Genomic DNA, 72,089 nt, shown 5'->3' on the forward strand with positions numbered 1-72,089 from the left:
GTCAAATGGAAATAAATCTTGGCAATATGCGAGTATTCAAGCTGTTCATCTGAACACCTGCGAACATTCAAGTTGTTCATCCGAATATCCGCGAGTATTCAAGACGTGGAACAGTGCCTATGAATTGTGTGCGGTTATGTCAGTTTACAGGTCATATTCTATGAATTTACCCAGGTTTCCTTACCTAAAACACATAGCCTCATAAACACCCATTAGCATACATTCCTGGACGAGGAATGGACGACTCCAGCTCGCGAGTCAGGTGGGGAAGAGGAGGAGGCGGAAGGGAGTGGGAAAGATTCGGTCGACGATTCCCAGCTGAACGAGCCCTTCGCGTGCGAGGATTTAATCTCGAGGGTTTCCAAATCAGACTTCACCACCTTTGTGAGGTTAAATTTGCTGCGACTCGCGTTTCAACGTCCTCGGCCGCCTCAGAGGGCGCACCTTCCATTTACTAACCCTGCGATCATTCCCACAGAGGATGTGGTAGTCTCAATACCCATTCTTCGGTGTGGTGTATTGGTCCCCTTTCACCCCTTCGTCGCAACCATTCTCAGGCGATATGATGTATCGCCCTTTCAGCTAACTCCCAACAGTTATCGCACTGTCCTAGCCTTCTATGCGATGTACATGGAGTATGTCCATAGGGCTTCTTCAGTAGAAGAATTCAGCTATTTCTACGACATAAAAAGCGTAGGTCTTCATAATGGCTTCTACTGCTTTAGCAAATGGGCGACTTCTGAAATCATCAGAGTTGAAGGAATGGTGTCGAACATGGGGGATTGGAAATCGAAGTGGTTTTATGTCTTTAAAGTTCCTGGGATTAGGACCGACTTTAATCGCAGACCTAGTATGTCGCATATTTCTTGACTTAGACATTTTATTTCTCTTGAGATCTTTTGCTTACTCACTCTTTGTTGTTATCGCAGATAGACCAGCTCGACCGACCCTTGACGCGACTAGCAAGGAGACAGCTGAAATTCTCGGGACCCTTCCAGTACAAGATCGCGACTGGCGATTATTGTGTACAACTGCGAAGTTGCGAGAACATCAGCTGATTCCTGAGAACGCAAGTCTTCAAAGGGAGCCAGTATACAAAGAACCATCCGAGAAGCAGCAAGAGCGAATAGACAAGCGTCTTTCTAAGCAAACCCCTCGACAAATTTCAGGTAATTCGTCTCTTGTTATAAACTAACAGGTAGGATTTTGACTTATACTTATCTTTCATTTATGTTCGCAGATATGACTTTTCTGAAGTCTGCCCCTGTCCTGAAGATCAAACCGAAGGGTGGAACAGCGAGGACTTCGCCGGTTGTCGCTCAAAAGAGGAAGAGCGATGCGATGGCTACACTTGCCGCAGACTCTTCCAAGAAGCTAGCCAAGACCACACAAGACAAGGGGAAGAAAGTCGTAATTGATCCACCTGTTCGAGCTCGCGACTTCCTGGCCATGCAAGAGAAGTTCCTGGCTTAGATTCCTTATGAGGATCTTGTTACGCGATCTGCTAAACTGGCCGCGCAGTCGATGGCTTTGTTCATAAAAGCTGCGGCTACTCCTTCGAAGGAAGCCGACTCGCTGAAGAGGCAGAACGCTCATTTTCAGGAGAATATAAAAAAGTTGAAGCAAGAAGTGGCGAGGATGGAGAAAGAGCTCGAGGAACTCAGCAAGGCCAAGGAGAAGGAGCTCGAATAACTCAGCAAGGCGAAGGAACAGGCGGAGCTTGAAGTTAAGAAGTCGCATGCGACGATCGTGGAGATGGCCCGCGATTTGGAGACTGAGAAAGAGAATGGGAAGAAACAGTATGATCAGGCAGTGTCTGATTATATCTACACCACTCTTTCCAAAGTCCCAGACTTCGACTTTTCTCTTCTTGGAACAGAAGCCGCTGAGATGGCTGAGGCTTTTCGTGCCATGTCGCCTACTCAGACTCAAGGTGGGGGGAACCTTCTTGACGAGGTCGAGGGCGCACAAGCTGAAGAAGTCGAGAATGAGGTCATCAGCAAAGTCGCGGATGAGACTGCTCCGGATGAGACTACTCCTGCTGCTCCAGATGCTTAGTTATCCTCTAACTTATGTTGTTTTTTAATTTTACTTCTCTCTTTTTTTTATATGCGGTACAAGGGTACTCGCGCTTTTGTACTTGGACGAATTTTCTTTTTGTTTTGGACAAATTTCTATCCTCGCGGGGATAGCTATCCTTTAACATTTACGCAGTACACGGGTACTCGCGTTTTTTATATATATATTTGCGACTTTAATTACAGCTTGGTGTAATAAGTAGGAATATTTACAAAGCTGGTAAAATTTTTGAAAATCCAACAAGTAATTTCATTTATATAATCAATCAATAGTACATTCGGGCATATATATCCCCCTATACTTAGGATTTTTCCTTGTTGAATGAAAAATATCTAAGTATAAGTACAAGAATGAACATAATCGAATAATGCAAATACTATTGATAATAAAATTTCAAGCTCTCGCTATTCCATGCTCGTGGAATCGCAGTTCCATCGAGTGTTGCGAGTCGATACGTTGCATCACCAATTTTATCTGCGATGAGGTATGGTCCCTCCCAATTATTCCCGAAGACCCCGTGCGACGGGTTTTTGGTGTTTGGCATTACTCTTCTAAGGACCAAGTCTCCTGCTCGCAGGGCTTTTACTTTTACTTTGGAGTTAAAGTATCTTGCAGTTCGTTGTTGGTAGGCCGCATTTTTTAGATGCGCCTTATCACGCTTTTCCTCCAAAAGATCAAGGCAGAATAGCTGATTCTCGTTGTTCTGCGAGATGTTGAAAACATCTCTGCGTAGAGAACCTGCCCCAACTTCAACTGGCAACATGGCCTCGCACCCGTAAGAAAGTGAGAAGGGTGTTTCGCCAGTTGTAGATTGAGGGGTCGTATTATTGGACCATAGGACTTGCGATAACTCTTCTGGCCAAGCCCCTTTGCGATCTTCTAGTTTCCCTTTTATGGTATGTTTGATTATTTTATTAACGGCTTCAGTTTGTCCGTTACTCTGCGGGTAAGCAACTGCGAAAAAAACCTTTTTAATCCCCAAATCGTCGCATAGCTGCAGCATCTCCTTACAGTCAAACTGTTTTCCATTATCTGAAATGAGTTTATGCGGAATGCCGAAACGACAAATAATGGATGTATAGACAAACTCGCGCAATTTCGTTGCTGTGATGGTTGCGAGTGCTTTGGCTTCGGCCCACTTCGTGAAGTAATCGACTGCGACTACCGCATATTTGACTCCGCCTTTTCCTTTGGGTAACTCGCCGATTAAATCGATTCCCCATATTGCAAAGGGTCATGGACTTGTGATAGAGTGGAGGTTACTCGGAGGCTGATGTGTGTAAGTGGCTATTCGCTGACATCTATCACACCTCTATGCAAACGCGAGAGCATCTTTTCGCAATGTTGGCCAGTAATATCCTTGCCGCATAATTTTTAAGGCAAGGGAATTACCTCCGGTGTGATTGCCACAAATCCCTTCGTGTACTTCACGAAGTATGTAACCACAATCTTCTCCACTGATACATTTGAGAAGCGGTTGACTAAAACTTCTGCGATACAACCTTTGGTCATATATTATATAACGGGCTGCCCGCTGTCGCAATTTTCTCGCTTCTATTTTATCATCAGGTAGGAGCCCCTTTTCAAGGTATGCGAGGATAGGAGTCATCCAGGTAATCTCCTGAACATCATCTATCTCCATGATTGCTTCTCGATCTATGGTTGGGTGAGCCAGTACGTCTACCGGAATCACATCGAGTAATTCGGCTTCTCTAGTTGAGGCCAAACGGGCCAGTGCGTCTGCGTGGGCATTTTGAGTACGCGGTACTCGAGATACAACTACATTTTTGAACTTCTGCATTATTTCACAAACGATGGCTAAGTATTTAACCAATCTTCCGCCTCTTGGTAGGTATTCTCCATTCACTTGGCATACCACGATTTGAGAGTCGCTAAAAGCCTGTAGATACTCGACTTTCATCTCAAGGGCCAGTTTCAATCCTACGATTAAAGCCTCATACTCGGCTTCATTGTTAGATGCAGAAAATTCAAAACGTAAAGGAGCGTGTACCTTGAAATTCTTGGGACTGATTAACAAGATCCCACTGCCATAACCTTCGTTATTTGAGGCTCCATCGACGTACAATGTCCATACTTCTTTGCCTGCTATGACAATGTCATTTCTGTCCTCTACCACTGCCACCTCGGTGCTTGGGAATTCAAGTATAAAATCTGCCAAGACTTGCCCCTTGATCGCAGTTCTCGGTTTATACTTGATGTCGAATTGACTCAACTCCATCGCCCACTTTAACAATCTCCCCGATGCTTCTGGTTTCCCTAAAACTTGTCTTAAGGGGAAGTTTGTCAAAACTTCAATGCTGTGAGCCTGGAAGTAGGGTCGCAATTTTCTTGAGGATATTATCAAGGCGAAAGCCAATTTCTCCATTTGAGGATAACGCGTCTCGGCGTCTAGTAATCGCTTACTGACGTAATACACCGGGTATTGGCGTCCTTGGTCCTCGCGTATTAGTACTGAACTAATCGCATATTCGGAGACGGCCAAATAGATAGACAAAACTTCTCCGGACAACGGCTTCGATAAGATTGGAGGTTGCCCCAAATGCGTTTTTAAAGCTTGAAAGGCTTGCTCGCATTTTTCGTTCCAATGGAACCTTTTGTTGCCTTTCAAAGTTTGAAAGAACTCCTTACACTTATCAGAAGATCTGGATATAAAGCGGTTTAAAGCTGCGACTTTACCTGTGAGGCTTTGAACTTCCTTTGGCTTAGTCGGTGATGGCATCTCTACCAATGCCCTGATCTTCGCAGGATTGGCTTCTCTTCCTCGCTGATTTACCATAAAACCAAGGAATTTCCCAGAGCCCACCCCAAAGACGCATTTCAACGGATTTAGACGCATATTGTATCGCCGCAATATGTCGAACATGGCCTGCAAGTGGGTAATATGATCCTTCGCGTGTTGCGATTTTACGAGCATATCGTCAACATATACCTCCATTGTCTTTCCAATGAGATCTGCGAACATCATATTCACTAGCCTTTGATAAGTCGCACCTGCGTTTATTAAACCAAAAGGCATTACTTTGTAACAGTATAATCCTCGATCAGTAATGAACGAGGTATGTTCTTGGTCTGGTTCATACATCGGGATTTGATTGTATCCCGAATACGCATCCATGAAGCTCAAAAGCGCGTGACCTGCAGTGGCATCGACAAGCTGGTCAATGCTAGGAAGAGGAAAGCTGTCTTTGGGACAGGCTTTGTTTAGATCCGTAAAGTCAACGCATGTGCGCCATGAGCCATTAGGCTTTGGCACAAGTACGGGGTTTGCTAACCAGTTGGGGTAAAATGACTCCCGTATAAAGCCGCAGGCAAGGAGGCGGTCGACTTCTTCTTTCAGCGCTTGGTACCTCGCGGGGTCCATTTTGCGGCGCTTTTGTCGGACACCTCGCACTTCGGGGTCAATGTTCAAGCGATGACACATGACCTGCGGAGATATCCCGACCATATCTGAATGTTTCCAGGCAAAAATATCAAGATTTTGCTTTAGAAAGGTCGTTAATTGTTCTCGCAACTGTATATTTAATTTAGAACCGATTTTTAAAACCTTGTTATTATCTATAGGATCTATAGGTACCTCGATTGTGTCTTCCGCGGCTTGGGCTGCGACGGTGTGATTGAGGATTCTTGGATCCAAGTCTGGTTCGTCCACGTGCGGCACCTCCTCGATCCTGAGGATCTCCTGGCGAGGCGGTGTTGCATCCAAAAGGTAGATAACATTTACCGTCCTTTTCTCTGCAAGCTTAACAGCTGCGTTATAACATTCTCGTGAGTCCGATTGGACTCCCCGCACCGAACCTACTCCAGTGGGAGTAGGGAACTTCATCGTCAGATGATAGATCGAGGTTATGATCTTCATCTCCTTCACGATTTTTCGACCAATTACGGCGTTATACGCTGAGTATTGGTCGATTACTGCGAAGTCGGCCATCGACTTGGCTGTTACTGGGGCAGTTCCCAAAGTGATTGGGAGCTTGATCATTCCTTTAATTGCTATGACATCTCCCGAAAAGCCATAGATGCTTGATGTCATAGGTCCCAAATCCTTTTCTTGCAACCCCATTTGCTTGAAGGCTTGGAAATTCAGCAAATTCACTGAACTCCCATTGTCAACCAGTATACGATGGACATTGTCCCCACCAATATTGGCGACTATCACCAGTGCATCAGAGTGCGGGTGATGGACCCATCTCGCGTCGCTCTCCATAAAGATGATGTCGTCGCATTCTTTCTTAAAGAGCTTCTCAGGTCGTTCACCAAGATTGTTCACATTGGTAAGCGGCTTCTCCTTGGCCTCTCTGGCATACCTTTCTTGTGATTTGCGAGAGTCGCCTGCGATGTGTGGTCCTCCGATTATAGTTAAGATATTGCGAGGTGTTCTGGAGCCGCTCGCGTTCTGGGTTTCTCCTTTGCCATCCACTTAGGGATGACTTTCCTCGCTCCTTTTATACTTGTCGAACTTCCCTCTCCGGATCAGCTCCTCTATCTCATCCAGCAAGACCCAACATTCTAGAGTAGTGTGACCAATGTCCTTGTGGTACTTACAGAATTTTTTAGGATCCCTCCGGTCGCGATTGCCCCGGATGGGGGGCGGCTTCTTGAAGACTCCGTTCCTTTCCTCAATCGCATAGATATGGTCTCGAGGTACGGCAAGTTCAGTATAGTTGACGAAGCGAGGTCCTCCCTTCCTTTTCGGCGAGGACTCCTTCTTCGGGGGTCACTTAGCCAGCTTCGGGCTTCGCTATCTGCGCGGGCTACGTCTTCTCGGGCTTCGGCCCCTGGAATTCTTCCCTCGCGGACTGCGAGATCGTGACCGCGGTATGGGTGACCGACGTTTGTCCTTCCCCTTCTCTAACTCTGCTAAAGAGTTTTCGATTCTCTTGTGAGGTTCGGCCATGGCGAAGAACTCTACTAAGGACTCCGGCCTTCGAGCTTGTAGTTCCTTCCAGAAGTCGGTCCTCGGCAAGATACCTGTTATCAGCATACAAACAAGCGAAGACTCGGGGGCCTTCTCGACCTTTGTTACTTCTGCGTTAAAACGCTTGAAATAGTCTTGTAAAGACTCACCAGGTTCTTGTTTGATGTTGGCCAAAGTCGTATAGGGTGGCCTATACGTCATTGTGGCCTGGAAATGCGTGAGGAATAAGTCGACGAAGGTTTCCCACGTCGATATCGATGCCTCAGGTAATTGGGTGAACCAATCATGAGCATTTTCCTCGAGTGTTGCCGCAAGAATACGGCACTTCGCGAGTTGCGGTACCTGGTCTACTTCCATTATAGTATTGAATTTTTCTAAATAATCTATCGGGTTAGAAGTACCTTTATACTTGAGGGATTCGGATAAACGAAACCCTTTCGGAAGTTGAGCCTGTCGCACCTCTGCAGTAAAAGGCGAGGTGCCATGCAGCTTGTATATAGGCTTGGGCTGCTGCTCGAGTGTCTTTAAAGCTTGCAGAAGCATGCTTTGGTCAATTCCTTCCGTCGCAGGGGCTGGAGTCGCTGCGACTGCGGGGCTCGCAACCACTGCGGCAAGGTTTGCCGGGATATTAATCCCAGTAGTCGCGATCGGCGCGATAGGCGGGTTATTACCTGCGTTGACACCCTGATCGCCCGCATGGGGATCACGGAGCGTCTCAGTATTATGTGGGCCGTGGGAGCGTGCCCTGAAAACTGCGTTGAGATGATCACGTAGATCACCTCGGTGTACTTGATAACGTCCTCCCTGTTGTGTTTGTACAGAGCCGGACCTTGTATACCTGCTCGGAGTGCAGCCATGCAATGACGAAGAGGCCGACTCTGCGTCATTGTCTCTCGATGGACGACTGCGAGGATTACGACGCTCAGGATCTTCGTCAATTTGCGCGCTCTGGTTAGGAAACCTTGCGGATTGATCTCTTGACATCAGGTGATTCAAGTCCAGAGCTTCAGGGTCAGTTCTTCGTTCCCTGCGTACACGGTTAGTATGACGTCTAGAAGTTGTTACCTGAGGGTTATCGTTGCGAATGGCGGGAACTCGAGGAGGGCGTCGAGCTCGACTCTGTCCGTCTACCTCGGCTTGTAGTGCCCGCAGTTGATCCTGAATTGCAGCATATTGATTGGTGGTGAGCTGGACCATTCCCTCGGATACTACCGCCGGAGTGACGGGGAGAAAATGCATGGTTGCTGGTGGTGTGGACGTGTCCTCGACTTGAAGGCCAGTCGTTTCTGGGAATAGGTTGAGAGGTCTGATATTGCTCCTCCCTACTCCGGCGTTGATGACGTCTACAGGTGGCACTCCAGCTCCAGGCAGTGGTACACTCATCATTCCAATATTGATGGACCCGTTGTTAGCTCCGTTAGCGTGATTTCCAGCCATGATGAATAGTGTTCTTTAAAGTGAATGAAATCTTTTATTCGTTTCCCACAGACGGCGCCAAATGTTGTCGAGTGAATTTCGCAACACCAAAAAGTATTATCTAATTGTTAGGTTATTTTTAGTATTAATTTTAGATTAAGTTTAGTATATTTTTAATTAAGTTTTAATCGTGTTTGGAGCATTTTTACGCTTGTTATCTTTTATTTTTACAGATTTAAAATAGAAGAAGATAAGAAAAATATCAGAGAAAAAGATGGGAAAAAGATAAAAAAATATCATGATATTTAAAATAGAGAAAATTGTGGAAGCCGAAACTTCAAGCCTTAATTCGACGATGTTCTGTTCAGATTTTGGAAAAAGTCAAAACATGAAAGTTCTAGATCTCTCTTTTATCTTTCCGGAACATCTTGAATCGTTCAATTCCGAGCAATATTGAGAGAGTTATGGCCAAAATACTATCAGCCAACGCAGCAGAAAAAAAAATATCTCGTTTGAGGTTTCCCAAAAATTTAAATTCGAGTGGGAATTTAAATATTGCGTTTTTTCCATATTTTTAGGCCTTCAATGCCTATATAAAGGGAAGAAGGGAGTTGATTTCATCAAGCAATTTTAGAGAGAAAAACAGAGAGAATACAGATGCAAAGTGGAGAGATCAACTGCAATATTGGAGGCATTCTTCAGAGGGTTTTCAGTATTCTTCTCTTCTCTATTTTCATCTCTTTTCTTAAAGTTAATATGTGTAATTGTGCTCATAAACATGAGTAGCTAAATATTTAATTAGGGTTAGATGGAGATTGTTTAACATTGTTTATGGTTTTAATATGAGTTATTTTCCCCCTAATTTCTATGTATTCTATTTTATTTGTGCTTAATTACTTTTAATTGCTTGATCACCAATTATCTGTCTATGATTTTGATGCGAGATCTGAGAAGTGAGTATGAAATATGCTATAGTAAAATAGAACTGAATTTCGATATAGGACGAGAGTACCTATATGGTTTAGATAGCTTATAGGGTTTTTATGCTTAATGCCTGTTGCATGTTAAATTTATCACGAGAGTAGAAAGTTTACATGTAATTGAGGTTTATATATCTGAGAAGACTATAAATTACCTTAGTAAACCTGTTATTGCATAGGAATTAATATTAGGAAAATAATTATATTAGGCCATATTCAATAAAAACAATTAAAATCGACACCCTAGTTTATTAACTATCAATTTTCTTGAATCGTTGCTTCCAACTATTTTTCTTATACTTCATTGTTTTTTTCCTATCTTTTATTTAATCAAATAGAAGTAAAAGTTTAATTTCAACGTACTTAACTACACTCCCTGTGGGATCGACCTCACTCCTAGTGAGTCTACTACTTGAAACGATACGTACACTTGCGTGTGCAAAATATCGCAACAAGTTTTTGGCGCCGTTGCCGGGGAGTGATAGTTAATATTATTAAAAATTAAATTTTGTTCTAATTTGATTTTTCTTTTTAGTTTTAGTATTAATTTTTTTTTTGTTTTAAATTTTTATCCTTTTAGTACTAATTTAGTTTTTTTTTTATTATTTTACTAATGTTTTATTGATGAGCTTGACCTGCAAGGTAAATCCAGATGCTATATCTTGAGGATTTTGCCCAACAACATAATGAGCCATTCTATTCTGCTTGGAGGAGATTTAAAGAGTATGGAGAGAGATGTTATCCAACTTTCTCAAGTGGGTGTTTTACGTGGCTCTTTTATAATGGACTTAATAATGAAACAAGAAGCTGGGTTGATTATGGAGCAGAGACAACCGGAGCACCTCTATTAATGAGAGGCTATGATGTAATAAATCTGTTGAATAACATGGCAGATTTTGATTACGACTGGCATTGGGATCCATCACTTCAGGGTTGGAGTCACCAATACCCACCTTATTGCCCAAATTCATCTCAACAATCTGAAAAAGATGAACAACTACTAGCACTTATGCAATCACTTCCAGGAGAGATTAATCGCTTAACTGACATGGTGAGATCCTTATGTGATAATTCAATGGCTCATGATTCAGAATGTAATAATTCCAATGATGAAAGTTATGAGAGTTATTGCTACAATGAAGAAGGGTCATTAGTTGAGTACAAGGAAGATAATGAGCCTACAATTGAAGATCAAGATCCTTGTGAAGAGGAACTCATTGAATATGAAATCACAAGTGAGGGTATGAATAGCCACGTGGAGAGTGAGCAACAAGAAGAAGGTTTGTTAGATGAAAGAGTAGATACTGTGACATTGGGGAATGAGGAAGAACATGGCATCACTGATTCGACTTCATCAATGATATTGACTAATAAACCACCAATAAATCTATATATTTCATCAACACCATATTACATCCTCTGCGAGCTACGAAAGGCTTCTCCCCAAGCTCATCATCCAAAGTCTTGTGTTGTTGGTACTGACTTTGATTCAAACTCATCACTTGCCAAGCTTGAAGGCAAGTACAACAACAATTTTCAAGTTGTCTTGCATGACGCTTATTATGGGCGTCAACCGCTTATTGATGTGGCACCCAGGTAAGTTTCCTTTCCTTTTTCTTTAATGTCACATTAGGGACAATGTGTCACTTTAGTTTGGGGGAGCAGTGACTTAATTTTTATTTTGAGTTTTTTTTTTAAGTTTTATGTCTTTTAATTTTTAGTTTTTAGTTTTTATTGTTTTGAGTCAATTTTCTTAATGTGAGCCAATTTAAAAGTAGGTAGATAGCATGATTTGAAAAGTTCACTTATTTTCGAAAAATCCGTGTGCTTGGTGATATTACATTCTTGACTAATTTCAATTTTGAGCATGGAATCATATTAGGTAATTTGCTAGTAATTGAATTGTTTTATGCATGTTGATTGTGGAATGTGGAAAGTTGTTTGGAAAATTCTAGAACTTGCTTGCTTGCTATTTGAGGCGAAATAATAAATTATGCATGATTAGGAAAGTGATTTAGGCAATTTTTTGGATCGATTGTACATTTCAAGCCATCCTTGTAATTTTATCCTAGTTACCCTTTTTGAGCCTTAACCTATTCTTTGTTCTACACATATTGAGCCTAAAAAGATAAACCCATGAATATCCAAAATTTCAAACCTAGTCATACCATAAGTAGATCTTTAGTTTGGGGGAATTTGGATGGGAAATTTATTGTATGTGTGTGAGAAAAAGTGTGAAAATTGAGAGAATGTGACAAAATTTAGATTGGCAGCAACTTTAGAAAAAAAAATAGAAAAATCTGACAACTAGTGTCAAATTCAAAAAAAAAAAAAATAAATATAAAGCTGTTGCAATCTTGTTGAAAAAAAAAAAACAAGAAAAAAAAAAAAGAATTCTTTCATACAATTAGAAAAAGAGGTATTGGGATTGTGTGAAAAATATTTTGGGTGACATGATTGGAGAAGCTTATGGTATAGTAAAGCCTAAATGACCATTTCAACTACCTTTACTCTAAGCCTAACATTACAAGCCTAGAAAGACCTTCTGATTCTTGGTTGTGCATTAATCTATATTAGTGGAGAATAGTAAGTATTGCAAGCATATGAAATTTTTGGTTAGTGGATTGATGATTGTAATTGGCATACATAAAGTGGTTTAATTGTTAGTTAATTGCATTCTATGGTTTGATGAGCTAAATGAAAATAAATTGAAATATGTCAAGGGTGTAATTGAACTGAAATTCTGGATTGTATGTATAAGTGAATTTTTTCATAATCATATTATTGAACCTACTTGAAAATTACTCATGTTTTGGAGATTGACTTGTTTAATGTTTATTTAGTGTTTTACTCGAGGACGAGTAAAAGCTTAGTTTGGGGGAATTTGTTAGGTTATTTTTAGTATTAATTTTAGATTAAGTTTAGTATATTTTTAATTAAGTTTTAATCGTGTTTGGAGCATTTTTACGCTTGTTATCTTTTATTTTTACAGATTTAAAATAGAAGAAGATAAGAAAAATATCAGAGAAAAAGATGGGAAAAAGATAAAAAAATATCATGATATTTAAAATAGAGAAAATTGTGGAAGCCGAAACTTCAAGCCTTAATTCGACGATGTTCTGTTCAGATTTTGGAAAAAGTCAAAACATGAAAGTTCTAGATCTCTCTTTTATCTTTCCGGAACATCTTGAATCGTTCAATTCCGAGCAATATTGAGAGAGTTATGGCCAAAATACTATCAGCCAACGCAGCAGAAAAAAAAATATCTCGTTTGAGGTTTCCCAAAAATTTAAATTCGAGTGGGAATTTAAATATTGCGTTTTTTCCATATTTTTAGGCCTTCAATGCCTATATAAAGGGAAGAAGGGAGTTGATTTCATCAAGCAATTTTAGAGAGAAAAACAGAGAGAATACAGATGCAAAGTGGAGAGATCAACTGCAATATTGGAGGCATTCTTCAGAGGGTTTTCAGTATTCTTCTCTTCTCTATTTTCATCTCTTTTCTTAAAGTTAATATGTGTAATTGTGCTCATAAACATGAGTAGCTAAATATTTAATTAGGGTTAGATGGAGATTGTTTAACATTGTTTATGGTTTTAATATGAGTTATTTTCCCCCTAATTTCTATGTATTCTATTTTATTTGTGCTTAATTACTTTTAATTGCTTGATCACCAATTATCTGTCTATGATTTTGATGCGAGATCTGAGAAGTGAGTATGAAATATGCTATAGTAAAATAGAACTGAATTTCGATATAGGACGAGAGTACCTATATGGTTTAGATAGCTTATAGGGTTTTTATGCTTAATGCCTGTTGCATGTTAAATTTATCACGAGAGTAGAAAGTTTACATGTAATTGAGGTTTATATATCTGAGAAGACTATAAATTACCTTAGTAAACCTGCTATTGCATAGGAATTAATATTAGGAAAATAATTATATTAGGCCATATTCAATAAAAACAATTAAAATCGACACCCTAGTTTATTAACTATCAATTTTCTTGAATCGTTGCTTCCAACTATTTTTCTTATACTTCATTGTTTTTTTCCTATCTTTTATTTAATCAAATAGAAGTAAAAGTTTAATTTCAACGTACTTAACTACACTCCCTGTGGGATCGACCTCACTCCTAGTGAGTCTACTACTTGAAACGATACGTACACTTGCGTGTGCAAAATATCGCAACACTAATTAATATAAAAGAGAATTTTCAGGGAAGTGACAAGTGCGAGTATTCGACCTAGAATGGCGAGTACTCGACTGGGAATGCAAGAACAATCAACAAGGCTGGAAAATATCAATAAGACAAAGAATTATAGTGGTTCAGTCAGATTGTGATCTGCTTAGTCCACTGTAGCAAAGGATTCGTAGGTGCCATTTTCATGGTGGATCACCCCTTTATATACAAAGTGGGTGTCCTATCGGTTACACAAGGATCACATTCATTGTTAATCCATTATTTACATATTGAATTGCAATAATTAAACCCAAACAACGTTAACATTAATAAATGCGTGACAGTTACTAAGTTCATCAACATATGCGTCTTCCGCATCTGCGAGTTGACTGTTCATGTTCCGTTTGTTGAGCTCGCAGGGTCATCAGTACGTCTGGAACGTCTGCGCCCTTTGTAGACATCGCATGTTTGAGCTGGTAGAACTTGGACATGCGAATTTATATCGGTTTGTCAGGCCTATTGGGTCGTTGGGACCAAATTGCATCATAGAGAGTTGGTCTCTATACTTTTCGCGGAAATATAGAGGGGACACTCGCACATGTTCTGACACATGCGAGTTGGATCTACCCTGCATAATGAGAATTATGGTTACGTGGTTCGACTTAGGTCGTACTCGCAATATCTCGCTGGTTTTATCCTGGGCGAGGTCTAAACTTCGAGAAGTCTCTCACGGACATTTCAGCTTTCATTGGAAATCTGAATACACGTGTCCTTTAAAGAGGAGTCTGGTCTCGAGTTTCTAGGTGAGAGAAATCTCACTATAACATATATTAAAGATTCTCAATACTTTAATATACTACTGTCTTGTTTTATCCATATCGTATAATCTTAATTCTCTAGTAGATCTTCACAAAATTATACCTTCTTTATATGAATAAAAAATTTTCAAATATTTAATAATTATCTCTTATAATTAATCTATCATTTATATTATAATTATATTTAATATGTTTTGTAATTTATTATCCATTAATTACTTACTTTTATAGCATAAATCCTAACATTAAGCACCTTAAGGTGTCTAATAACAATACTCTTTCTTTATTGTTGGGGCATACTCGTACCTATCGGATCGACTCGTGTTCTTTTGTTGTTAGTTAGAGAGTCTTAATTAGCGCCATTTATCATGTTTTGTAGCTTCCCTAAGAATCGGGTCAACGTTTTCTAATAAAGATTTTTTTTTTAAAAAAAAATATATATATATATATTATATTGACAATAATTATTGTATGCTTATATTTTTAGGAATTTTTGTTTGTACTTTATGATCATAATGTTAGTTAGAGCATTGTCATTAGATAATAGTGGTGTTTAGACTTCTAGACGTGTCACTCTATAATTTGTTAGCGATATTTTATAAAAATTATTACATTAAATTATTTAAAACACAATATTTAATTATACTAATAACTATATTAAGATATAAGAGAATGGAAGACACCATTGCGTTTTAACATTTCTCGGTTATAAGTATTGTGACCGTTGATCAACAAAACACAAGAAAAAGAATATATCCTCATCAATACAAAATCCATATGAACCACATGGAACCCATATGAGTCTCTCATCTCACATTCATTACATAGTAATGACAAACAATATACATGGACGTATATGCTCATAAAAGTGTGGCTCAAATAAAAAACTTTCTAATTAACTTTTTTCTTCATATTTTCCATATTCCTTTATCTCAATATATAAAATGTGTTTACTAAAAGGGTTTGGAAATGAAAATAGAGAATGGGTATATGATTACTCATGTTACTTAATAATTTAAATTATTATGAAATGAGAATAAATATTAGTGGACTTTAGTACAAATTTGAAATTATGAAATATTAGATTGACCATTGTTATTAAACATTAAAAGTGTCTAGCACCACTTAAATATAACACATTACAATTAGTTAGCACCAGTAATATCCCTTAACATATATTTATAGATTAGCTCTATCAGTTGGGTGATTGTCGATCTCAACGTGATGGCAAATCATGGTAAATATCAAAAGTTTAAATTTGAATTTATCTCTTGCATGTATTAATTTTATTTGAGGGTATATTTTTATAACTCAAATTAATGGTTTATTATTCCGGTTTTAAAGTAAACATATATGAATGAATGAGAATGTTACTAAGTTCAATAATTATTATTAGTTACTATATGATTCTAGTAAATTTGATTACTAGTGAATCTACCTAGCTATAAGTCATTTGGATTTAGCTAGGTTTATTTTTGTTGCTGATCATGACAAATAAAAGAGTACCCGAAACTTGAGACTTCCAATTTATTTTAATTCTTCTTAGAAGATAATACATGGATAAATGGTGCGGTCACCAATACACAAGCACTCTTTATATATATTATTACTTTTTTTCGGTATCATCTTTCTTCGTAATAAGAGCTCCTTACGATATCTCTATAACTACTACATCTATCTCTGAAAATCCAATAATAAATATTAATATTTGCCAATGGAAAATTCCAACATCCGAATCCCACACACAATATATTCAATCCTTGTAGTCTTTGTTGTTCTTCTGATCCATTCTTCAAGCCACGCAACAGCAACAACAAAAACTACAATTATAACCAAAGCTACGTCCAAAGACCAAGTACCCTGCTCATCCATGTGCTACGGCTGTGGAAATCCATGTGAACCCTTGCCGTCACCACCGCCACCCGTCATCGAATGCCCACCACCTCCAGCTCCTCCTCCACCATCACCGCCGCCCGTCATCGAATGCCCACCCCCTCCAGCTCCTCCTCCACAATCTCCGCTGCCTCCTAAAGGACCAGAATGCCCCCCTCCACCCAAGCCTCCTTGCCAAGAAAATACTTGTGGTGGTGACGATGAAGACGGCCATATTGTTTACCCAAATCCCCCATTTATGCCCTACGGTGATGCTCCTCCAGCTTCCTACTTTCCCAATTACAATATGCCTCAATCTTATTATTCAAGCTCTTTCACAATTTATCCCAATAATGGAGCGCTGATCAACTACGTAATTTTTGCTCTCTTGGCTATTATTTATTTATTATAAGCTGTAAACATGTATACAACTAGTAGATAGAATTATTATAACTTTTTAAATTTATATATAAATATGGTGCATGCATTATCAATAAATATCTGTGTAATATATATACATATATATTATTTTTGCCAAAGTGTATTATATGTATGTATAATTTTAATTTGTTGTATATATAAATTGTGTACGTATGTTTGTATAATCGAATTATTCCAATGTTTTTGTTTTATTTTGGAAAGAAATATTGTTAATGTAATTTCTCATCCCCAGCTAAATAATTAGCTTATACTTATAGTTGGAATCGATTTGTCCATTACATAATAATTCAATTTCGATATAATTATTCAAATGATTCAATTTCATCATAAGGGAACTAATTATACAAATATATATCTTTCTATGTAAAATAAAATGTGACTATATATGTAACAAAAATTTTAGTTTAACGTTGTTATTTGTTTTTATGGTTAAATTTTAACCAAATATTTTAATATTTGACACAATATTCTGATTAATTAGATAATGTTAAATAGAATTGATTAATTTTAGTGAATAATTCTACCAAAACTTAATCTGACAAATTTATGTTAAAATGTAATTTTAGATCTTGTGTTTTGTAAAATTTGCTAATTGAACCATCTGTTTTGTTAAATAATAAAATTGACCCTGTATTTTCCAAAATGGTATAAATAAGACCTTGAGCTTAATTTTTGACAACTTTTCTTTTTAATGTAACAAAGTTGAAGACAATTCCTAATACGAACAGATTCAGAAAATATAAACAGTTTTGTCATATCACTTTTAGATCGAATTATAATTAAATTTTATTTTGATAAAAAATCAATTGAGGGTCCTATTTGTACCATTTTAGAAAATATAGGGTCCATTTTGTTATTTAACAAAAGAGAAGGTCCAATTGTTAACTTTTACAAAACACAGAGTCCAAAATGGTAATTACTCAATTTTAATTGCATTATTCATTCTCTTCCTTTACTGCGATTAAATGTTGCCAATTTTTGTCCACTTGACGTGACATGCTTATGTGGACAATATTAGCGGTATGTGGTAATACAACTCACCAACAAGAAGTTCATGTCAGCACCTCAGCCAACGGGTATCCTGACACTCAAACATGACAACAAGTGATAGATCAACTACCTTAAAAGAGCTGGTGGCCAGCCCTATGGTCGGCTAGCCTTTGGACAACACAAGACCATCCAGTCTGCTCGCTGTAGGGGACTGGCCGGCCAGAATTGGACATGGCAAGATCCTGTGCACAGTTTTACATGTGGACTGCGAGTTGGCTTGGGAATTAGGCCTTAACAGCCCAATAAAAAAGCTAAAAAATCTCTATGTTTAAAGGAAATTTAGTGTTTTGTATTTAATATATTTAATATACAAATATCTACTTATTTTATTGTTAAATTCGAGTTTAGGCTCTCCTATATAAAGGGCCTTAATTCAACCCTAGAAAACCTAGGCATTAAGTGTTAAGCCTCATTCTAAGTCTAAGTCTCTAAGTCTAATATCTCTCTCTCGCTCTCTCTCTCTCGTCTACACGCCCATATAACATTCACAACACTGGTCGGATGGCCACACTAAAAAGATTCATTTCAAAATCAATAGAGAATTATGTTCCTTTTTTAACATTCTCTGAGGTAACAGAAAATTTGAATGGACAAAGGAATGTGAGAATGCTTTTTAATAACTTAAGAAGCAACTTGCAGAACCCCCCCCCCCCCCCACACTCTCAAAACCTCCTGACAAAGAAGAATTAAGAATCTACCTTACATTCACCGAATACATTGTATCCTTTACGCCAAGTTTTTGTAAAGCTAGATGCATGCATCTAGTCAGCTGCTCAAATGGAAATTGAGTTGGGGGAGTACAAAATAACTTATCAACCGCGCACAACAGTGAAAGGACAAGCTTTGTCAATTTTGTTACTAAATGCATAGGCAAGAAGGTAGACAATTCAAAGGATAATGTCAAGCCAAAAAGGGAGGAAGAAAAAATAGCCAACTAGAAGAAAGCTATCAAGATAAGCCAATGTGGAAGTTGCATGTGGATCGATTAGCCACTGACTAGTTGTCCAAAGCTAGGACTTCTCTCATCACACCTGGGGGTGACCCTTGCACAGAGCAATCATGTTTTCATTTAAAGAATCCAATAATGTGGCAGAATATGAAGCACTTATTGTTTGTCTAAAACTCATTTGGGAAGTTCGTGCTAAATATCTAGAAATATATAATGACTCACAGTTGATGGTAAATCATGTTTTGGGGGAATACATGGCTTGAGGAGAAACAATTGTGGCATATCTTAGTAAGATCGATGACCTACTCGCACAATTGAAAGGGTACTCAAGCCAATTCCAAGGGAAGAAAATATAACAGCTCATGCGCTAGCACGGCTGGCGAACAAGACAATAACAAACAAGAAAACTTTGTCCCAATCTAGTTTTGAAAGATCTCAACAACACATGCACGGAGGAAATCGAGATGATAGACAATGCAACAAACTGGATGACTCCCATAACAACCTATCTTAACATTGGATTACTTCTGAGAAATAGGAATGAAGCTCAAAAAATTGTTAGAACGGTGGCTCGATACATAATGATGGATGGTGTAATGTACAGAAGAGGTTTCCCCATGCCACTATTAAGATGTGTAACAAATGAAGAAGTTGCATGGAACTTGTCCGAGGTCCGTGAATGCTTTTGTGGCAATCATGCTGGGGGCAAAGTTTATTTAAGAAAATACTAAGACAAGGTTACTTCTAGCTGACAATGATTGAAGATTGAAAGGCTCATGTGAATGACAAATGCAAGAGATTTTCCAATATCCTCTGAGCGTTGCCCAATGAGTTAATGCAGATGCAAAGTTTGTGGCCCTTTGCCATATGGGGGAAAGATCTGATTGGACAATTTCCCAAAGAAAAAGGTGGAGTGCAATATGATTACTTCACCAAATGGACGGAAGTCGAAGCACTGGCAATAATCACATCCAAGAATGTTTTGGAATTTTATGGTAAAAAATATTATATGTTGGTACGGACTTTCACAAAAACTTGTTTCAAATAATGAAAAAAAAAATTGATATCCAAATGTTCACAGACTTTTGCACAACAAATGGAATCATAAAGAATTTCTCAGAAGTTACACCCCCCCCCCCCAAAAAATGAACATCTCGAAGTAGTTAGTATACTTCGGAGGAAATGGTCGGAAGAACTACTAGAGGTACTTTGGTCATACAATTCAACTAAAATGGCAGCAACTGGGCAAACACCTTTTGTCATGGCCTATGGCTATGAGGCAATGTTACCCGTTCAATTAGAACCTCCATCCCATTGAAGATTGACTTACGACCACGAGACTAAGCATGCCCTCCTAGCAGAATCAGCAAATCTAAAGCTACTACCTCAAAAATAAAAAATGGCTTGGTACTTCAATAAGCAAGTGAAAGAAGGAAATTTTTTTTGGAGATATGGTTCTCAGAAGAGTATTCCTAAACAAAAAAGACAGTTTAGCAGGTGTGCTCAGAGCTAATTAGGAAGGACCATACCTAGTACCTGAAGTTACAAAATCTAGAGCATACAAACTTGGTTCGTATGATGAAAATATTGAATTAGTTCTAGTACCAAGGTACTGCAATGGTGAACACCTAAGAAAATACTACCAATAAGTGCAAAAGGTCTGTAGACCACACAACTTTCACAATGCTTGAACACCACTCTTTAGTGATGACCTTCTGAGCAGACCTCACTTAATGGTTAAGAATTCAACTGGTAATAAGGTCAGGTGACCATTTCACAAGTACAATTATTTCAAAAACATTTCTCTTGAGTGATGTCTTTAGGTAGAATATACTGTTTAAATTAGCTAAAGATCATATAGATCATGTAATAGCTTTTTATAATTCAATAAATGTACGTTACCGTGGTAACAACAGATAACAAACAATAAATAAATAAAGATATTAATCATCATTCAAATTGTGTCAATTTTATGCCTTTTCTTTTGTAAATTATAGCAAGTTATTTAAATACCTAAAATGTGTACAAAGGGTTTGACTGAACCCAAAACTAAGATAGATAGAATAAAACTTATATAAAATGCAAATGACCAAGAGTCAAAAGTCTACTCGGTCACTTGGGGGCAATTATACCCATACAACCATTGGTAAAAAACAAGCTCAAGAAAAAAAAAAACAAAATTCAGAAAAAGGAAAATATTTATATTTAGATAACAAAGCAAGATAAGTTTGGGATTAAAAGTTTTCCGACAAGCCAGTTGTCTTAAACAAAATAAAAATATTTCTCCAAGTTCAAAAGCTGCTTGGTCAGCCATATTGTACTAGCAAAAAGGCTAGTAGGTTGAACAAATAAAAGAGGTTTAAAATTTTTATTAAAAAGGAGTCCCAAGCTCGTTTACTAATCAATTGGATCTTCGAAAGGCGACAATAATGGAGTCTTCGGCGGTAGATTTTTCTAGCTCCTGGACGGTAAAAGAATCTTCGGTAGCTTTCCTTGCTTCTTCCTCAGCTTTTTGTTGTCTCTCAGAAGCTGAGAAAGCTAGCACGGAGATCCCCCTTGAGATATTCAAAATTTCCTTCTGGATTTGCCTTCTAGAATTTGTAGAAAATTTTGAAGGCAGTTGATTCATAGTCTTTAACTTCCTTCTAAAGTTTCTCTCGCTCAGTGTCAAACGACTCTTACAAGGTAGCCTTCTCCCTGATCAGCAGTGTAATCTTGGCTTCCTAGCTTTAAAGCAAGGTACGAAGAGTTTTTTGCTAGTCCTTTAGAGTTTGCACCTCCTTGGACACCGCCTCAGGATCCTCCTCATTTTTGGTCGTGGATGGCATGTCCTTTTTCTCTTGCCTAAGTTCATCAATGAGCTTGTTCGTAGCAATAAGTTTCTTGTTCACATCGCCAAACTGATGGATCTTTTTCTCAACCACTTTCTAAGCATCTTCTAGTGACTTCTTCAATTCATTGGTGGTCGTGGTGGCCTTTAGAAATTTTGTACACTTTGCTCGAAATTAGTGTATGCCAACTTCATATTAACCTGCACGGCAAAACAAAGTTAAAACTTGTATGCGGAAAAATATATACAAAAATAATCCTAAGACAAAACACTTACCTAGGTAACCTCCTTTAAGATTCCACTGACCAGTAGCTCTACTGGCATCTCCTCGGCCCTAATAAGTTTCTCGTTCACCTCAGGCATTAGACAATCTTGGTAGAAAGAGAGCATCTCTATTTTGGCTTTTTGGTCTCTGGTTGAAGTGTGGGCAGCATGGCCCAAGCTTTGGTAGTCCAGGCCCGTCATGGTTTGCCCCCTTTGAGTTCTTGGTTAAGGTGCTTGATGGTTGGGATTTTGAAGAGTTCTTAGCCGGAGGAAAAACATCAAGGATGTTTGTGGAATCAACAGTAAAATTCCTCTCAGTATTTACCTAAGGAGTCTTGGAGCTCAGATCAATGCGCTTGAGAGCGTCGTCAGGTCTGCTTGCTGCAATTGATTAATAATAATGAAGTACCATCAAGCTTTACTGAACAATTTTCTTCATTTGATATTAAATTCAATTACATCATTGTGAGCTATGTTGAAAGAAAAAGAAGTAGTAGTTGTAGAATTTTCTTTTTCATCAAAGCTTAGCTGAAGTGATCCCCACTACACTAATGTCGTGTTCGACTAATAGGGTCCACACCTTCGCGATAGACCTCCTAACCAAAGCATGACTTCGCCACATCTTGTCGGTCCGAGAGGAGATTGATTCACTTGCACAAGGTAAAGTGAATCTCACTACGAAGCAAACTGTCTAGGGAACAATTGCTTTATTAATAATATCGTCTTAGATGCTCCACGTTCCAATATCGTAGTACCGACACGGGAGTCAAGTGGAAGTCATAGAAAAATCCAACCTATTTGTCCCATGTTCAAACACTTTTGTGATGACATAAGATCCCTCCCTCTTTCATTAGGAGTCTTCTATGTCTCTTTCTTAGTCAATATCTTTAGAGGACTCATATGACACATTTTCATTGTTGCTCCCCTGTTCCTGATCATTGTTGGAAATAAAGGGAGAATCTTCATCATGGCTCCATTGTCCTCAGTGGAGGCATTAGGGATGATTCTTCTTCAAATCCTTGTTAATATCTATTCGAGACAAAAAAAAGATAAGCAGTGTATTCGGTTACTTCTGGTTGAGAAAATCCTCTGACCTTCTTGACAGCTTCATTGAGCTTAATGAAACTGTCAGCTATGTCTAGATACTCTTGACTAGTGTACACTATACCGACAATTTCCTTCAAGATAGTCCTCCTTAGAGTGACATGTACATGTGTAGAGGGAGTTGGACCGATTGCTCAAGCGTAACATGTCTCCATGCACCCATGGGAAGTATTAGTACTATTGGCCATTAGGACCTCAAGCGAAGTACGAAGCTCCTTATTCATCACAGAAGTAATTCTGAGTGTTGAGTAGTTGATTGATCTCCACTCTCCAAATCTCATACCCTTCTTTTTCGTGGTAGAGATTCTGAGTTCTTCCCTTATGTCTGACTATAGGTTCCTTTCTCTTTACAGGGTCATGGGGTGCTCTAGGGTCATTAGACTTGTGAAGTAAATCCCACAGAGGAGATTGGTTTCCCGCATTGTTCGAATCACTTCGAGTAGAATTGTGGTCGTTCCTATTAGTCACTTGTGGTGGACTTATAGGTCTATGATCTGGAGTTTGAGTCCTTTCGCACACTCATTCATAGCTTGTCTCCCTAATAGGCGACCACTCGATATCAGGCAGAGATCCCATAGATCAATGTTCCCGAGTATAAGTCCTTTCGGACACCTCGCTTGTAGTTCACTTTTTTTGGGGGAATCTCAGTGTCTGCTGCTTTTGGAGTAGTAGCTTGACTACCTAGAGTGGTAGTGTTGCTTTGTGTGATCATGGATGATTGCTTGCTTGAACTTATGAATTCTTTTTAGAACAAAGCTCCTAGCAAAGAAATCAAAATGTAGTTGGGTAACTCAAGTTGTGGCTATAAATAGAAGCACCAAAATATTGACGTTGAAAAGTGGCCAACACCAGCTCGCTAGATTGGCAAGATGAATAATGAGTTTACGTAAATAATTTAGAGAGACACAAAAAATTTATAGTAGTTCACTCCCCGTGTCTTGATTGTAATAGAGTTACGTCTACTTCAAGTTTTTAATTCTCACGAGAATTACAAGAAAATTAGCTAAGTGTGAAAATTTTAATTTCTAGAAAGAGAAACTAGAGAGAGATGCTATGACGTTATGGGTACTTTTTTGAATAAGAAAAATGAGATTGTGTAGCTCTCATTTTATAAGGGATGAAGGTCCTAATAAATTGCAATAAAATAATCAAAAAAATATGGAAAAATACTTTTAAGCTATTTTTGACAGTAGATGATGACTTGACGGTGAAATTGACTCCAGAGGTTGGTCGTTAATTTTAGAGCTTGAGTTGCGTTTGCAGGACCCACTTCGGGTAAGGTTTAGCTTAAATTAGTAATTTCTCTAAGGTAAAATATGGAGTCGATAGCTTGAGAATTGCGATTGAAATGTGAGAAATGACATGATAGAGCATTGAAATAGTGTCAATCGAATCAACATTGAGTGAGTTATGGCCATTTTACTGAAGGTTATTGTGGGCCTAGCGCCCACGCTGACATCTCAGCGCCCAAGTTAACATCCAGCGCCCAAGTTGACATGTGATGTCAACTTTGACGCTGAGTGTGTAGGAAAACATTTTGGGAATTTATTTTTTGATGCCTAAGATATATTTGGACATCACTTAGTGTATTTCTATGTTTTGGGAAATTCTTAGAGATGTTGTTGTTTTGTAAAAATGGGAGACTCAAAACTACCCGGTTACCGAGTACATCACCTTAACAGAAAAGTGAAAATATGAAGTTGTGAATTTGACTCTTCTGACTTCATGGCTCTCAGTTATTATGAAAAACTCGATGAATGGTCAAGGCAAAATCAAGATCGGATAAGTAGAACCCAGCGCACTAGGCCATATGTAACACTGGGCAGTAAGTGCTTTTTTTAGAGATTTTGAGATGTCGTTTTGATACTTCCATAGTCATTAAACTTGAGGATGAGGTCTCCTACCCCGTTTTTGACCATTATAGAGAGAATGCTGAGAGAAAAAAATTTATTTGAGTGATCGAAACCAGCACACCAAGTTGATTGTAAAGCTAGGAGTTGCGCCCAACACCTGGTCAATTTGGGCGTTGGGTTGAGTTTTGATGCCCTTGATTATCGTTTTCTCCCCAAGTTTACTTGTATCTTTTTCATTTATGATGACAGAAAATGCCTAAAATACTTTTTTGAAAAAATTATAGGAAACAGCCCAGGTTGAAAATATGTTATATTGGGCGCTGGGCCTAGTGCCATGTGTCAACCTTGGTTTTGGGCCCAATTCTTTGCCCTTAGACGGCTCCTTTTGGTCCCTAAAATTAGTTGGATCTTAATTTTTGATGAAAATAGAGAATATTGCTGGCAACTTTTTGGAAAAACACCTCAGAATTGGCCTAGGTTGTCAAAATGTCAACCTCGGCACTCGGCCAGCACAAGGTGTCAACCTGAGCACTGGTCCCTTGGTCTTGCACTCAAGGTAGGCTATTTCTTCCTCAATAGTATTTATTTCCATGTGTTTTGATGAAGTCAAAGAAGATGCACAAGTTGGATTTCAGATCTGATGCTTGGAAGTGGCCTAGATTGACAAATTTTAAACTTGGACGTTGGGTGCATGCGCACCTGATGCTCCGGGTACTCAAAAATAAAAGTTCTTGGAATATGATTCTGATGCCTCAAATATGTTCGTGGTATGTCTAGATCATGTGCCAATATAAAGTTTGACCCATGCATTAACACTAAGAGGATCTTAAAAACTAAAAACCTAGTTGGGGCTGTCAACCTGGGCACTCAATGAAACTCTAGTTGCCCAGGTTGATTTTGAGGTGCTTATTCGTGTATTTTCAGCTCTCGAGGCCTGAACTTGGATGTTTCATGTCTTCATGGTACAAAATACTGAAAGATAGTGGGTTGGATAGAACTTGGCGGGATCCAAACACCCAATCTAGAGTTCTCGAGTCAACCTGGACGTAGGGCTAGGTAGCCCTCCTAGGTTGACTTGCTACGATCTGAGACTACCTCTGAGATGTTTTCTTTCTTCTCACATATCAAACATTGATGTCCACATCATCAGGGCTACTTTTAGTGTAAACAACCCGTATATGATAACAATAATTCACTTATTAATTTATAACAAAATGATCGTGAGTACTTAACGAACATTACTTGATTTATTTTATGTATAATGTAAGATGGTTATTAATGACGACTACATATAGGTAAGATACAGTGATGACAATTGTTTTAAAATTATATGACCAATTTTCTATAAATTTATTGTAGTGATGAGAATTATCTTGAAATTATATTATAAGCATTTATAAATTTATTGTCTTTTTTTTTAGATTTCTATTTTGTATGGGGTTGTTTACTTTTAAATTTTTCTTTTACTATAACAGACATTTAGAATGTTTCTTTGTACGACTACTTTCTTTTTTATAAAATTGTACAATGATTTTTTTAAAGAATTATTTAATGTTCTTTATATAAATTTATTATTTGTCTAATAAATATGTTTATTAAAAATTATACATAATTAAAATTATTTGATGCAATTTTACTATTCAATTAATATTAGAGATTTTTACACCTCATGTCAAAATTGACACATTTTTTACATTTTTATCCATACACGATTTTTTAAACTTTTTTAACTTTTACATTTTTTAATTTTACTTTTCAAAAAGTTTAATAATTACAATTTTACCTTTTCCCTTCTTCCTTACACACGTACACGCACGCCACCTCATAACTCCTTTCTTATTTTTTTTTTGAATTTTTCATTTATCTGATTCTTCCACTCTTCAAACCGAGCTTCCCACGATCACCATTATCAAGCCCTAACCAATTTCTTCTTCCCACGATCACCTTCTCCAAGCCCTCACCCACGTTTTCCTCAACCTACATTGTCATCCTCCACTATATTTTCTCTATATAAATGGCAACCACTAGAAGTGGTTCGAAATCACCATCTCCGGCGAAGAAAGTTTCTAAAAAATCGAAGAAGGCTCCAACTGTTACTTCCAAAGTCCAACCTAAGATGGGGTTAAAAAAAAATTGCTAAAAATTTAGTGGCTGATGTTCCAGAGACATCGGGCACTAAGAAAAGAGCCCCTCCTGTTAAAGCCGATGCTCCTAAGACTAAGAGAGCAAAAATTTCCAAGTCTGCACGCGATGTAAGTTTCTCTTTGTTGTTTTTAAATTTTTCTTTAGTTTTTTTTTGGTTGTTTTATTTGTGGTGTTACATTTGATGATTTAAAGTTTTCCCCATTTTTTGTTCTAGGTTTCCTCAGATTCTGATTTTGAGGATGAAGTGCATGGTGAGGACCAAAAGCCCAAAGTTGAATCGAAGGTAATTTAAATTTGCTTGGTTTCATTTTATTGTGTTAATTTTTACATGAGCTTTTTAGGTCACTGGTTTAGGTGTTTATTAGGATGTTTTTATGTTTTTTTGGTGTTCTTTATGTATTTCTGTCATGTATTGTGGTTGATGTTGTTTTGTTGTTTTTATTCAGTTGTTGTTTGGTTGTTGAAAAATTGCCCAGTTCAATTCGTATTTTGTTACAGTTTTGAATTGCTTTTCACCATTGGTTGGTTATATGTTTATTGTGAATTTGTTTTCGGTTGTTTTACACACTATTAGTATTGAGAAGCATTTTACTAATTTCAATTGCAACAAGATCTTTCAGTGTTGTTTATTCTTTAGTTTTGTATATGTTTATTGTCAGTTTTTTCTCGGTTGTTTGTCACACTACTATTATCGACTACCATTTTCGAAATTTCATAACAACGAGCTTGTACAGTGTTGTTAATATTTTAGTTGTTTTTTTTTAAGTTGTGACAGTGTTGTTACTGTATTTTTTTGAAAGTTGTTTATCTCTTACATTTATCATACTGTAAGGGTTTCATAAACGTTGTTTTTAGGTTTTTTATTGGTTGTAATTTGGTTACTACATTTTTATATATTCATTGTTATTGTATCTAAGATTTGTTGCTTTTGTATTTCTTTTTTTTTTTGCAGGTCCATGCTAGGGCCTCAGTGAAGGTTGAAGGATTTGACCTACCAAAGAAAAATCCCCCTAAGGTGTCCTTTTTTTTAAAAAAAAATTATTTTTATTATTTGTTTTCTGTTTTTTTTTTAGTTTTTTTTGTTTTTGTCCTGATTTATTTTGTTTCTATTGATACAGGAATGGGATTATATTTATGACCAGAAGAATCTATTCATTGCGAAAGCCTTTTCCCTTTGCTACTTTCCGGGTGATAGAGAACATTAAGTCTTGTCTTTCGGATGTACGGCTTGAAATGTTTTCAAAAACTGTTTTGGTCATTTCCTTAACCTTCCCGATTTTAAAGTTCAACCCCAAGTGTTTCATGGGTTGTTGCTCGGGAGGTTCGGCAACCTAATGATCTTTGAGTTGTGGGTAATGATACGCGGTGTTAGGCTTAGGTTTAGCATTGAGGAATTTGCATTGATTCTTTGGGTTAGGCTTGTGAAGGTGATTTGTAGTGTCTTAGATTTTAAGCAAGAGGTTAATAGTCTTTGTGAAAGATATTGGCCAACTTCGTCCTCTATCACTAAGGAATCTGTTAGGGAATGTTTTACCACCAAGAGGTGGGGTGATTCTGATGAGGATGCTGTGAAGTTGGCAGTTTTGTATTTTGTGGAGTGGTTCTTGCTTAGTGGCACTAAGCATAAAAATGTACCCAAGTCTATTTTAGATGTTGTAGATAGTGGGAGGTACAATGAATTTGCTTGGGGCCGGAGTTCTTTTGAATGACTATTTCCTCATTGAAGGGTAAGCTTGATAGTTGGGTTGAGGGTGTTAGGAAGGCAAGGAGTTCGGGAAAGAGGCCGAGTGTTTTTTACACTTTGATTGGTTGTCCTCATGTTCTTCAAGTTTGGTTCTACGAGTGTTGTAAGTACATGAAAGGTAAGTACTGCCAAAAGGAAAGCTCTCGTATTCCAAGGATCACTCAGTGGACATGCAATAGTCAACCTACTTTCAAAGTTTTGAAGACTACTATCTTTGATGTTTCCAAAGATAAGGTATATCTGTTTGTTGTAATTTGGTTTTTCAGTAGTTGTTTTTGTGTTGTTTTTCATTATTAATAATCTTCATAATTGAAATTTTTATTTTGGTGTTTTTTGATCAGCTGCAACTTTCAAATATGAGGCCCACGGCTGGTGAGTTCAAAGCTTTGGCGAAGCGGTTTCAAGTTCGACACCAGAGCTACTGACTCTTACAAGAGTCTTCCTCTTCCCGAAGAGCCAGCTCGTTGATCGAGTGACATTTACGTCAAGCTTGATGCCTTTTCTGAGAAATTTCATGGGTTGGAGGTCAAGATCGATTCGTTGCATACTTCCCAACAGAAGATTTCATCTGATTTGGTTGAGTTGAAAAAGTTTGTGTCTGCACAGTTTGTTTCTTTTGGTGCTCAGATGGGTTCAATGCAGACACAGTTTTCTACTGTTTTTGCCGATTCCTATGCCAAGGTATTTTAGTTTTTCAATAGTTGTTTTTCGGTTTTTTTTAAGTTGTTTTATACTAATTTAATTTGTAATTTCAATATAGGAAAAAGGCAGTGACTCTTCCAATGATGATGATGGAGGTGGTGATGAAGCAGATTTTGATTTAAATGAATCTGAAGAAACTGATGAAAATGAAGAAGAGAATGTTATGGGTGATGAAGAAGGGGAGGGTAGTGAAGGTGAAGAGAAGGATGGTCAAGCCGATGAAGATTCTGACTCAAAAGAAAAAAATGATAATGGCAGTGATGATGAATCCACTGATAGTGAGGAGAAGGTAGATAAGTAGACAATGTAACTAGGTTTTAGTTACTTTGTGTGGTTTATTTTGTTGTAAGTCCGTTTTAGGTAGTGGTCTTGTAATTCTATGTTATTGTTATGTCTCTTGTTATGTTTTATTTTTCAGAAATTTGCAACTATTTTTCAGACTATTTATTTGTATTTATTATGTTATTTATATGGCTGTGTTTATAGATTATGTTGTTCGCAATTTATTGTTGGTCTTCTTATTTTACTTGTTGTTTTTATTTTATTTTTAAGTTGTTATGTAGTTTTTTTTTAGTTGTTGAAGTCTTTCACAAAAAATAACTTCACTTTTTTTCCATTTTCTTTTTCCTTTATTTTCTGTATCAAGAATTTTGTTGATTTCAATGACGGCCGTACTCAAATAGATGTTGAGGCTACGTTCGATCCGGTGTAAAAGCAGTTGAGATTATGGTAATGTTGCTTTTGTGTTGTTTTTTGGTTGTGTAAAGGTTGTTATTTTTTAACCATGCTCTAATTCCTTTTTAATACCATATATAAACAGATGTCTTCAGATGGAATTGGTGGTGATCCTTGTAAACAGATTTCAGTTTCTGAAAATGTTGAGGTTACGGATCGTCGTCTTGTTTGTTTTGAGGTATATTTTTTTTTTTTTGGTTGTTTTTTAGTTTCTTCATACTTTTTGTGTTTAACACTGTCTATTTTCTTTCATTTTTGTGGAAAAAATATATTAGATGGGTGCAACAGGTCTCAATGTTGATTCTAACATTGAACTTGAAGATGACCCAATTCCCGTTGAAGAAACTCCTCTTGTTGACAAGAGGAAATCTAAGAAACCCATAGCGCTGACGTCTCCGTTTATGGAGTATGACTCTTCCATTTCTAGTTCTAAAGATGGTTCTGGTTATGGAGTTTTTAAGTATGTGGCTGGGTTGTGTCCTCTCGATGATAAGATTGGTGAAGATGTAGAACATAAAGACGAGATTGATTTTGACTTGTGGCTTGGTGAAGGACGTCGATCGAAGAAAGATCCGTAAGTGTTTATTTTCAGCATTTTTGTTGTGTTTTTGTATTTTTTGTTTTTTACTTTACTATTTATGTTTCATTTTTTTTTTAAATGTTAGGCATGACAAGGAGAAGGTTTACTTGAAGTGTAAGGATAAGATTGTTCCCCCTTTTCGTTTTGGCGTGGAAGATGTTGCAACCAAGATGTGGTTCCACAAGCTTGCATATCCTGGCCAATGTTTGACTATTTCTGTAAGTTAATTTATTTTTTCTTTTGATTTTTTTCAAAAATTTCAGTCTATAGTTTTCTTCATGTTGTTTGTTGGTTGTTTTTTAGTTGTTGAAATATAATTCATTTTCTGATTTAGTTGTTGGAAATTATTTTACCAGGATCTTAGATCTACTCACAAGTATGTTTATTAACATCCTAAATAAGAACTTTCTAAAACGATAAATTAAACACATATAAAGTTTAAGAAACCTTACATTGGTTGCAGCGGAATTAAATGACTCCTTCCGTTCAGATATCTAGCCCTTGATTCCTTTACGTAGCGAGCATTATCAATATACGAACCCGGATCTCTTTCTACGAATCTTTTATCTTTGAAACTCCTTTGATGATGATCTTTCTTCACGATCTTCCTCACTATGATTGAGGTATCACTTGCTGTGTGTGGGCACTACTCATACACTAAGAAATTTCGAAATTTCAAGAGGGAAGAGAAAGAAGAAGTGGCAGCTAAAGATAGGGAGAGAGAAAGGCTCAGGTTTTTCTCTGAAGGAAAAATAGAAAATTTTAGTGTAATTTTCCTGAAGCCTTCACTATCTATTTATAGCATTCCACTAGGGTTAGATTTGAATTATATGGCATTAAAATAATGAAAAAATCAATTTAAATTTCCTACAAAAGTGGCAGGCCATACACTTAGTGGATTGGGCCTTGCTTTTTGCAATTTTGTAATTTTAACACCTTTTGTATCTGATTTTCTCAAAAATGCCAATTTCCTAATTCAAACATTTAAATGCCAATTCTAACTATTTAATAACTATAAATAATTATTAAATAATATTGTCATTTATCATATTTATTAATTGAACCATACAAAGTATCATAATTAACAAATATGCCCCTATTAACTCTTTCTTTACAATTTCGCCCTTACTTAGTGAAAAATTCACAAATAGACATAGTCTAATTTGAGAATTATAATTTATTAATCAAAATCAATTACATGAGTCTTACAAGCAATATTATCTCAACTAGTGGGGGGACCATGGGTCTATATAACCGAGCTTCCAATAAGTAGATCAAGAATTTAGCACTAAAATTCACTAACTTATTAATTCTTCGTTGAATCCACGCATAGAACTTAGAATTGCACTCTCAGTTATATAGAATGCTCTATATGTTCCACCATATAGACACATCATTAGTTATCCATTGTTATAATCCTAATGTGATCAATGATCCTCTATATGAATGATCTACACCTTTGTAAAGGGATTAAATTACCGTTACACCCTACAATGTATTTATTCCTTAAAACAACTTGACCCCGTATAAATGATATTTCGGCTTATGTGAAATGAGTACTCCACCATTTATGTTCGTTTGGTCAAGCTCGAAGGAGATCATCCTTTGCTTACTAGTCGCCCGATAGAAGCTATAGATTCCATGTTTATGATAGCGCTCCCACTCAATTGCACTACCGTGTTCCCAAAATGTACGTATCACACCGACCTAAAAGTAGGCTTAACTAACAAATCAAAGAACACGAATAGCCTTTCAAGATTGAGCCTAATCATATCAGGATTAAGATCATTTGATCTAGGATCAACTTGGCGATATTGACTTGAATAGATATTACGGTAAGTTTAATAAATCTAAGTCAAAGTTCAATATCGGTCCCTTCCGATGCATACTCCATGCATCCAACTCCGAGCTTTACTTTAACCAATGTTGGAAAGAACATAGTATTTCTCCAAATACAAGTAAACTCTTGTTGTAGATTATCATATCGGTAAAACCCCGTGTGCCGATAAATCTAGGAAACTTTATTCACATAGTCATGTTTACTTTCCAATGTGTTGACGGCACAATAAACGGGATCAAGTATGTGAAAAGGGTTTCGGATGAATTTATACATTATGTACATATAATCATGAAATAAATCATGTGAACCATGCAACATTAAATGTTATTTCTGATCTATATTAATAAGTAAATCTGATTATATTGAAATGAGTTTTATTTAGGGCATAAAACCCAACAAACTCCCACTTGCACTAATATAAAACAAAAAGTGCGTTTCAAATAATCTCAACACCTTGATATACAAATCAAGTGTAGTAGTAGTAAACTCCTCGTAATAGGATCTGAAAGGTTGAATTAACCACAACCTTTTCTCCACCATTACTCTTCCTTTAATCACAAAATCATTGATAATGTGAAATTCCTCTCTATATGTCTACTCTCTTGGGATACTGGATTATATACCTTTGGCAACTACTTTTGGTTAATCAAGAAATTAACACTAGTAGTTTAAGGCAATTTGGAATGGTGCCAAAGATGTATAGAACTTTCCTTAGACTGAATAAGTACCTTTCCTGACTTTAACATTCGGTCCACTTTACGGTAGACCTAGAGACTTCGGATAGGTTTTTACACTTCTCCAAAATCACTATTCCACCCCCGGAGTAACCACCATCTTATCGAAATATTTACTAGCACATAGGCAAATTTCGAAATCGATATGGTGTAGTCTAAGAGTTTTAAACACACCCTTATAGACTAACATATAGTTCCTCTTCTTTATCTTAGGATTTACTTGATTGTCTTCCAATGTTCTTCTCTGGATTAATGCGATACCTACTCATTACTCCCACTCAACAGGTGTACGGTCTAAGGCATACAAAAGCATATCTAAGACCTCTCACTGTTGATGTAAGAAATTCTTTCATGGCTTTATCTTTTCTGGAATAGTCAAGACTTTTCCTTAGATAAATAAAATCTATACCTAAGAAGTTGTGAAGCTTCTATAGATTGCCATTAGAAAGAAAATGCTTGACATCTTACTAAAGTAAGTTGCTTGCATTAGAGTAAGTAATTACCGTGGTATACCATAAGCCATAGGTTTAGATAAACTCAAACCTATAATGCTAGGAACAGGAAGTTTTGTTAAGTCTATTGAATGGACTTATAAACAAAAATTTCCTTTTATGTCCTTGTAATAGAAAACTTTAGGTTATTCCATGTGAATGGATTAAACCATAGTTCTATTGGCTTTCTTCTTAGTTTCTTATCTTGACAATCCATTACTTGTTTAAACTCACAATGGATTTTAATCACTTGTGTCTCCCAAGTCATAAGAAGGTGAGTTCCTAGAAACTCTCCCACTACGACAAGGTACTGTGAATTATGTCGAAGAAAACTAAATGGTATTGATCTCTTCGGTTGTGACAAGACAACAGAGGCAGTAGGATCATCATATGTTATATAAGATGATAGAACACTTTTGGAATCAAGAATAAATATCTCCTTTATTTGCTACTTGTTTTTCAGACTTAGTCATTTTCTTAGAAAAGTAGTATTTGTTTGAACAAACACTTTCTTATCTATTGACAATGGGATGGTCCACCCCTAATCATTTAGAATAGCTAACAAACCATGGTTAACAGTTCTAGCTTTTCTTAAGATTTTGATTAGGTCATCCATGAATCTGGTAATGATTTACGTTAAGTATACAACCATTACATCATTCTGAAATTGTATTACCATAGAAGGAATTAGGCAACGACTAGTAATTAATCATCAATATGCAACTCGAAATTTCTGGGGAGGTAAGTTTGGATATAATTCAAAAATCAATTTAATGATCTTTGAACTGCATATCTACTAACTATTTCTCCACCCCTATCAGTTCGCAAGATCTTTAACCACATACCTTAATGGTGTTTAACCATTGCTAGAAATTAATGAAATTTTTTAAACATTTCAAATTTCTTTGCATAAGGTATAATCTAGAGTTATCGTTTTAAGAATAAAACGAAAAACTCATATCCACCCCTGAATGTACATCCATCTGCGAATGAGATGAACTACTTTCAGTGGATATAGGGATATTAACTCTTTGCAGAGATTGATCTTGTCAAATCCATTATGAACAAGATACAAATGCCATAGATTAAAAAAAATGTGGTAGTGTCTATTGATGACATAGGTTTAGTTACATCAAAGAGTTCTTAGAATACTGCAAGTGGATCCTGGTCACAGAATACCTAACTCATATTCCATACAGTTTTAATCCATTAATAGAAGATGGATATAAACACTTGAGAAAGTGTAACTGTATTGTATTCTGGAATTAGAAATATAAGAAAATTTCTATTTGGAATCTAAAATTAAAGTCAAAGACTTAAATTTATACCAAATATAATGAGTAATTCTATCTTGGACCAGCACTACTAATACAAACTCTAAGTAGATTTGCCCATACAAGTAGGAAATTTCTAAGATTGAGGATTTATATCAATTGGGAATAGAATTTCGGGATTATAATCATATGCGTCATATAAAATGACATGAAATGATTTATAGACCATTCGTCCAATGATATGTTTTTAAAGCTAATTCGAAATGAATAAGCTAAGAGGAATTAGGATAATTTCGTTTAAAATAAGAATCCAACGATGCTTCGATTAGCGAAAGTCAAAGTAATCTTATTTATACAATCTTCTTGTTTCATATCGTAAAAATACTAGTCTAAGGTGTCATCAATTGATGAACAGCTAGATGTCGCATATACAATATTTATCTTTCGAGATCTAACACTATTATGTATGTCTAATGGTGAAAATCCACTAGGGATTTATCTCATTAGATAAACAAGCCAAGTTAGACCAACAATGAAGATTCGAAATTAAACTACAACTTAATAACAGAAAATAACATGGTTCAATATAAATTCATACACAATTCAGAAATTATAAGCATATAGCAAGTAGGAATGACAAGTGAAAATACTAAAACTTACAATCCTAAATAATTTCCAAGGTTTTTCAACAAGCGATACGAGTGTCCGTTTAGGCGAGAGTCAAAGCATCATCCATTGAATAGAGTTGTCAGCTCGTCTAAAATGTTAAACATTCTAGCAACCTTTTATTCGATCAAGATTGGAATTCAGCGTTGTCCCGTTTAGGCGAGAGTCAAGGCAATTCTATCTTATGAGCTTCCACCATTGTTTCATAATTTGCAAGTCAAGTATGGTCGCCACCATTAGGGTGATCCATACCATACAAAACACTTACAAACTACTTATCATGCGAGGTTAAACGGTGCGAAATTGCTAATGAACGTTCCTCCATTAGGGAGGATTACTCACTAAAACAAACGCGGTGTAAAACCCACAATGGAGATCGAATGTCTCTATAATAAAGCTCATTATTTGAAAAGAGTTGTATTTTCTATTGATTCTCCTTATTTATTCTATTTATTTTAAATATATATTTATTTAATTAAAATTTCCAATTTAGAATGAAAAATTCTAAATATAAATTTTAATTTAATATTTATAAATTTTACTTAGATGGATATGAAAATAACATGAATTATTTCCATCTTAGTAATAATTTCCAATAAATATTTAGAAAAATATTCAATTTAAGTTGTTACAAAATTAATTTAAATTAATTTACAACTCAAATTTAATTTTCTATAAATATATATTGCATTTCGAAAAATTAAAGTATATAAGAATACAATTTTCGAAAAATGCATATTAAAATAAAAAATAAATCCTGGAAAAATTATTCTAATTTAATGTTGGCCCAAAATTAATTAATAAAATTAATTTACAACAAAAAATATAATTTTCCTATTTAATTAAATATATAAGAAAAAATTAAATATTTAAGTATGATGATGAAAATCAACTTAAATATTAATTTTCTATTTAATTAAATACACTAGAAAAATACTTCAAGCAAAAATATCATCTATCTAGATTTTCCTTTGACTAATTAATTCAATTTCTAATAATATACTTTAATTCAATTTATTTTAAATTAATCAATAAATGAAAAAATCATTGATTTAAGTTGGTCCAAAATTAATTAAAATAAATAATTAATTTACAACTTAATCTATTTTTCAAGATAAAATTCGAAATTCTAGCATTTAAGAAATGCAATTTCGAAAAAAATTGATTAATAAAATAAAGAAAAAATATATTTTGAAAATTATTTAAATTTAGTTGAAAAATTAAATTTCAACTAAAAATAATTTTCTATTTAATTAAATGTCATGAAAAAGAAATATTTAAGTATGATGATAAAAATCAACTTAGATATTTAATTTTCAAATTAATTAAATGTATTAAATTCAAGAAATAAATAATTAAGTGTAGAAGACTTAATTATTAATCTCTAGTTTAATACTAGGAAAAATATACTTAAAGTAAATTGTACCAAAATTAATTAATAAATAATTAATTTCACAATGTATAATATTTCCTATTTAATATTAGAAATAATAAGTAGTCTAGAAATAACTATCTAGAAAATATCTTATTTGACTAAGTATCTTTTCCACAAAATTTGAAAAAATATCTAATTTAAGTTGACTAGAAAAAATCTAGAACTTAAATATTTTTCAAATTTAAATTTAATTAAATATCAAAAATTAAGTTGTAACCACTTAATTTGAAAATATTCCATTTTAAGTTAATATTCGAAAAGATATTAACTTAAAAAATATCTAAAGAATCTTAATAACCAATGCCTAAAATTCCTCAACTTAATTTTGAAATTTTGAATTCAAAAGATATTCAGATTTAAGTTGGTTAGTTGAAGATAACTAAATATCAACTTAAATAGGAATATTTAATGAAAAATTTAAATTAAGTTCCAGAAAGAATCTAGATGGTTATAATTCTATATTTAATTAAATACAAGAAAATACATATAGTTTAGCTTAGAATAAAAAATAATTCTTTAAACTATATTTTTCTTAAATTAATTTCAAAATAAATGAAATTAATTATGTTGCTAATCAATTTTAATTAGGTTAAACTAGTGTAATTAACCTAGTACAGTCATTCAAATCAGGCAAATGGGCCTTCACAATTGGGGTGGTTTGTGTGAGGGGAGTCTTTGGGTTCAGTATGTCGTACCCACTTCTATGGCTCCCAACTCTCACACAAGGCCCAAAAGAGAGGAATTTAACCTTAATAAGAACAACTGTTATTAATTGAATAAGCCCAATAACTAAATGGGCCTAAATAAATTCTATCAATGACTATGACATTTTATTTAGCAACATTAACCTATATGCATCTATAATAAAATTAAACACATAGGCTCACACAGGCACACTTTGGATGGGTCCTATCATGTTGCTAGGTCATACACAGATGAAAGAAGATTGTAAAATTTTTGTTACAAATTATTAACTTGACCAAGGGAGCCATCAGATCATTAGATCTGGCAAAAAGTAACCATGGCTATTTGCAATCAAGTAATAATAGGTTTTGAAAACTTACAAACAAGCTAAAACACATACTCATAACGGGGTTAATTTGGATAGTTGGAAGTAGGATTTATTTAATTTTAAATAAATAATTTCGAATAAATAAATAATTAAATTAAAAAAAAAAATTAATATTCGAAAAATAATTTAAAAAAAATTAATTTCGGAATTTAAAATTAAATTTCAAAAATAAAAAAAATTTAAAATTAAACCTACTTTTTATCTTATATCTATTTAAAATTACATGATTATAAATATCTATTTTAAATTTAAATAAGGTCAAAATATCTTAAAAAGATTTAAAAAAAATCTTAAAAGATAAGATATTTTTAAATATCTTAAAAGATAAGATATTTTAAAATATCTTAAAAGATTTTATAAATATCTTAAAAGATATTATAAATATCTTAAAAGATATTTTTAAAATATCTTAAAAGATATTATAAATATCTTAAAAGATATTATAAATATCTAAAAAATCTGACCTTAAATTTAAAAAAAAAAAAAAATATAATCAAATTTAAAAATAAGATAGATTTTTAAGCAAAAAGATAAATACTAATTCTATTCGAATTCAAATTACACTAATATCTTGAATTAATTTTAAAAAAAAAATTAAATTAATTCAAAATGATAATTAGAATTGAATTAGGAATAGTAATAGTATATATACAAAACCATACAAAAAATTGGAAGTTAATTCCATGAAAAAGTATGAAAAATTGAAGAAAAAGGAAAAAATCCGAAACTGTACGGACAGTTCTGCGATCGCAGGAAACTATCAATACGATTTTGTCAAATCTTCAAAAAATCATAACTAATTCAAATAAAATCCAAATCGAGTTCTGTAAAAGGCTAACTTGCTTAATTTTTTCCATACTATCCAATAAAAATAATTCCAGAAACGAAATCACAATTATTTTTCACGAAAATTTCACAAACATCAATCAATCATCAAATAACACTCAATACAACATGATACCATCCAAAGAACATACAAACAATCGTTTTAAAGTCCAAATTTCTTGCAAGTAAATCAATTACCTTGGCTGCGAGGCCGATTATTGGAAATTATTTTACCAGGGATCTTAGATCTACTCACAAGTATGTTTATTAACATCCTAAATAAGAACTTTCTAAAACGATAAATTAAACACATATAAAGTTTAAGAAACCTTACATTGGTTGCAGCGGAATTAAATGACTCCTTCCGTTCAGATATCTAGCCCTTGATTCCTTTACGTAGCGAGCATTATCAATATACGAACCTGGATCTCTTTCTCTGAATCTTTTATGCTGAAACTCCTTTGATGATGATCTTTCTTCACGATCTTCCTCACTATGATTGAGGTATCACTTGCTGTGTGTGGGCACTACTCATACACTAAGAAATTTCGAAATTTCAAGAGGGAAGAGAAAGAAGAAGTGGCAGCTAAAGATAGGGAGAGAGAAAGGCTCGGAGTTTTTCTCTGAAGGAAAAATAGAAAATTTTAGTGTAATTTTCTGAAGCCTTCACTATCTATTTATAGCATTCCACTAGGGTTAGATTTGAATTATATGGCATTAAAATAATGAAAAAATCAATTTAAATTTCCTACAAAAGTGGCAGGCCATACACTTAGTGGATTGGGCCTTGCTTTTTGCAATTTTGTAATTTTAACACCTTTTGTATATGATTTTCTCAAAAATGCCAATTTCCTAATTCAAACATTTAAATGCCAATTCTAACTATTTAATAACTATAAATAATTATTAAATAATATTGTCATTTATCATATTTATTAATTGAACCATACAAAGTATCATAATTAACAAATATGCCTATTAACTCTTTCTTTACAATTTCGCCACTTACTTAGTGAAAAATTCACAAATAGACATAGTCTAATTTGAGAATTATAATTTATTAATCAAAATCAATTACATGAGTCTTACAAGCAATATTATCTCAACTAGTGGGGGGACCATGGGTCTATATAACCGAGCTTCCAATAAGTAGATCGAAATTTATGCACTAAAATTCACTAACTTATTAATTCTTCGTTGAATCCACGCATAGAACTTAGAATTGCACTCTCAGTTATATAGAATGCTCTATATGTTCCACCATATAGACACATCATTAGTTATCCATTGTTATAATCCTAATGTGATCAATGATCCTCTATATGAATGATCTACACTGTAAAGGGATTAAATTACCGTTACACCCTACAATGTATTTATTCCTTAAAACACTTGACCCCGTATAAATGATATTTCAGCTTATGTGAAATGAGTACTCCACCATTTATGTTCGTTTGGTCAAGCTCGAAGGAGATCATCCTTTGCTTACTAGTCGCCAGATAGAAGCTATAGATTCCATGTTTATGATAGCGCTCCCACTCAATTGCACTACCGTGTTCCCAAAATGTACGTATCACCCTGACCTAAAAGTAGGCTTAACTAACAAATCAAAGAACACGAATAGCCTTTCAAGATTGAGCCTAATCATATCAGGATTAAGATCATTTGATCTAGGATCAACTTGGCGATATTGACTTGAATAGATATTACGGTAAGTTTAATAAATCTAAGTCAAAGTTCAATATCGGTCCCTTCCGATGCATACTCCATGCATCCAACCTGAGCTTTACTTTAACCAATGTTCTGGAAAGAACATAGTATTTCTCCAAATACAAGTAAACTCTTGTTGTAGATTATCATATCAGTAAAACCCTGTGTCTGATAAATCTAGGAAACTTTATTCACATAGTCATGTTTACTTTCCAATGTGTTGACGGCACAATAAACAGGATCAAGTATGTGAAAAGGGTTTCAGATGAATTTATACATTATGTACATATAATCATGAAATAAATCATGTGAACCATGCAACATTAAATGTTATTTCTGATCTATATTAATAAGTAAATCTGATTATATTGAAATGAGTTTTATTTAGGGCATAAAACCCAACAGTTTTTAAGTATGTGGCTGGGTTGTGTCCTCTCGATGATAAGATTGGTGAAGATGTAGAACATAAAGACGAGATTGATTTTGACTTGTGGCTTGGTGAAGGACGTCGATCGAAGAAAGATCCGTAAGTGTTTATTTTCAGCATTTTTGTTGTGTTTTTGTATTTTTTGTTTTTTACTTTACTATTTATGTTTCATTTTTTTTTTAAATGTTAGGCATGACAAGGAGAAGGTTTACTTGAAGTGTAAGGATAAGATTGTTCCCCCTTTTCGTTTTGGCGTGGAAGATGTTGCAACCAAGATGTGGTTCCACAAGCTTGCATATCCTGGCCAATGTTTGACTATTTCTGTAAGTTAATTTATTTTTTCTTTTGATTTTTTTCAAAAATTTCAGTCTATAGTTTTCTTCATGTTGTTTGTTGGTTGTTTTTTAGTTGTTGAAATATAATTCATTTTCTGATTTTCGAACATTTCTCATTTTTAATTATTTAGCATCTGGACATCATTTTTTACTATCTACGTAAAAAAGGAAAGTATGCAAAGGAGCCAAAGGTTAAGTTCACAACCACCGATTGCTTATTCTTCAAAACCATTCATGCTTTGTATGAAAAATTTATTGCACAGAAAAAAAAATCTTTCTTTGATAAGCACTTGACATGCCATTGCGATTATATAAGAGGTAGAAAAATGTTATGTGGTTCCCCTTGGCATTTGTGCGATCATGTTTTCTTTATCATCCATATGGAGACTGAATCACATTGGATTCTTGGTCGATTGAATATTGAGGAAAGGCGTATGTACATGTACAACTCCTTGTCGACTGCTATGAAAGATAGTGCTGCTATCAAAGCTTGTCAGCCATTTGCGGTGTTGTTGCCCCACTTTTTTGCTTTGTTTGATGAGTTCAAAAAGGAAAACAAACCGATTTGTTTAGACCCTTTCAAAGTTGTTAAGGTTGATGGTTTGCCTCAACAAACCTCGAAGTAAGTTGTTTTTATTTTTTATTTTTCAAATGTTTTTAAAATTTGTAATGTTATTTTCCTTTTTTAAGTTTTTCTTGTTGTTTTTTGGTTGTTTTGCGGTTGTTGTGGTTGTTTCGTTGCATCGTTCGCCGAATACTTTATTGATATGAAACCGATTCCTCCCATATTTGATGTTGAGAAACACCGTGATAGGCTTGCTGTGTTGTTCTATAAGTATGCTCACATGAAAGAAGTGGATTTTATTGATAGTGAAGATGAGGCTCCTCCAAAGGGTCCAAAGAAGAATTTGTCTTAGTTATCTATTGGTTGTTGTTGGAAATACTACTTTTTTTTATCTAGCTTTTGTTTTTTCTATTACAGATTATGTTCATAATCATAGACAAGTTGTTGTTTCTATCATGTTTTTTCTTAATTGGAATTGGTTTTTAATTTGTTCATATTTTTGGATTTTTAATCTTTATATTTACTCTTACTCATGACGGCATACTATTAACAACCTTATTACAACCATACGACAAACAACTAAATTGCATTTGTAATCACTTTATGTAGTTTATTTTTCCTTCTTATTAATTTCAACATTCTTCCACTCATTTAATTATTTAACTATAATATTTGATGTTCTTTTGTATATTAATGATAATAATACCAATTCCCTATTATCAATATCTCTCCACATAAAAAATCACAATAAAAAAATGTATGTAACAACCAATCGTAATATGCAATATGTGTTTTCTAAATGTTTTAATATAGTTGTTTTTTGGTTGATGTGTAGTTGTTTCCAACTTATCTTTGTAATTCTTCTGCGGGTCTTTTTGTTATGTCCCTTTTGTCCACACTTGCCACACTTGTTTTGTTTCTTTGTTTCCCAATTTCTTGCCATTCTTCTTTTCCTCGGCCTTCCGGACTTGATTCTCTCCTTTGGAGGCAACAACATGATGTCTTCAAAAAATTCTGGAAGTTCCCATTCTCTTACGTTTCCAGCTGGGTATCTTGTTTCTTCATATGTTTGCGGCCATGCTTTTGATGTGTAGTATTGTGCACGGTAGTTGTATGTGTTTATGTTCAAGTCCTTCATGACGGCTATTTGCATGGTTACATGGCATTTCATCTTTTTGAAATCTATTGCATGTGCACGTCTTCTCCTTCAAGTTTACTATTCTTGTTACTGTCTTCATCTATCACCTCAAACAGGTTACGGTTTCTTTGGTTTCACTTTTGCATGTTTTAAACCAACTTTAAAACAACCAAAAAACTATGCAAAAACAAGCTGTTTTCATTTTACTTTATGCGAACGATAATTTTAACTTACGTTAGTCGCAATATTGTACATAGTTCCCTATGAGTTTTTCTCGGATGGTGGTGTCGGCCTTGTTGTGCATTTTTGTGCCTCCTTTCTATTATTGTATGTCCACTCTTGCATTTGTGCCTCGAAGCACTCCATTAATGTTGTCACGGTGTTTCCCTTCTTTGCTAAATTTGCGAGTTCGGTGCCTCGGCTATGTTTGATGTCATGGTAGAGTACCTATAATTTGGACGGTTTCGTCATAGTTCTACTTTTGAAAAAAAAACTCAAACGCAACGCAAAAACAACGCAAATACAACGCTCTAAATATGTGAATATATCATTAATTTTATCCTTCTTATTAGTTTTCACCTGTTGTTTTCTGAATGATACCTTGACCATTTTTCATGGCCAATTTTCTCAGTACGGTCTTATGCGCTTATCCAAGTTGTCTAGCTCCCTCATATGGAATTCAAACTCCATTTACGTGTAAGCTTTTGCGAGTTTGCAAAGAATGGCACTACGAAATGCTTTGCATTTTTCTTGAATTTTGTTTTGAGGTTCGACAAGAGGTGGAAGATGCGGTAGCCATGTGTTATTTCGGGGAACACTTTCCTAGTTGCTTTGATGATGCTTTCATGTACGTCGATATTAGGCATTGACATTCTCGAACCGAATGCTTCTTTTATTTTTTTTAAGAACCACTCCCACGATTTATCGTTCTCAGAATCAACTATGCAGTATGCTAGTGGAAAAATTTTCGATTTTGCATCTTGTGTGTTGGCAGTGAGCAACGTGCCTCCATACGCGGCCTTTAGGAATGTACCGTCTACCACGATGATTGGTTTGCAGTTTGGCCAACCTTTTATAGCAGCATTCAATGCAACAAATGCATATTTGAAACTGTCATCATCATCTTTCTCTATGTCTATTAATGTTCCTGAATTTTAATCAAACAGGATTTTGCCAAACAACATGTACTCAACGAAATAACAACGCAAAAACAACTGTTTTTTCACAAATATTTTCAAAGTAAAATTTTTAAATTTTTTTTACCTGGATTTGTAATCTGTAGCATGTACTGGTATCTTGGCAAGAGATTGTACGACTCTTTAGCATTTCCATGTAGCTGGGTTTGTGCTCGCTCTTTACTACGCCATGCTTTCATGTAATTCATCTTTATTCCGTATTTGTCTTTCATTTACGTCTTTATGTACGCGAGGGCTGCACTTTGTTTTCGTGGTTCAAGAATTTTGGTTTTACAAAATCTGCTATCAACTTTGATGTAGCTTGTCGTTGATCTCCAAATCTTATTGTAACTGCACATGTGTGTTCTTCTTCGTAGCTCCTTATTATGAATGTTTCTGTGTTTCCATTTTTTTTAGCCTTTAAACTCCATTTGCAGTTTGTGTCCAAACACACTATGTTGTATTCTTTTGTGCAAGATTTCACTACTTTGTATTGAAATGTCTTCTTGATTGCAAAGTAGCATAGTGTACTTATAAATGTTTCTTTGTCCTTGTAAATTTGCCCTTCTCTATTGTTTCATGTCGTTTGTCATTGATGATCATCATTTCTGTGTTGTCCACTTCCTCTTCTTCTTCTGGTTGTTTTCTAGTTGTTGTACCATTTGCGGCCACAAGCTTTGCATAGTCGGTGAAGTCGAAATCTTCATCTACTTGTAGTTTTTCTCTGTTGTTTTACGGTTGTTGTATGGTTGATTCGATGACACTTTGTTCTGTTTCTAGGAAAAATGTATCAACTTCCCCATATCCCATCGTCTGCCTTGAGATAGTTGTTGCTTGGAAGTTGTTGCCGTGTTGTTTCAGTTCTTGCAAGTCTTCTGTCTTTGCGTTGTTCTCATACGATTCCATGATCATATTGTTCCACACCATTGTTTGGTTAGGTGGTGCCGTGTATTCTTGGTTTTGTTCACACACAATGGGTACCTTGTGAAATCAACCTCCTTCGTTAATAGCTTTATGTAGAACAACGGACTTTTGTCATCCTTGATTTGTAGTGGTTGGCCTCCTTCCTTCAGTTGATATTTCAGTTGTAGTTGTGTTGATTCATGGTTGCATTGGAGTTCTTCCATCATTATTCTCCTTAGTTCCTCAAAAGTGCACTTGGTCGAAATTAATTCTCCACTTGATTCATAATCGACATAGTTTTTGTTGTCATCCCAATGCCCATTGCTGCACCAATATTTGTAATGGTTAGTTTCTGAAATAATGTAAATTATTTACTTGGTTCGATTTTGTAGTTGCAAACAACTATTTTAATCTGCCAAAACAACCAATAAACAACTCTTTCCACCAATAACTTATGCATGTAACACTTTCAAATTTGGCCGACTATTTATATAGGTTAAATCAACTATCAAACAACTATTTCAAAACTGATCAGTAATTAATAACAATAGATTCATATTTTCCAGTTTGTAGATCCCAAACAACTATTATTCCCTTTGTAAAACAACTTGTAAACAACGAGTTTCGAATAAAACAACATGTAGCAACTATTTATATGCCTTAATGTTTATTTTCATGCAAACCGTTGTTGTTTTTTTCTCAGCTTCATCAATATTTCATTATTATTTCAATTTAATCCGGTTTTCATCAATTAATATCAAATTTCTATTCATCTACACTAAAAATTTTTTTCACGTTCATGAAAAAATTTGTTTACCTTCAATTCTCCTTCTGATTCAATCATGGGTGAGTTTCTTTGATTTCCAGCTCTCCTTCTACTCGGTTCTTCTCCGCTGATCGCGATTTCTTTGTTCAATGATTGTTGTTTTTGAGTTTTTTGTACATCAATGGAGGTTTCTGGTTTTTTTTTTTCCTTTTCGTTTTTGATTTTGGATTTTCGGGATTAATTTGGTTTTCTAGGAGTTCTACATTTTGAATTGAATTTGATTTTCTTGGTTTTTGGAAGAAAAATGGTTGAGATTGGGTTGTTGGGGTTGGACGGTGGGTCACGAAGAATGGTGCTGGTCACGAAGAAGATGGAGTTTAGTTTTCTTAGCCGGTATTTTTGTAATTACCAACTTTTTAATTTCCATTTTTGTTTATTTCCTTTTTTGGGGTCATAAATGTAAATTTCATCTATTTTTAGTCTATAATAGAAAAAATCTCTTAATATTATATAAAACCAGTAGGGAACCTAGGATTTAAAATGAGGGGAGTGTAATTTTTTTTTTGGTAAGTGAGAGGGGCAAAGAAGTAAATTTGAAAAGGAGAAAAATACATTTAATGAGATTATAATTCTTGTTCTCTAACAAGATATGCTTAATCATTACACCAAATTTAATATTATGTTCAAAAATATTATTTTTAATTATTACAAATATATATCGTAAGCCCAATTAAATTGTATATATTTTTTTCAAGTGGACGACTGCCCCACTTCGGTTATATGTGGGTCGCCCCTGTATATAACTATATATAATGTAAAAATTCTATAAGTGTGCTAGCTTTATATGATTTTCCATAACTAGTGATAAATTTTACTAATAACTAGCTTTATTGTACATATAAATTAACATTCAACAACACATCAAACTAAAGTCTATAATCAAAATTCAGAAGAACCATTGAACTATATAACCAGTAGCTTATACAGCTATGTTTCATGTTCATACGCAGTAAAGACAAATTATATCACATGGACCGATGGACGTGTTTGCATTAAAGTGTGGTTGAAATAAACTTGTTAACTACCTTTGGTTTTTACTCTGACTACAATACATAAATTAAATAAATTATTTAATTTTTTATTTTTTACAAGAGAAATCTTAAAGTGCCTTTTAGTGTCTAACGTTCTCCTATGTGTTAATACAATTTATTGGATTCATAAGTATCGTGTCATATAATTTAATATAATAGCTTTGAGGAGTATCATTGTCAATCATACCTTGCAACGTGTGAAGAAAGTATTAGGTACTACTAGTCTTTAATAGCAATACTCTTTTTATAATTGTCTCTCATTTGAGGTATCGTAGAAGATAATACACCGACATATGGTGCGGTCACCAATACACATGCACTCTTCTCATACCATATACCAAATCCCTATATAGCTAATATATATTGCCATCACCTTTCCTCATCACCTCCCATCTCTTTCTCTCCCTTTCTCTTTCTTTTTCTCTCTAATCAAAAGTAGTGACTAGTAGCAATGGCAAATTCCATTGTTACACAAATCTCACTCCTAATATTTTCCATTATTCTACTTGTTCTAAGCCATTCAAACAATGCAACAGCAACCACTACTACCAAGGAGGCCTCAGTTGTGTCGAAAGAGCAAGTAGCATGCACGATGTGCGACGCGTGTGAAAACCCATGTGAGCCCTTGCCAACACCACCGCCACCAGTCGTCGAATGCCCGCCGCCACCAGCTCCTCCGCCGCCTTCTCCACCGCCCTACAAAGAACCAGAATGCCCACCTCCTCCAATGCCTAAACCTCCTTGCCAAGAGAATATTTGCGGCGGAGGCGGCGGTAATTATGGTCCTCCCGGCGGTGAAGGTGGCAGTAATAACAGTCCCCAATATCCTACTCCTATTATGCCACGTCCCCCATATATGCCGGTGGGTGATGCTCCGCCGGCTTCATACTATCCCAACTACTATATGCCTCCACCTTCAAGCTCTCTAAGAATCACAATCACCCCTATTCTCAATTCCTTGTTCTTCTTCTGCTTCTTTCTTTCCTTAATTATTATGTAGTATTTATACAAGTTTTAGAATTATATATGAAGAACAATATTTACAATTAAAACCATATATATTTACGTGTATGGTTTATTTGCTTCTAAGAGGCAAATTTTAGTTCAAAACAATATTTAATGTAGAAGAATAAGGCTATAGCTATATATGTATAACTAGCTACCATATATATGTCTTCTTTTAATTTGTAATCGTTTATTCTATCTGTATTGACTTTCGTTTGTGTAGTAGTGCAATTCTTCGATCAGAATCATTAATTCTTTTGATGCATGTACACTAGACATAATTAATGTTGCCACATTTTTTGATTAGATCTGATTAATATAAAATCATTTAATTAAACGTTTTCTCTGTAGCTTATTTTTTTTTTATCGTTGACAAATTAAAGACTATGACCTACTTATCGTATCGAGATATAAATATTTATATACTACTGCTTTTAATTAGTAATGAAGTCCATCCTATCAAAAAAAAAAGTTAATGAAGTCCATTAATTTCGCATCATCACTTCAATATAACCGACCAATATAATAAATATAATTTTTTTTAGAAAATTTGCACATAATTAATATAATTATATCTGATTTAGTAATATTATATACTACTGCATTGATATATTCACATCATTAAATAACGAAACTACCACATTTATTATCGAATATTCAAACAAAAAGAAGATCCATGCTGGAAAATACAATTTGATACCAGAAAAAAGATCACTAGTAATTGGCATTTCACATATAAAATGTCAATAAAAGTTAATCAAATAATTTCTCAAAAAGAGAGTAACAAATAAAAAAAAATAATAAATAAATAACTAAAAACAACTCATATGATATTTATGTCATCATTAATCAAAAAATATGTTGCAGTAATTGATGATAACTAAATTTTTAATTAAGGCTAAAATTGCCAGATACATTATTCTTTGCTTTTTTTTCTTTTTAAGAATGCTCTCCTTAATAATAAGCTAAGCTTCACAGAACATTGAATTTAATTTTCTAAAATGAGTAATTTTAATCAATTTAAACTATTGAAAGACAACGTTGATAAAGTTGATTAATTTCTTTAATAATTTAACATTCTAGGATTCCATTGTATCATTTGCTAATTATATATATATATCTATATGTAGATATATATGTCCACAACAAACCTTATCACTAAGACACTAATTAGACTACTCATGTCTTGTATTTGGTATGAAAAGTGGGCAATGGAATAAGATATAGGTTGGTTGTGCACATGTTAAGTGCATTAGTATAGGGAGCATTATTTTTTGAATAATGCCAATTACAAGAGGTATAGATTATGACTTGACATCCCATCTTCATTATCTTTACCAATACCAAATTACCTTTCTTACATCTGACAACTCAATCCATACGTTTGTTCACCTCATTTTTTTTTTCTCTTGATTATCAAAGGCCCTTTACATTTACTTTTACAACTTCTGGAACTGAAATGATAATAAAGTAAGTATGTTATTATCAAGGTGTAGAGTGGAGACAAAGGTAAATGCCAACATAGCTTGGGCCCCCAAAGTCCAAACAAAATCATTTTGGCTCTTCCTACAATCTTTTAAGTGGTGCTCATTGCTCAATATTGAGTGAAGAAAATATCTAATATTTCATACCCAGTTCTTTTATTTTTCCTTTTCCCCTAAAATATCTTAAGCCCTATTTATTTTTATTATTTTCACTTACAATTCAGTTTACAGTACCAACAAAACACGCAACACGATCAAGAAATAATATACTAAAAAATCTCAAGAATTCAAGATAATGAATTAAGTAGTAAAATAAAAAAGCATCATCAGGTTTAACGAGTTTGAGCCATGTGTAATGCTCTGCATCTCAGTTGGAACAATAGTAGCAATATCTCTATTGATATTAGTGTTTACAAGGTTACAAGAATCTTCACAAATTTCTAAGAGATTACGATAAGAAGTTTCTCTCTCTAGTTTAGACTCTACCTTACACTATCACAATTTTTATTCAAACAAATCTGGTCTGATACTCACTCGGGTTACAAAGATTTACGGTAGCTACTACAAATTTGAGCTTTAGAGGCAATTTTTAAGGTTTTTTCAGTGTTGGTTTTAGCAAAATTCGCTACCGACGTTGATTCAAGTAGCATGTAGGGTTGAAAACAACAGATGCTAAATGTTACCCTATGGCGTCAGTTATTATCAAAGAACAGACGCCATATGTACACTATGGCGTCGGTTATATACAAATAACTGATGCTATATGCACATATAACCGACGTTATAGGCCTAAAAATTGACGCCAAATCAATAATAATTATTTTTTTCGATTAAAAACTTATTATAAATCAAGAAATTTAATTCATTTAAATTATATATTTATTAATTTATATTAAATATTATTTAATTTAAATTTAAATTAAGTATTCATTTCTTAAAACCTAAATTAAATATTATTTAAATTAATTTTATGATTAGCAAATATAATTAATTTCATTTCATAGAAGCAATTAGTTAAATTACAAGTATATATTACACAAATATTGTAAAATTAGTCTAAGTATTAACAAGTTAATAAATCTAATTACAAGTTAATCTAAAAAAAAATAAGCTAGGGAAAAAATTCTTAGGCCTTTCAGCATCATTCGTCCAAGCCTTCGTGAATCACCGCCATTAATCGTTCTATTCTTGTCGTTGTAATGGTAATAATTCAGTTTTAGATTGTATGTTTGCTTTTCTCCAAACTGTAAAAAAAAAATAAAAATTTATCTTAGTTTATATATTTTATTATTTGTCAATATAATAAATACGATAATTAATAATTAAAATTTACAGTTTTTTGATCTTGTATATAACAGTTGGGGTTTGCACATTCAACGATATCAGTCATGTATTTCAAAACATAAAAACCATATTCTGGGTTTTTAGGTTGTCTTGGACAATTTGCTAGTGAAATTCCTAGCCACGATCCAAGATACGCATTTGATGCCCCTATAATCTGGTATGTTGTGTTTAAAAATTATATTAACATTTTAATTCATAAGTTAATTAAAAAATTGATTACAGAAAGAGTAATTAAATTATTACCTTTCCAAAATTGCAATAATTTGTAAGGGAACTTTGTGGCCACATAGGGCCTAATTGGATAATTTTCCCTAGCGCAACGATCTCTAGCATCCAATGCGCACTAAAAAATTATATTGGGATATATGTAAGATAGTATAAAAATTATTTCAAGTTATAATATAGAAATAAACAATTAGCACAAAAAAAATTAAATAGTGTACCAAATATTCTAGGGAATAAAGAACATTTGGTGGCTATTATTCATCGATAATAACCAAACAGCCAATCGATTTGACGTATTCTCAAAAGACTCATTCTTCTCTTCATCGTTGATACCAGTCACTGCGAGAAACTCTGGGTCGTAAAACTTGAAAAATCTTCTCAAATCATTTATGATCTCCGAGATGTGCCTGCATTGAATTATTAAATATTAGTGTTTTATAATAATTTAACTAGAATTTCATATATAAGATTAATTAGATTAAAGAAAAGTATACATCATTCCAAATAGCATTCTCTGGTTGTCAATGAAGTCACACAACACCACCTGCTACAAATCTTCTCCAGATAACATGATCTGGGTACGAGGTGTTGGGTTTTGTGCCCTAAATAATAAAACTCATTTCAATATAATCAGATTTACTAATTATTAATAAAAGATCAGAAATCGCTTTTATGTTGCATGGTTCACATCATTTGTTACACCCTAACTAATTTAGGCATGTTAACGTAATTTTTAATGTATTGTGCATCTCGTTGCTAATCAACGAGATTAGCGAAAAATGTGATGAATTAAAATTTGCTTATTTAACTAGAAACATAAAGTAATACATTTATAAAATCTCGGGATCCCGTTTACAAAATACATTACAAAAGTTTGCTATTCATATACAAAAGTTTTGTCACCTAGCGACTATACAGCAAAAAGCCCTGCTGTCCCAAAGATCATATGCTCTAGGTCTAACCGCCGTGACATGTACAATCTTTACCTGCTCGCTCTCACGACTTCTCAGCTTTAGCCTTGCCCTTACCTACACATAGAAATAGCACTTTGAGTGGACAGACTCAGTAAGAAAAGCATAACATAAAATATAGATATACCCCGGTTATATCTAGGCGCCCATACACCCGATCATAACCCTATCCCCGTGTCCCACACGGTACTGAGTCTAAAACGTTCATAAGACAATACTATCGACCATAATGTCAACCTATACTCAATATGCTAGTCATACTCTAGTCTTATTGATGTGACATCATCGATCAGTATTTCAGCCAACATACATATATTAGTAATCAGTACAATTCTAAGTATAGTATTACTGCTATCAATGTATTCTAACAGGCAATACTAACATGTATGCCAAACATGTAATAACATAGGCATGACATTATACTAATCTTACCTTGATTCTGAATTTAGGTGTGTCGGCCAACGTGAGTGGAACAACTGCTCGGCGAATTACAGGCTCCTAAATAACATCGATAACAACACGAATAAGTGACACGCTAAATCACGACCGGGAACTTAGGTTCTAACCAAAAACCTATCTACTGTAACTTAACATGGAAATACCTAAACTAGCAGGGAATTAACCAGCTCTGAAACTAGCACGAATCGACAACACAAATTTTTTGGGGAACCCAGCAGCAAATCCAGGTAACCTGTTTTACAAGTTGTTAGGCTAAAATTAGTCTAAGTTTCGGGTCATATTTTCGGTTAGTTTTCACTCTTTGTTTCTAGTTTTAGGGCTATTTTATGCTTGATTCTTTTGTTTCAGGTCCTTGGGTGTTTAAAGAAAGTATGTACAAGAATTGAGGACAAGTGGTGAAAGAATCGAGAAGAAAAACCAAGATTGGTGTCTCTGCCTGTTCCAGTCGCGACGGGGAATTTGCTAGTCGCGACGGGAACTGGCAGCGAAAATCTCAAAGTTTCAAAGTTTAACCCCGTCGCGACGGGGGCTTTGCCAGTCGCGACAGGGACCCAGAGACGAGATTTTTGGGCAGTTTTGTAATTTCACGAATTTTAAGGATGAGACTTGGTTTAAATAGATGGGGTTCGTGGAAATTAGGGTTTATTCAGAATTTGAACCCTAGAAACAAAGGAGGAGGCTAGAAGAGCGGCTTGTGGCGACCCGGATCAATTGCTTCAACTAGTTCTTTCTCTTCTCTTTAATTTTTCTATGTTCTTTTCTATTTTAATGTTAATTATGGATTTGATTATGGATGTTTTGAACTAAACTCCTATTTAGGGAGAATGATGAATGTTGTCTAAGTTTTTCCTAGTTAATGATTAATTGCAATTCCTCCATCTTGATTGTGAATACTATTCATATTTGTGTTTAATTTCCATGTGCAAGATTGATCACCTTTTACATGTTTTATGATCTCAATTCGAAATCTGAAAAAGTGAGAATTGAGAATGCTAAAATTGGATAGTCTAGGTTTTGATGTGAAACGAAAGTATTTACATAGCCTTTGTGACATTTAGATTATTGCTTAATGTTGATTTCATGTTAGTTTAATTAAGAGATTAATTAGAGAGCATGAGATTTAGAACCTAGAAGATCTGAAAAGAGCTAGGTTAATTCATAATCTGTCATTCACTTCAAGAGAAGGATAGCATTTAGACATTAACATTGGTAACTTAACAACAGGATTCGTCTCCTATTTTCTTATCTTGATTAATCTTCCTTTGTTATTTTTAATTTTACGAATTGTCTTATTTAATTCATAATAGTATCTTTTACCAGATAGAATCAATAGTATAATTTAGTAGTAATTAGTCCAATTCCCTGTGGTTCGACCTCACCTGTGTGAGTTTACTACTTGATTGCGTATACTTGCGTAGTGTTTATAAATTATAGCAACAAGTTTTTGAAAGCAGAAAATTAAAAATGCAAATTAAAAATGCAGATTATACGCAATCAAGTAGTAAACTCACACAGGTGAGGTCGAACCACAGGGAATTGGACTAATTACAAGTCCTGTAAAACCGGTTAGCCGGCTTATACCAGAAATCCCAAAAATTCCAAAACCTAACCAAATCGATTCCAAATTTTGCCAAACCTTCCAAACCTGCATATTATACCCCAAAAAGACATATTCCAAGCAATAAAATAACTACCCAAGCTCAGGATCAAAAAACACCATTTAAGAGCCAAGCTTGAGTTCTAAAACTCAAAGCTTGCTCAAACAACAAACTAGCTATCAAAACATGCTCAAATCAATATATCTAAATATAAACAAACCTCAAAAAACAATATCAAACACTAACAGCAACAACAGTAGCTAAAATCACAACTTCATGCAAAACCCATTTTCTTACAATTCAAGAAATTAAGGAGGAGGTTACTAGGAGGTTACTAAGAGCTTACCTAGAGCTTGATACCACCAACAACCTGCGAATCTAGCTTGAATTGCGAGAAACACACCAACCCTAGCGGGTTCTAGGTGGGTTCGAAAGAGAGAGAGAGTTGAGAGAGAAGATGCTTTCTTTTTTTCAAATTTCTTATTTTTGTAAAATGAAAATAATAAAAAGGTTTTATTAAATAAGTATCAGCTTAGAATTAAATTAAAAATATAATTATTAAGTTAAAACAAAGTCCACTAAAGGAAAAAATACAAATGTAACGTCCCCGCTTCAAGCCTCCATTGGGTCCTTACACCCACAGAATGAATGTCTCTTATACACAAGTACGTCACTTTGGCTGCTTCATGGGTGATAGTGACCTACGGACCAACACGAGTATTTCCGGCGTGCTTTGTCCTCACTCACACGCTTCTGGGAAAACTTCCCGAGGGTCACCCATCCCGAAATTGCTCCAGGCCAAGCACGCTTAGCGTGGAGTTCTTTCGAGATGGGCTACCGAAAAACAAGATGCACCTTGTTGATATAGGTAGTACCAATCAATCCATTTAAGCCCTCTTTAACTGTGTAGTCCCATACCTACACAGTCTCAGAATCATCCCACTTGACCTTTCCGAGGCGGTGTGGGATTGCACAGCTTACCCGTTCTTTCCCCTTACGGATCACGGGACTACTCCTTTGTCACGATCACCCACTTACGGGGTCAGGCGTCCTCGTCGACCACCTTCCGCCGGGTCGAGGCTGCGATACCATTTGTAACGTCCCCGTTTCAAACCTCCAGTGGGCCCTTACACCCACGGACTAATGGCTCTTATACACGAGTACACCACTCGGTTGCTTCTGGATTGATGAGTGACTCCACGAGTTAAGCGTGCTTGGCACGGAGTAATTTCGAGGATGGGTGACCTCTGGGAAGTTTTCCCAGGATGCGTGTGAGTGAGGACAAACCACGCTGAAAACACTCATGTTGGTCTGTAGAGTCAGTCATCAATCCAGGAAGCAGTCAGAGTGGTGTACTCGTGTATAAGAGCCATTAGTCCGTGGGTGTAAGGGCCCAATGGAGGTTTGAAACGGGGACGTTACAACAAATGGGCAAAAAGACCGTTTTGCCTCTCCCACACTAAAAGTCATAAAAGGTCACCTAGGGGTATTTTTTTCAACTCTAAAATTTTGACTATTCTCGACATTCCCAATGTCTAACTATACTGCCTCGCTATACAAAAATACTCATATGTGATTCAAGTAGCCAAACAGCGTTCTCTAATTCTACCGGGCACAAAACATGCAAAACTATAAAATTCTATATATGACATATAAAATACAATCTGAATTTAAATAAACCATCATGAATAAATAATATAAGACTAATAAACAAGTTTCATAATTAAATCCTAATTATTTGTTAATTTCTAAATTAAAGCTAAGCAGTCTTTACAATTATCCCCCCTTAAAAGGATTTCGTCCTCAAAATCTAACCTGAACAACTCTGGATATTGACCTCTCATGTCAGATTCTAACTCCTAGGTGGCTTCCTCCACCTTGCTGTTCCTCCAGAGTACCTTGACCAAAGTTATGGTCTTGTTCCGAAGGACCTCATCCTTTCTGTCTAGGATATGAACTGGTTGTTCTTCATAAGATAAGTTTAGTTGTAGCTCAAGATTTTCATAACTTAGTACGTGAGCGAGTGCAAAAACGTCTTGCCTTAGCATAGAGACTGTTGGAAGTTATTTTACCAGGAACTTAGATCTACTCACAAGTATGTTGATTTAACAACCTAAATATGAACTTCTAAAACGATGGAAAATTAAACACATAAAAGTTTCAGAAATCTTACATTGGGTGCAGCGGAATATATGTCTCCTCCCACTCAGATCTCTAACCCTTGATTCCTTTCTGTAGCAGAGTATAATCAAGATCTGAGTTCGATAGTCCTTCTTTGTTGTTTCTGAATTCTACACATTCTTCCTCACTATGATTGAGGTATTACTTGATGTGTGTGGGCACTACTCTAACACTTATAGATTTCGAAACAGTGAAGGAATAGAGAGAGAGAGAGGGTGGCGGCTCAGAGAGAATTTTCAGAGAGAAAATTCTGTCAGAATAATGTTGTGAATCAATTGTGTTGAAAACTGAAGCCTTTGCCTTCTATTTATAGAAGACCACCCAGGGCTATGATTGAATTAATTGACATTTAAAATTGAAAAAATCAAAGAGGAAAGGAAGCTTAAGTGGACGGCCTAGGCATTGTGGAAACAAGGCTTGCCACTTTTCCAACTTTCCTTTTCCTACATTGATAGTTTCTGTTTTGTCAAAAGCGCAATTCCTTTGTTCAACTACATAAATGTCAAATCTAATTATTTAATAATTAAAATTATTTATCAAATAATATATTGTCATTTATTTTATTAATAATAAAACTAATTAAAGTTTCCTAATTAATAAATATGCCACTTCAAAATCTCTATTCTTGTTTTGCCCTTAATAAGTGATAAATTCTCAAATAGACACAGTCTATCTTGAGAATTATAATTGATTAATTAAAATCAATTAAATGAGTCTTACAAGTAATATTATCTCAACTAGTGGGGGGACCATGGGTCTATATATCCGAGCTTCCAATAAGCAGATCTAGAATTTACCACTTAAATTCACTGACTTATTGATTCTTCGTTGAATCCAGACATAGAACTCAGAATTGCACTCTCAGTATATAGAATGCTCTATATGTTCCACCATATAGACACATCATTAGTTATCCATTGTTATAATCCTAATGTGATCAATGATCCTCTATATGGATGATTTACACTGTAAAGGGACTAATTTACGTAACACCCTACAATGTATTTTATCCTTAAAACACTTAACCCTGTATAAATGATATTTCAACTAAGTGAAATGAGTACTCAATCATTTATCTTGTTTGGTTAAGCTCGAAGGAAATCACCCTTTGCTTACTATTCGCCAGATAGAAGCTATAGATTCCATATTTATGTTAGCGCTCCCACTCAATCGTACTACCGTGTTCCCAAAATGTATGTATTGCCCTGACCAAAAATTAGGCTTAACTAACAAATCAAAGAACACGAATAACACTCTTGAGATTTAGCCTAACCATATCGGGATTTCGATCATGTGATCTAGGATCAACTTATGATCTTTTGAATTGAATAGATATTTACGGTAAGTTTCATAAATCTATTTCAAAGTTCAATATCGGTCCATTCCAATGCATACTCCATGCATCCAACCTGAGCTTTACTTTAACCTATGTTCTAGAAAGAACATAACATTTCTCCAAATGCAAGTAAACTCTGTTGTAGATTGTCATATAAGTAAAACCCGGTGTTACGATAAATCTAGGAATACTTTATTCACATAGTCATGTTTACTTTCCTTTGTGTTGACAACACGATAAACATGATCGAAGTATGTGAAAGGGGTTTGGATGAATTTATAAATCAAATAGACAAACAATTGATTAAGTGAACCAAAACATACACAAATGAATGAAAAATACTTCTGTTACTTTATTTATATTGAATAATCTGGATTACATTGAAATAGAGTTTTATTTAGGGCATAAAACCCAACAAACTCCCACTTGCACTAATATAAAACAAATCAGTACATTTCAATTAATCCTAAATTCTGACGGTGCTTTTCGAATGAAGTTACTGCCAAGACTTTGGTGAATGGATCAGCTAAGTTGTCCTGCGTATCCACTTTCACCACCAGTACATCCCCTCTTGCCACATATTCTCTGATAATATGATACTTTCTTTCTATATGCTTACTTCTCTTGTGGCTCCGAGGTTCCTTACTGTTGGCTATAGCTCCATTGTTATCACGAAAGCGAAACTGAGGCTTTTCCATTCCGGGAACTACACCAAGGCTGGTGAAGAACTTCCTAAGCCGGACAACCTCTTTAGCTACTTCGGCCGCGGACTATGTATTCTGCCTCCATGGTAGAATCCGAAGTCGCAGTTTGTTTAGCACTTCTCCAAACCACTGCTCCACCACCCAAGAATAAACACCATCCCAAATGTAGATTTCCTGTCTTCAAGACATCCATGGAAATCTGAGTCTGTATAGCCTAAGGGATTTAAAGCACCACCCTTGTAGACTAATACATAATCTCTTGTACTCTTTAAGTATTTCAAAATATACTTAACAACATTCCAATGTGCCGTCCTGGATTTGGTGATACCTGCTCACGATTCCAACTGCATAGCAGATGTCAGGTCTAGTGCATAGCATAGCATACATTAGACTTCCAACTGCAGAAGCATAAGGAATTTTCGCCATGTCTTCTATCTCTTGAGGATCAGTAGGACACTGTTCCTTAGATAGACGGATACCATGTCTAGAGGGCATATTAGCCCCATTGGTAATAGTCATGGAAAATCTCTCTAGAACTTTGTCAATGTAAGCTGTTTGAGAGAGAGCAAGGGATCTGTTCTTCCGGTTTCTGATAATCTGAATACCGAGAACATAGGCTGCCTCACCCAAGTCTTTCGTGTCGAATTGAGTGTCAAGCCATTCCTTGATGTGAGTCATTTTCTTAACATTGTTGCCAATGATCAAAATGTCATCAACATAAAGGACCGGGAATACTACTACTTGGTTTTCCTTGAGTTGGTAAACACAAGGTTCATCTTCATTCTGATGAAAGCCGTAGGTTTTAATGATCTCATCAAACCTTTTATTCCACGAGCGAGAAGCTTGCTTAAGTCCATATATGGACCTATTTAATTTGCAAACTTTATTCTCCTGCCCAGGAAGAACATAACCTTCTGGTTGCTCCATATAGATGGTTTCTTCAAGAAGCCCATTAAGAAAGGCTGTCTTGACATCCATTTGCCAAATTTCATAATCTAAAGTGGCAGCAATAGAGAGAAGAATTCGGATGGATTTGAGCATGGCAACCGGACTAAAAGTTTCCTCATAGTCCACACCTTCTCTTTGGGTATAACCCTTGGTGATCAGTCTAGCTTTGAAAGTTTCGACTTCGCCTCCAGCACCTCTTTTCTTCTTGTAGACCCACTTACATCCAATTGGACGATAATCATCAGGTGGTTCTACATATTCCCAGACTTTGTTCTTTTTCATGGAATCCATTTCTGAATCCATGCGAGGTGACCATCGCTTAGTTGCGGACTTGCCATTGCCTGTTTATAGGTTAATGGGTCGTCATCAATGCCGTCACCAACGACCATATTGATTTCACCATCCAAGCCATAACGAGATGGTTTTGTAGAAACCCTCCCACTACGCCGAGGAGCGGTGACCTTCTGAACAGGAGCTTTGGTAGTAGTTTTCTCAGTTGCTACAACTGATGGAGTGGGATGTTCCTCTTCTTGAGTAGAAGAGGATGGTACATTTGAAGGAACAGTATCTGTGAGCATTTCCTCTAATACAATTTCACTTTTCGGTTTGTTGTCTTTCATATAGTTATCTTCAAGGAAAGTAGCATTTGTGGAAACAAACACTTTGTTATCCTTGTGACTATAAAATAGTCCACCCCTAGTCTCTTTAGAATTTCCGACAAACATGCAAACTTCAGTTCGCGATTTCAGTTTGCCTTCTTTCTTTCTCAAGACGTGAGCAGGGCACCCCCAAATCCTATAATGGCGTAAACTAGGTGTACGACCATTCCATAGTTCGACGGGTGTCTTAGGGACTGCTTTAGATGGTACAACATTTAGAATGTCATTTTCCATTTGAATAGCATATCCCCAGAAGGACGTAGACAGAGTTGAATAACTCAGCATAGACCTAACCATTTCCAAGAGAGTGCGATTTCTTCTTTCTGCAACTCCATTCTGCTGTGGAGTGCTAGGGGCAGTATATTGGGATTCAATTCCAAGTTCAATTAAATGATCTTTGAACTGAATATCCATATATTCTCCACCCTTATCAGTTCGCAAGATCTTTAATGTTTTACCTAATTGGTTTTGAGCCAAAGCATGAAATTCCTGAAACTTTTCAAACGTTTCAGATTTCTTTTGCATTAGGTAAAGAAAACTGTATCTAGAGAAATCGTCAATGAAAGTGACGAAATACTCATAACCTCCTGGGCTTTTACATTCAGCGGTCCGCAAACATCTGAATGTACTAACCCTAGGGGTTGTTTGGCACGCTCTCCCTTCGCAGAGAAAGAACGTTTGGTCATTTTTCCTTCTAGGCAAGACTCGCAAACTGGCAGTTCTCCTAAGACAACATTTTCCAATGGACCGTCTTTGGTTAGCCTATTGAGTCTATCAAAGCCTATATGACCTAAACGTAAATGTCATAGATAAGTTTGATCATCATTATCAATCTCTTTTCTCTTAAGGCTTCTAGGTTTAGCTACATTGAAAAGTTCAGTATTTAGTGAGATTTGAGTATCAGGTCTTAAAACATAAAGCCCTTGTTCCATGTTTGCAACACATATATGAAATCCATTACGAGAAATTGAACAATTTGAACTCGAAAAATTCAATATATAAAATTGTGTCTGTAAACATGAAACACTAATCAAGTTTCTACTAAAATTGGGAATATATAAAACATTCTCTAAAAGTAAAAACTTCTTAGAATTAAACTTGATTCGGGCTGTTCCTCTTGCTTTAACTGATACCAACTCGCCATTTTCAACTTTTAGCTTTAACTCATCTGGGTGAAGATTCTCCCAAGTTTCAAGCAGCTGCAATGAAGAACATACATGGTTAGTAGATCCAGAATCAACAATCCAGGTGGATTTGTCGTTCTCTAAAACACATGATTCAAAGACATAAGCATCACCTTCGTTTGAATTGTCTAGAAGCCTGGGACATTGTTCTTCTTTATGTCCCTTTCCATTACAATTCGCACATAGAACATGATGTTTGATAATTGTACTTGAAGAAGCAGCTTTGTTAGAGCCTTCATGCTTAATCTTCTTCCTCTGATTAAAGTTTGCAATACCAGGAGGTCCCATTGCAATCAGATTCCGCTCATGGGCCCTCAACTCAGTCTCGAGTTTGTCCATGTCGGAGGAGTGAGGATTGTGCAATAAGTAATATAGAACAAAACTATCATACTCCTGAGGAAGACTATTAAGTATGAGTCTTACCCATTGTTCCTTTGATAAATCAATTTATAGTAGATTTGCCTTTTGGAATTTCAGATTCATCAACAATAGGTGCGAGTTAATGCAACTACCAGGATGCATTTTCACACTATTGAGTTCTTTTGCAAAGATACTAACTAGGAGTGGATCGGGATGAGGGTTATTCATATTGGCACTACAACATATCAATAAACAGAAGTAAGGTTTTGGTTCTATAAATTCACACACAGGTTCAGAAAATAAATAATCACATATGTTATAAAAATACTAAATCTAACATAGTTTATTTTCCAAGGTTTCCAACAAACTGATACAGTGTCCCGTTTAGGCGAGAGTCAAAGCATCATCCATTGAATAGAGTTGTCAATTCATCTAAAATGTCAAACATTCTAGCAACCTTTTATTCGATCAAGATTGGAATTCAGCGTTGTCCCGTTTAGGAGAGAGTCAAGGCAATTCTATCTTATGAGCTTCTACCATTGTTTCGCACTCTTGTAAGTCTTATACAGTCGCCACCATTAGGGTGGTCATAAACCATATAAAAAACTTATCAGAATACTTATCTTTCGAGATTAAACAGCGCTAACTTGCTAATGAACGTTTCTCCATTAGGGAGGATTACTCACTAAAACAATAGCTATGTAAAACCAACAATGGAGATCAAATTTCTCTTGATTGAAGCTCATTATTAAAAAAAATATGTATTTTGTTTAATCATTTATATTCCATATCTCAATAATGAAATATTACAAATTAAAGTAAAAACTTTAATTAAATTTCAAAAAATAGAATAATTTTGAAAAATATTTTATTTAAGTTGTTTAGAAAAATCTAAATACCCAACTCAAATATTTTCCAATCAATGACTTAATTAAATATTACCAATTAAATAGTAACCACTTAATTTAGAAGATATTCAATATTAAGTTCCCATATTTATAAAATATCAACTTAAAAAAATATCTAAAGAATCTTAATAATCAATTCCTAAAATTCCTCAACTTAATTTATAATAGGAAATTCAAAATTCAAATCTAAGTTGATTTGATAGATTTAACTAAATCTCAACTTAAAAAAGGAATATTTAATGAAATTATAAAATTAAGATTCAGAAAGAATTTATATGGTTATAATTCCATATTTAATTAAACACAAGAAAAATACATATAGTTTTCCAGAATATAATTATTCAAACTATGTTTTTCTGAAATTAATTTCAAGGAAGAATGAAATTAATTATGTTGCTAATCAATTTTTATTAGGTCAAACTAATATAATTAACCTAGCACAGTTATTCAAATCAGGCAAATGGGCCTTCACAATTGGGGTTGTTCATGTGAGGGGGGGCTGGGTCCAGTATGTCGTACCCACTTCTAAGGCTCCCAACTCTCACACAAGGCCCAAAAGAGAGGAATTTAACCTTAAAATGAACAACTGTTATTAATTGAATAGGCTCACTACTAAATGAGCCTAAATAAAATCTATCAGTTATGATATTTTATTTAGCAACAACAACCTATATGTATACATAACTTGAAATTAAACATATAGGCTCACACAGGCATACACATTTGGATGGATCCTATTATGTTACTAGGTCATACACAGATGAAAGAAGTTTGTAAGAATTTTTGTTACAAATTATTTACTTGATCTATCATCAATAGAACCATGGGTTAAAATTAGATCATTGGATCTATCAACAAGTTAACCGAGGCAATTTAGATCAAGCAATAATAGGTTTTAGAAAACTTACAAACAATCTAAAACACATACTCCTGCAACAAGGTTAGATTTGGATAGTTGGATGTAGGATTTATTTAATTTTTAAACATATATTTCGAAAAATGAAATTTAAAATTAAACCTACCATTTTGAAAAATTAGGTTTTGGGTAACCTAAATGTCATTTCAAAATAAATTTCTAACTTTCCTTTTAAATTTCATGTTATTTAACAAATTAAATCATAAAATAGAAAATGGTAAATACATACCCTTTTCTTGTTTTACAATTTAATTTAATAACAAAATTTAAAAGTTAACAAAAATACCTTATTTCCTCTTTTAAAATTATCATGATTATTTTGATCTTATTCTAATTAAGGTCAAGTTACCAAAAATAAATTAATATCTGACCTTAAAAAAAAAATAATCAAATTTTAAAGGAAATAAGAAAAGAGGTAAGCAAAACTTGATTTTTCCTATTTTCAAAATCAAATTACACTAATATATAAAATTAATTTTAAAAAATAAAATTAATTTATTTCTGATAATTAGATTTGAAATTTGAAAAACAAAAATCAACATACAAAACTATACAAAAAATCGGAATTTAATTACATGAAATAGCATGAAAAATCGAAAAAATTGAAAAAAATGATGAACTGTACGGATGGCATGCCAGGCATGTCCATCCGCGTGCGTATCTGGGGTGCACGCGGAGGAATCACGGTGCAGGAAGGCTGCTTGCAGCCATTCCGCGCGCGTGATGAGGGTGCTCATCATCCCGATTTTTCCAATTTTCAAAAATTCATAACTAATTCAAATTAAATCGAAATCGAGTTCTGTAAAAAGGTAAATTGCTTAGAATTTTCCAAACTATCCAACAAAAATAATTACAGAGACAGAAAAGTAACTATTTTTCCCAGAATTTACAAACAACAATCAAACATCAATATGACACACAAAGCAACATGATACCATCCAAAACACAAGCAAATCGTTTTAAGTCCAAATTTCTTGCAAGCAAATCAATTACCATGGCTCTGGTGCCAGTTGTTGGAAGTTATTTTACCAGGAACTTAGATCTACTCACAAGTATGTTGATTTAACAACCTAAATATGAACTTCTAAAACGATGAAAAATTAAACACATAAAAGTATCAGAAATCTTACATTGGGTGCAGCGGAATATATGTCTCCTCCCACTCAGATCTCTAACCCTTGATTCCTTTCTGTAGCAGAGTATAATCAAGATCTGAGCTCGATAGTCCTTCTTTGTTGTTTCTGAATTCTACACAATCTTCCTCACTATGATTGAGGTATTACTTGATGTGTGTGGGCACTACTCTAAAACTTATAGATTTCGAAACAGTGAAGGAATAGAGAGAGAGAGAGGGTGGCGGCTCAGAGAGAATTTTCAAAAAGAAAATTCTGTCAGAATAATGTTGTGAATCAGTTGTGTTGAAAACTGAAGCCTTTGCCTTCTATTTATAGAAGACCATCCAGGGCTATGATTGAATTAATTGACATTAGAAATTGAAAAAAGCAAAGAGAAAAGGAAGCTTAAGTGGCCGGCCTAGGCATTGTGGAAACAAGGCTTGCCACTTTTCTAACTTTCCTTTTCCTACATTGATAGTTTCCTGTTTTGTCAAAAACTGTCAATTCCTTCGTTCAACCACATAAATGTCAAATCTAATTATTTAATAATTAAAATTAATTATCAAATAATATATTGTCATTTATTTTATTAATAATAAAACTAATTAAAGTTTCCTAATTAATAAATATGCCCTTCAAAATCTCTATTTACTGTTTTGCCCTTAATAAGTGATAAATTCTCAAATAGACACAGTCTATCTTGAGAATTATAATTGATTAATTAAAATCAATTAAATGAGTCTTACAAGTAATATTATCTCAACTAGTGGGGGGACCATGGGTCTATATATCCGAGCTTCCAATAAGCAGATCTAGAATTTACCACTTAAATTCACTGACTTATTAATTCTTCGTTGAATCCAGACATAGAACTCAGAATTGCACTCTCAGTATATAGAATGCTCTATATGTTCCACCATATAGACACATCATTAGTTATCCATTGTTATAATCCTAATGTGATCAATGATCCTCTATATGGATGATTTACACTGTAAAGGGACTAATTTACCGTAACACCCTACAATGTATTTTATCCTTAAAACACTTAACCCTGTATAAATGATATTTCAAGTAAGTGAAATGAGTACTCAATCATTTATCTCGTTTGGTTAAGCTCGAAGGAAATCACCCTTTGCTTACTATTCGCCAGATAGAAGCTATAGATTCCATATTTATGTTAGCGCTTCCACTCAATCGTACTACCGTGTTCCCAAAATGTATGTATTGCCCTGACCAAAAATTAGGCTTAACTAACAAATCAAAGAACACGAATAACACTCTTGAGATTTAGCCTAACCATATCAGGATTTCGATCATGTGATCTAGGATCAACTTATGATATTTAATTGAATAGATATTTACGGTAAGTTTCATAAATCTATTTCAAAGTTCAATATCGGTCCATTCCAATGCATACTCCATGCATCCAACCTGAGCTTTACTTTAACCTATGTTCTGGAAAGAACATAACATTTCTCCAAATGCAAGTAAACTCTGTTGTAGATTGTCATATAAGTAAAACCCAGTGTTCTGATAAATCTAGGAATACTTTATTCACATAGTCATGTTTACTTTCCACTGTGTTGACAACACAATAAACATGATCAAGTATGTGAAAGGGGTTTGGATGAATTTATAAATCAAATAGACAAACAATTGATTAAGTGAACCAAAACATACACAAATGAATGAAAAATACTTCTGTTACTTTATTGATATTGAATAATCTGGATTACATTGAAATAGAGTTTTATTTATGGCATAAAACCCAACAGAGACATGGAATACATTGTGAATTGCTGAAGAAGCTGGAGGCAAAGCTAATTGATATGTCACTTGTCCAACCTTCTTGAGAATCTCGAAAGGTCCTGTAAATCTAGGGCATAACTTGCCTCTTTTCCCGAAATGCTTGATCTCCTTCATTGGAGACACTCGTAAAAACACATGATCCCCTACTTGAAACTCTACATTTCTACGTTTCGGATCTGCATAACTCTTTTGCATGCTCTAAGAGGCAAGTATTCTAGCTTTGATCTTCTCGATTGCTTCATTAGTCCGTTGTATTGATTCCGGACCTAAAATTTATTTTCCCCTATCTCATCCCAATGAATGGGAGATCTACACATTCTGTCATACAACAATTCATAGGGAGCAATCCCTATTATACTTTGATAACTGCTATTATACAAGAACTCTATCAGCAATAGATACTTACTCCAGGAGCCCTCAAAATCCATAACACAGGCTCATAACATATCTTCCAGTATCTGAATTATCCTTTCGGATTGTCCCTCAATCTGAGGATAGAAAGCTGTACTAAATTTTAGTTTGGTACCCATAGCCCGTTGCAAACTCTGCTAGAATTTAGAGGTATACTTTGGATCTCTATCCGAAACTATAAACTTTGGTACACCATGCAATCTTACTATCTCCTTAATGTACAAATTCGCATACTAATCCATTGAAAAGATTGTCTTAACTGGTAGAAAATGTGCAGACTTCGTGAATCGATCTACCACAACCCAAATTGAATCAAATAAACTCGTGGTTCCAAGTCACCCAACCACAAAGTCCATCGTGATATCTTCCCACTTCCACTTAGGTAGTGTTAAAGGCTGTAACAAACCTACCGGTCTCTGATGTTCAACCTTGATCTGCTGATAGGTTAGGCATCGCGATACGAATTCTACCACATTCTTCTTCATTCTGCTCCACCAGAAGTAGGGTTTAAGATCTTGATACATCTTGGTGGTGCCAGGATGCAAGGAATATGGAGTGGTATGAGCCTCTTCAAGAATTTCAATTCTAAGTTCTGCACTACTTGGAACACAAACCCTGGTCTTGAATAATAGCATCAAACTATCTGACATTGTAAAATCTCTGGCTTAACTAGCTGAAACCTCTTCTCTAATTTTCACTAACTTTGGATCATTTAACTGAGCAACTTTAATTCGTTCTAACAGATCAGATTGCAGCGTCAAGTTATGAAGTTTGCCTACAACAAACTCGATGCTTGATCTGACCATGTCTTCTGCTAATTGAGGTGAAATCTGAATCATACTAGTTACCTGCCCACGACCCTTCCTACTTAGGGCATCAGCCACTACATTGGCTTTCCCAGGATGGTATAGGATCTCACAATCGTAATCCTTAACCAACTCTAGCCAACGCCTCTACCTCATATTCAAGTCTTTCTAAGTAAAGAAATATTTGAGGCTCTTATGGTCAGTATAAATTTCACATCTCTCTCCATAGAGGTAATGCCGCCAAATCTTCAAAGCAAGTACTACCGCGGTAAGTTCTAAGTCATGAGTCGGGTATCGTTGCTCATAATCTTTCAACTGATGGGAGGCATAGGCAATAACCCGATGGGCCTGCATCAGTACGCACCCCAGACCCTGTCCGGATGCATCACAATAAACCACAAATTTCTCTTTATCAGAAGGTAGGGCTAACACTAAAGCTGTGATTAATCTTTGTTTCAACTCTTGAAAACTTGTTTTCGCACTTATTCATCCATACAAAACGCTGATTCTTTTTAGTAAGCTCGGTTAAGGGTGTTGAAATTTTGGAAAACCCTTCTACGAACTGACGATAATAACCAGCCAAACCCAAGAAACTTCTAACTTCGGGCGATTTCGGTCTTAGCCAATCTCTGACAGATTCTATCTTTCCCGGATCCACCTTGATCCCGTCTTTGCTAACAATGTGCTCAAGAAAGGACACCTGAGATAGCCAAAATTCGCACTTCTTGAATTTGGCGTATAACTTATGTTCTCAAAGCTATTGCAGAACCATTTGAAGATGTTGCTCATGCTCCTCTTCTGATTGAGAGTACACAAGGATGTCATAGATAAATAAAATAACACAAATATCGAGGAAATCCTTGAATACCCTATTCATCAGATCCATGAAAGTTGCGGGAGCATTGGTCAGTCCAGAAGACATAACCAAAACTTCATAATGTCCATTCCTAGTGCGGAAAGTTATCTTTGGGATGTCCTCCTCTCGAATTCTCAACTGATGATAGCCCGATTGGAGATCAATCTTTGAAAAGACCGTCTTTCCCTGAAGTTGATCGAAGAGATCGTCGATCCTAGGTAAAGGAGATTTATTCTTGATTGTTAGCTTATTCAATTCCCGTTAGTCAATGCACATTCACAAAGACCCATCTTTCTTCTTAACAAACAGTACCGAAGCTCCCCAGGGTGACACACTAGGCCGTGAAAACCCTATGTCAAGCAACTCCTGGAGTTGAATTTTTAGTTCTTTAAGTTCTGCTAGAGCCATTTTGTAAGGGGCCTTAGAAACCGATTTTGCTCCAGGTGCCAAGTTAATAACAAAATCAATTTCTCTCTGTGGTGGTAAACTCGGAAGTTCATCAGGAAAAACATCTAGAAATTCCCGAACCACCTTGATGTCTTCTGGCCAAACAGAGTTAGGCCGAGTGGTATCCAATACCACGACTCGAAACCCTAGACATCCCTCTCGTAACAATTCCCTAGCTGTTGGTACCGAAATTACTGGGATCCGAGATCCCTGAACTAATCCGACAAAAACAAACGGTTCTTCACCTTCTGGTTGGAAGATCTACCCAATTTACTAAAAATTTTGGCTGCCACATATGAATGAGTGGCCCCAGAGTCAAACAACATAGAGAAATAAGAGTTGTTGACCGAGAGGCGACTGATACCCTTTGAAGAAGTGGCTTTTGCATCAGCCTGAGTTATTACGAACACCCTTACTGGATTGGGTTTCGTTGTAGTCTTCCATACTTCAGGCTTCAGTTAGGGATAATCCCCTTTATAATGCCCTAGCATACCACACTGAAAACACCCCTGCCCTTTACACTCCCCCAGATGATGCTTTTTACAATTAGGGCACTCTAGGTAAGTGTATCAGGTTTCAGAGCTACCCTAACGATTGCCTCGACCCTGGTTCCCTCGGAACCTCTTGTTCTGACCTGAGCCACTGGATGCAGTAGGTGCCTTTCTTTTCTGATCAGTGGTCGAGCCACTACCTCCCCTACTAAAGCCTGATGTAGGAGGAGTAGGAGCCCCACCAACAACTGGAGTCCCTCGATACTCTAAGGTGCACTCCACTGCGCCCTCAGCTCACAGTGCCTTATCCACCATATCAGCATAGGTGGGGTTGTCGTCAGTAGTGATCATTAAGTCATGTCTGATCTTCACATTCAACCTGTCCAGGTATTTCTCTTTCTTGTTGAAATCGGTTGGCACGATTCTTGAGGCTAAACTTGCCAAGCGATCAAATTGAGTCGTGTATTCAGTAACACTCATGTTTTCTTTCTGAGTCAACTGGGTGAATTCTTTTCGTTTTGCACTTCTAACTGCCTCATTGTAATACTTTGCATTAAATAGTTCCTGGAACTTCTCCCAGGTCATCGTTGTAACATCCTGAGTCAGGGACACCATGTCCCACCATACCAAAGCGTCTTCTTGAAATTGAAATGTGGTAGATGCCACTCTATCATCACCGATGATGCCCATAAAGTTTAAGATTCCGGTAATCACACTTAGCCATTTCTCGTTCATGGCATCAGGACCTCCTAGAAAAACTGGAGGTGCTTGCTTACGGAACATTTCATACAGGGGTTTCATTCGGTTCCTTTGCGGCTTCTGAGTTCTGCTGCCTGACGGGGGCGGGAGCTATTGGTATTTCTGGAGCAGGGATTGTAGGAGCACCCTGTTGTCTCAATCACCAAATCTCCTCATCTTGTTCATTAATCCTGGCTTATTTTCCCAATCTTGGGCAGCTTGGGCAGCCTGTGGCGGGTTAGCATCACCCCGGCCACGTGCCCTGCCTCTAGGACCTCTACCTTGGCCGCAAATATTTAAGGTAATCTAAGCTCCCTGACCACCACTGGATCCAACCGAATTGCCTTGGCTCCTGGTGTTTCGCCTGGCGTCCATACTAATTAGAACAGCTTGCGTAACCAAGAGCTAGTCTGGTCAGATCGTGATCAAGTAAGAACTTACTAATGGTCGTTTATTTGGAAATTAAAAACATGCGCCTATTCTATTATCAGGCTACTAACATGCTTCCTAACAGGCTTTTCTTAAATCATACTATCAAAATAAACTACTAAAGCAATAAAAGCTTACTGAACCGTGAAACGAGTTGACTGCTGATGATGATTGTACGTGTCGTGATGATCTTCAAAAGATAACTTGGCAGCTCTGATACCAAATTGTAACACCCTAACTAATTTAGGCATGTTAACGTGATTTTTAATGTATTATGCAGCTTGTTGCTAATCAATGAGATTAGCAAAAAATGTGATTAATTAAAATTTGCTTATTTAACTAGAGACATAAAGTAATACATTTATAAAATCCCGAGATCCTGTTAACAAAATAAATTTACAAAAGATTGCTATTCATATACAAATATTTTGTCGCGTAGCGACTATACAGCAAAAAGCCCTAATGTCCCAAAGATCTTATGCTCCAGGTCTAACGACCCCGACATGTACAATCTTCACCTACTCGCTCTCACGGCTCCTCAGCTTTAACCTTGCCCTTACCTACACATGGAAACAGCATTGTGAGTCGACAGACTCAGTAAGAAAAGCATAACATAAAACATAGAAACATCCCGGGTTATAACTAGGTGCCCATACACCCGATCATAACCCTATCCTCGTGTCCCACACGGTCTTGAGTCTATAACGTTCATACGAAAATACTATCGACCATAATGTCAGCCTATATTTAATATGCTAGTCATACTCTAGCCTTATTGATGTGACAGCGTCGATCAGTATTTCAGTCAACATATATTTATTAGTAATCATTGCAATTCTAAGTATACTATTACTGCTATCAATGTATTCTAAAAGGAAATACTAACATGTATGCTAAACAGGTAATAATATATGCATGACATTATACTAATCTTGCCTTGATTCTGAATTCAGCTATGCCGGCCAACCTGAGTAGAACAACTGCTCGGCGAATTACAGGCTCCTAAATCACATCGATAACAACACGAATAAGTGACACGCTAAATCACAACCGGCGACTTAGGTTTTAACCAAAAACCTATCTACTGTAACTTAACATGGAAATACCCTAAACTAGGAGGGAATTAACCAACCAAATCTCTAAAACTAGCATGAATCGACAACACAAATTTTTCGGGGAACCCAGCAGCAAATCCGGGTAACCGGTTTACAAGTCCTGTAAAACCGGTTAGCCGGTTTATACCAGAATTCCTAAAAATTCCAAAACCTAACTAAATCAATTCTAAACTTTGCCAAACCTTCCAGACCTGCATATTATACCCCAATAGACATATTCCAAGCAATAAAATAACTACCCAATCTCAGAATCGAAAAAACCCATTAAAGAGCCAAGCTTGAGTTCTAAAACTCAAAGCTTGCTCAGACAACAAATGAGCTATCAAAACATGATCAAATCAACATATCTAAACATAAACAAACCTCAGAAAACAATATCAAGCACTAATAGCAACAATAGTAGCTAAAATCACAACTTCATACAAAATCCATTTTCTTACAATTCAAGAAACTAAGGAG

At 35.4% G+C, this 72,089-nt stretch overlaps 3 protein-coding genes and 1 long non-coding RNA gene across 4 annotated transcripts; all 4 read left to right on the forward strand.

The window, feature by feature from the left end:
- The first annotated feature begins 28,360 nt into the window (after nucleotides 1–28,360).
- LOC133032026 (uncharacterized) lies at nucleotides 28,361–29,089 on the forward strand. The gene is made up of 2 exons (XM_061105837.1): nucleotides 28,361–28,898; nucleotides 29,006–29,089. Exons 1-2 carry the CDS (start codon nucleotides 28,626–28,628, stop codon nucleotides 29,087–29,089), a joined length of 357 nt encoding a protein of 118 aa, XP_060961820.1. The 5' UTR covers nucleotides 28,361–28,625.
- Nucleotides 29,090–29,301: 212 nt separating this feature from the next.
- Nucleotides 29,302–29,831, forward strand: LOC133031943 (uncharacterized). Its single transcript, XR_009684971.1, has 2 exons — nucleotides 29,302–29,345; nucleotides 29,425–29,831. It is a non-coding gene; the product is annotated as an uncharacterized LOC133031943 (long non-coding RNA).
- Nucleotides 29,832–30,075: 244 nt separating this feature from the next.
- On the forward strand, nucleotides 30,076–31,149 carry LOC133032353 (uncharacterized). The gene is made up of 2 exons (XM_061106271.1): nucleotides 30,076–30,279; nucleotides 30,377–31,149. Exons 1-2 carry the CDS (start codon nucleotides 30,187–30,189, stop codon nucleotides 30,677–30,679), a joined length of 396 nt encoding a protein of 131 aa, XP_060962254.1. The 5' UTR covers nucleotides 30,076–30,186; the 3' UTR covers nucleotides 30,680–31,149.
- Nucleotides 31,150–47,579: 16,430 nt separating this feature from the next.
- On the forward strand, nucleotides 47,580–48,128 carry LOC133032027 (leucine-rich repeat extensin-like protein 3). The gene has a single exon (XM_061105838.1). It carries the CDS (start codon nucleotides 47,580–47,582, stop codon nucleotides 48,126–48,128), a length of 549 nt encoding a protein of 182 aa, XP_060961821.1.
- Nucleotides 48,129–72,089: the final 23,961 nt, after the last annotated feature.

Source organism: Cannabis sativa, chromosome X (genome assembly GCF_029168945.1).
Source record: "Cannabis sativa cultivar Pink pepper isolate KNU-18-1 chromosome X, ASM2916894v1, whole genome shotgun sequence".
Classification (NCBI taxonomy): Eukaryota; Viridiplantae; Streptophyta; class Magnoliopsida; order Rosales; family Cannabaceae; genus Cannabis; species Cannabis sativa.

Bases quoted from the DNA above. Each gene is read 5' to 3' on its own strand.
- LOC133032026 (XM_061105837.1), top strand. From the start codon at position 28,626: ATGACTATTTCCTCATTGAAGGGTAAGCTTGATAGTTGGGTTGAGGGT. The intron at 28,899-29,005 runs GTATATCTGTTT...TTTTTTGATCAG, and splicing joins TTGATGTTTCCAAAGATAAG to CTGCAACTTTCAAATATGAG.
- LOC133032353 (XM_061106271.1), top strand. From the start codon at position 30,187: ATGTCTTCAGATGGAATTGGTGGTGATCCTTGTAAACAGATTTCAGTT. The intron at 30,280-30,376 runs GTATATTTTTTT...AAAATATATTAG, and splicing joins GTCGTCTTGTTTGTTTTGAG to ATGGGTGCAACAGGTCTCAA.
- LOC133032027 (XM_061105838.1), top strand. From the start codon at position 47,580: ATGGCAAATTCCATTGTTACACAAATCTCACTCCTAATATTTTCCATT.